Here is a 72,089-nt window from a genome sequence, read left to right as displayed (position 1 = left end):
AGTCATAGCTGGGCCAGAATCCTGCTAATGAAGTATATACAGTATATGGGGACATTGTCAGGATACTAGTCATTTATTAAATATTATGAGCAAGCAGATATATTAATTTATTTTTACTATTATATTTTGGATCCAAGAAGTGTTATCTTTGTGCAAATCAGAATTAGACAGCATACTAAGCAGACCAATCGCAACACTCTGCGTCTATAACCTAATCAGAAAAGTTTGTTTATTAGCTCCAACTTGGGCTATGTGTATACTAAGCTGCAATGTCGGTGTATGATGCATACTGCATTTCTGCCCTGACGGTGTTATTAAATCGTTCCTGAATATACAAAAACTTTAAGCTCCTTTCCGTCATTTATATAAACACTGTATGTACATTTCAATTTGGCCCTATTCATACATTTATGTGTGCAGCATTTTAATGTTACATTGGTTGGGATGAAATTATTTTCAGCTGCTTTATATTCTGTATGTGGGTGGTTTGAAAATATATTTTGTATTTCAAACCCACATATGTCATACTGACCACACCAAATGAAAGAGGTATGTCTGCATGACATTTAGAATATCTGTCATGTGTATTACGATGAATTGGATTGTAATTGGCTTTAATTTGGCTGTATCTTTAAAGTGCTTTGAGATGACAGTTGTTGTGGTTTGGTGCTATATAAATAAAACTGAATTTAATTGAATTGAACTTGAACTTGAATCAGTGGGTAAGTGGTCACATTCTACTTCTGACAAATGCAAACATTTGTTGGACCATTTGTTGAATACGCAAACACAAAACACACAGTAGGCAAGTCCTGCTCAATATGGTTTTGTGTGTAACTAATATATTATATAATGAGACAATGCTGTTGGTACAGTGACACTGCCCACACATTGATGAAAATAAGTGCTCCTCCAGATGATAAACTGTCAGTTTCTGTTTTTAGCTGCCTTTGATCTAGATTTTTAGATCCAGAAATGTTCTAAGTTGTTTACTATTCTTTTGCAGTTTTTGAGTATTGTCTATGCTTCTATATTTTGTTGTGACATGTAACAACTTGCCCCAAACAATATTTGTGGTAATATAAGGTAAATCTCACAGTTAGGTTAACGGAGGACTGTAGTTACACTTCAATTTCTTCTCTAGCCTGGAAGAAAATTATCCTTTTGAAGACTTCTAACTAAAAAAATGTTTTACATGAAATGACTCTGACAAGGAGTAAATAGAAAAATAATCATAGGACAAGTCACACAAACGAGCAGTTTCATTTTTGAACCTCATGTTGTGGAGAATAGAACAGTGAGACAACATGCCTCACTTTCTCCCGTTCTAATAACTGACAGGCATGCTGCTAACATCTATCAATATGTTGAATTCATATGTTGTACTGTTGTCATGATTTGTCAGGATGTCTGAGGACAGATCAACACCACTAAAGGCCAGGTTTGGAGATGGATGTAGTGCGACCTATTATTAGTGGCTTCACAGGTAATGATGTTTACTCATAGTAGGCTTCCACATAGGTTAGAATGTCAGCATGCTGATGGCTGTCGCTGCTGATGTGATCACAAAAAAGATGCTGTTGAGTTATGAATCTGTTCCTATTTGTCACACTACAGTAATACCTCAGTGTTTTTAACTACTGCCTATAAAGCTTTATAAGCGTCACATTGTAGACTACTACTTTATGTTGCTTCTTCTGCAGTTTATTTGTAGTATAACAAAATAAACTGAAAGCAACATGTTCATGTTCAGGACATTTTCAGAAAATGTTGCTTTGACAGAAAGTTTGATGGTGAAATGTCTCTTTACCAACATTTTTACATTGTTTTACATTGGCAAAGCTCTAAATGTGAAGTAATATGGCAGTTCTTACCTTGTGGTTGTATGTTTCAGATGAAGAAGGCAAGGTCTCAGTTGTTTCAACTTTGTTCTCCTTCCCTGCTGCTGCTTGAGTCTGAGGAATTGAAAGACTTTGTCTTTTTGTACTCCTGATTTGCACAGCCAGAATCCCACCCTCCTCCTACGCACGCAAACACACACACTCACAGACACACACACAAAAGTCATTAGTGACGATGATGTCATCTGACAGTGTCTGGACGAACTTCCTGTCATGAACACACATGTACCCCTCCCCCTCTCCCTCTTCTGTCTGCCTATGCTGACTAAAGCATGACGGAGCATATGGAAAGTCACGTAACTGTTTTCCAATTCAAACACACATACATTCCTTTGTCTCTATTACTCAAGAAGGAGAAATGTAGCAAACATTTTCTGAGTCCTTGAATGAAAAGCCATAAATGTTACAAGTTATTATCAGCTGGCTAACAGCCTGCATCACAACAGTCTCCGTTTCCCCTCAAGGAAAATCACATGACTGTTTTAATATTTTGCTTAGTCGGGAATAACAATACTTTTTTAATAATTGGTGAAATAAATAAAATCATTGGCAATAAGAAAAAAACTGTAAGTTCCATGTGAGTTCCATACTTGCAGACAATTCATTAATTATGTCATGAGCAAAAATGTTTCCATAGTCAGATACGGCTGGATTTTCACAAGATTCTTAAGCTCACCGTCACTACAGAGTCCTTCCTGCCAACACACAGCGAGTTTAGCCCAGTGAGCAGCCCCTACGGCTACAGGTGGGTTTTAGGTGTGATGATAATCAACAATGACAGCTTCATTTCACTGACTAGCCTGGAGCTCTTCAATAGAGCAATAAATTCTCCTGCTCATACCACCTTATAGATGCTGTGTACCATTAAATGTAACACATAGAAGCAGCAGAAATATATGATATCTCAAACCTAAATGACCATACAGGGTGTTTGTTTGTACCTTGAAATTTGATTCATATGTGTGTTTCCAAATAGGAACAAAGGTCATTATGTTAAGACATGTATCATGTACAGGCACTTTCAGCCACAGGACTCTCGTGCAGAAGCACAATGTAACAGCTGTATTTTTTCACAGCTTTCTATTAATTCATTCTTTTCTGTCAATTTCACTATCTGTTTAAACTTAACAAGGTCATGGTTGGTAATCATGGTTTTGGGCTAAAAACACATCAACACCAGATGTCACATTGACATAAAGGTCAACTATTTCAGAAACTCAAATGATAGCTAATAATTCCTGCAGGAGCAAAAGACCATTAGAGGGGAACAGTTTCTGATAGACATATGCTTCATTCATTAAACTGCCTGCCCCTTTCCAGACCGTTTCTACATGGGACAGGTTAATACAGTGGTTCAGTGTCTGAAAAGGGAATCAAATGACAATATAACAATACAGCAAATGTGAAAATTACCTGACTGTGAAAATAGTCCCCATACTCTTTCCCACATTTGTAGGACAGCAAGGACTTACTGTTGCTCTAAAAGAGGTCCATCATGTTGTTTTTAAAAACCCAAATTTCACATGATTTAAAAAGTATGTAATAAGATTGAATTTTGCCCAACAACAATAAAGTTGTTATTTCAAGACTTGAAATACGTTTTTTTTTATTTTATCCATGTATTTAAAGAATATCCAGATGAAAACTGAATGCTATGTTTTCATTGGCAAATGCATTGTCCTAGCCTATTACTCTGTCATACAGTATACAACTACAGAGAGCACAACATGTTCTCTCCACAAATGTCTCAGTTAAGTTTTCTGATTACTACCAAGTACAGCACCTCCTGTTATTTAGCCTCGGTTTAGCTTCCATACAGTCATCCTGTCAACTCTCACTTTGTGTGGTGACACATTAGAACACCAAATTTGGTTGTAGCTTTCAACATTACTCACCAGGCCTCTGGTAAACAGGGCAGAGAAAATGAATTACCACACCTTTTTGTGGGCTGCTCTGGCCCTTTATTTCTTATATGGTCACATTACTGGGCAATGCTGCATTGGCTGAGAGCTTTTGTAATCTGGAACTCAAAAGAAGCCCGACTCACCTGCAGTCTGACAATAAAACCAAAGAAAATGGCAATCCTGAACATGTCTCTTGTCAATGAAAGATGTCACTTATCTACATTGTCCCTCTTGCCTGTTTCGCAGCCATTCACCGTCACCCCAAGCCCACCTTCCGCTCAGGCTCAGACATCCAATCTGCTCCTTGAGTGCTCCTCAAGAACTGCTTCAGTCACAATCTCAATTTTCAGTGGAGTCTAAGCCTACGCCAAGACATATGTTGTCGATAAAATCTTGCATAAATGCATGGGTACCGTGTTCGGTACCCATGTTCAGGGGTGGAGCAAAGGAGTGGCCAGGGGGATGCAATGGCCACCACCCAGTAAAGCCTGGTGACCCCACCCCCCCTTAAAGTTAGTGGTTCTTCCCTGTTTTTTCTATGTGCCCAAGATGCTGGGTCTCACAAGTCAAAAGTGACTTTCTTCTGCCTTTCTGTTTCTGTCACGTTTTATGTTTTGATTATTCTTGTTTTCAGATCTTTTATCATGTTTTCAGTCTCTTTGTTATGTTTTCAGGTCTTAGTTCATTTCTGTCATATTTTTTCCCCTGTCATGTTAAGTCTCACTCATGTCACCTGTTTTCTGTTCCACAGCTGCACCTCGTCACTAATCATTTCCCCACAGTATTTAGTTTCGAGGTTCCCCTCACTCATGGCTGAATCCTTACCGCACATCCCATGGTTCTTGTTCACATTCAGTCAGGTCAGGTTTTTGCTCCACGTTATTTGTTCGTATTCCATGGTCTTGTTTTGTTAGTTTCTTACAGTTAAGTATTTTTGATAACCAGCTCAGCCGCGCCCTTGGTTCTTGCTTTGTGCCTTTTTTTTCTTGAAAATAAACCTTCATTTTTGAAGTCCGCATCTGGGTCCTCCCTTCTCGCACCACGAATCGTGACAGTTTCAGTCATTGCATGACTAATCTCCACCATCACTTGCCAAATCCATTAACTTTTATCAGTATTGTAAGGAACGTTTGTATTGTTTGCAAACACAGTATGTAATGTTCAGGTATGCAGCTATCTTCGAACAAGAGAAGGATGGAATAGCAATTGAAAGAATAAATTTATAAAAATGATTAAATCTGGGGGCTGCACGGTGGTGTGGTGGTTAGCACTGTTGCCTCACAGCGAGAGGGTTCCAGGTTCGACCACCTGGGGCCTTTCTGTGTGGCGTTTGCATGTTCTCCCCATGTATGTGTGTACCGGTGTACCCTGCCTCTCACCTGATGACCACTGGGATAGGCTCCAGCCCCCCCGCGACCCGACTGATGGATTAAGCGGGTATACAAAATGGATGGATGGATTAAATCTAGACAGTTCCGCAACCGTTACAATCTAAAGCAGTAGACAGGGTTGGTGGGGTTGCCAGATGATTTCCAGAAATCCAATAAAATCTTAAAATATATTGAACGAATCATAATCTAGCCATAATTGCTGTAGAAGTATATTTGAAACAAAAAAAATAGCCACCACATTGAAAATAAAATCATGCAAATAAAAAAAATCTCACCTCCATTCTTATGACCCCCCCAGGTGATTACGACAGACTGACGGCAGCATCTGTTGCAGTAGGTTGGTTTACAGCACTACAGGAAATATTGCACTTGTGCATGCAACTTCTCATCGGTATCCAAGGCTTTAAGCCAATAATGCTATTTTTGTCAACATGAAGCGTTGGTTACTACTGACCAAAAGAAAACCAGAGACTCCTGCTGCCGCCTAATGAAGGACAGTGGAGAACCACCACCGCCAGAAAAGCCATCGACCTCTGGTAAAGGAGGAATCCACCGTCACAGCCGCAGTGAGCAGATGAGGAATGTCTATCAACAGCTTTCTTCAAGGATTCGAAAGTACAGGAAGGAATTAATTCAATATAGATTTACATGTGCCATCATTAAAGTATAACAGTGTGTGCAGTGAGGTACTTGCACATGAAAGCCTGTCATATCATATGAGGTGGCATATTTATTTGTAAAGGCAAAAAAGCCACACACTGTTGGGGAAACGTAATTAAACCCGCTGCCATCACTACATGTCGGGGTGCATACAGGGATAAACTGGACCTAGAATCAGTGCCGCTGTCTAAAGACACTATTGTCTGACGCGTCACAGACTTGGCCCAGGATATTAAGTGTCAGCTTATTGACAGAGTGCTGCCCAGCTGCTTGTATTTGTCAGATACAGTTTTGATGGAAAACTGTATCTGGAAGGAACGTCTAAAGGTGAGGACATTTTCAAAAAAACTTGACAGTAAGCTGAAAGAAAAGAGGCTGTGTTGGGAGGAGTGTACATGACGGAGTGGGAATGATGTTGAGGAAAAAGAGAGTGGAGAGTCCATAGAGTGTCACCTCCACCTCTGCGGCAGCTTCCACCACTTACCCTCCTCTGTCCAGCTGCACCCCCACCCCCATATCTAAAATTGATAGCAACATCACTCCTGTCGTCATCCCTCCGCTACAACCTCTTTGTCTAACTATAGAGGAGGTTGGAGCTGAGCTCAGGAGACTTCAGTCAGGGAGGGCTGCAGACCCAGATGGAGTCTGTCTGAGGCATCTGAGGGACTGTGCTGGACAACTAGCAGTCCCTCTTCAGTGGCTCTTCAATATGAGCCTTCAGATGGAAAAGTCCCGGTGCTGTGGAAAACTTTTTGTCTCATACCGGTGCCGGTGGAGCTGAAAGATTGCAGACCGGTGGCTTTGACATCTCTGATCATGAAGATCTTGGAGAGACTCCTTGTTCGCCGCATGAAATTACAGGTTGCTGAGGATCTTGACCCCCTCCAGTTTGCCTACCAGAAACACATAGGAGTGGAAGACGCGATTCTGTACATGCTGCATCGGGCATATGCTTATCTGGATGTGCCTGGTTCATTTGAGAGAATCATGTTCTTTGACTTCTCCAGTGCCTTCAACACCATACAGCTTCCCATACTGAAAGACAAGCTTCTAGGTATGGCTGTGGCCCCCTCCCTGACATCATGGATTATAGACTATCTGACTGCCAGACCACAGTATGTCAGGATGGGGAGATGTGTTTCTGAAATACTGGAATGGGGCTCATTTTCTTTTCACCCTGAACACATCACCCTGTACACAACTTCAGGTAGAACTCAGAGTCCTGCCACATACAGAAGTATTCTGATGATACGGCTGTTGTGGCATATGTGTGTGACGCCTACAAATGTGTATGGTCACAAATTTTGAATTATTATGTTTTGTTCTTTTGGTATGATTTCGGTATGATGTGTTTCCTAAAGAGTGTCAGAGTGTAGGTCTCTAATTCCGCCATATGAAGGAATAATCCCCCACGTGACCACCTGTTGTGGTACTCTGTGTCAGACTGACATTCCTCAGACAGTCTGCCATGGAGAACGCACGGAATGACTTCTGTCTCTTCTTTTCCTGTGAAAACAGGGTGTGGCGAACTCAAGTGTGGAATTTAATGCAAACTTAAGATTTTAAATGACTGCAACATTCTTTTGTGGGGATGGTTAGTGTGGAAATACCAGATATCTACATCAAAGAAGAGAAATTTACACCAACCTATGGCCCCATGAAAACATTTTGGGGGAGTTTCTCAGCCCCTAGTCATTAATGACTTAGTGCTAACTAAGCTGAACAAACAACAGACCCTCTCAGGAGAGTATTGGAGAAAACCAGAACAGGACCCTTCCGACCCTATATGGGTCAAAGTAAACAATGGTGACTGTTTGCCCTGATTCTGACTCAAGCCAGAGACAGTCGCAGCATGGACCTCTCAAAAGGATCTCACCCAGAATCACTTTTTAGCTGAATCTTGAAACTGTATTAAATGTGCTTTATAGCTTTGTACAAGTTCTTTCATGTTCTCAGTGATATCACAAGCTGCATTTTAATACCTTTTTCATGATCGTACGTGGAACGATACGAAATAAATAATTATTTTGGAAAATGACTAATCAGCTTATGGAGCCACATTGCCCCAGAGCGGTCCGTAGTACTGAATAGTTAAACCCAAAACTAAGTCAACAACTTGCATATGACATGTGACATTTATATGAAATAATGCAACTGTTAACCAATGCTTCAGCTGTTTCTTATTGTATTCTGTGTTTAACACAGGAAAATATGTTCATGTTGTGTTTATGTTTCTGCATTCAGCAGACGCTTTTATCCAAAGCGACTTACAAATCAAGATATAACAAGCTATACAAAAAGCTAACGATAAACTACATAGAAGAAACCCAACAGTCCGACTCTGTCAGAGGTGACAGAGTAGAGATAGGGTGCAGGCATAGAAGGAAGTGCAGAAAGATAAAGTGCAAAGATAGAGGGGGTAGGGAAGTACCAGGTAAGTGCTAGGATAGGAGGTGCTCTCTGAAGAGCTGGGTTTTCAAGAGTTTCTTGAAGATAGACAGGGACTCCCCTGTTCTGGTAGCGCTCGGTAGGTCATTCCACCATCGTGGGACGACACATGAAAATAACATTGTTTGGTTCGTTATTCATATGTCATAACTCTACAGATATCCATCTGAATGTTGAGACTCATAACCATCATGTTATGTTATGTTATGTTGTTTTTTATGTCCTTATATCTTAAGTTTATGCTATATCTTTAACCTTTATATCTTAACAAGTTATGGTGTTTTTAGAATCCTCTGACATTGAGAATATTGAATGTTCAGCAGTCCACATCAGATGAGAAGATGAAGAGCAGAGAGTTTCAAGATCGATGGAATGAGAGTCTGGCGGAGATGAAAATGGCAGGAGAGGAAGATGAGATGGAAGAAGAAGGTCTGAACAAAGACAGAAAGAGAAGAATGTAGTAGAAAGTTTTGCGTTTTTGTTCGTCCGTCATCCTGTCTCCTCTCTATAGCACGTTTTAAACTCTGCTGCTGCAGCATCCTCACCTATTTTTGATCACCAAAAGGAGCCAGCGTTAAGGAGCCAGGTCTTTATGTCTTTAAGACAGGCTTGTAGTCTGACCAACCTATTGGTTTAATCTGGTTTCATAGATAAGTACAGCTGAGTATCATCAGCATAACAATGGAAAGTTATGCCATGCTGTCTAATAATGTTACCTAATGGAAGCATCCATCCATTTTCTATACCGTCAATCCGTTAATCGGGTAGCGGGTGGGCTGGAGCCTATCCCAGCAGTCATCGGGCGAAAGGCAGGGTACACCCTGGACAGGTCGCCAGCTAATGGAAGCATGTAAAAAATAAAAAGAATTGGTCCAAGCATAGAACCCTGAGAAACTCCATGACTTACTCCAATGTGTGAGGAAGATTCTTCATTTACAAGAACAAACTGGAATCTATCAGATAAATAGATAAAGCAGCACTGAGATCCAACAGGACAAGTACAGAAACAAGTCCGCTATCAGAGCCTAAGAGGAGATCATTGGTAACTTTCACCAGTGCTGTTTCTGTGCTATTATGCACTCTGAATCCTGACAGGTCGATAATTAGCCAACACTTCTGAATCAAGAGTAGGTTTTTAAAGTAAAGGTTTAATTACAGCAACCTTAAAAGTCTGAGGTACATATTCTGTCAACAAAGACCGATTGATCAAATCCAATATGGAAGTGTCAATTAAGGGGAAAACGTCCTTGAACAGTGGTTGGGATTGGGTCTAAAATACAAGTTGATGGTTTAGAAGAGACGATGCTGTAGAGTGTCGGAGTGATGCTGTAGTGTCGCGAGATTGTATGAGACTATCGGCAGATTCAAACAAGGCGCGCCTCAAATAGTGCAAACAATATAGTAAGATTATAATTACGCCAATAACTACTGTTTAAATAAATATATTATCGGGTGAAACAAAAACAAAACACTGGAGTACAGTGAAGAAAGCCTGGAGAGCCTCACGGATTTCATCGACGAGTGTTTTGACAGGATCGTCATGGGGAAAACTAACCAAACCCCATCTGCTAGCAGCAAGGCTTCAACTTCAAAGAGAAGTCGTAATGAAGAGTCACCCGGAGCGACGTCTCCAGCTGGTAATGATACGACGGACATTTTAACATCGATTGATAACAAATTATCCAGCTTCGATGCCTGTATGTCTCTGTTAGAAATTCTACACAGAGAGTTCCAGGCATTACGGGAGTCGTTGGAGTTCAGCCAGCAACAGGTGCAGACGCTGGCTGCAGAAAACGCAGCCCTCAGAGGATCGGTGAAATCCCTCACCGAAGGAATGAGCCGGATCTCTGATGAGAACAAGAGGATAAAAGAATCAATTATTGATCTCCAGGCTCATAGTATGAGGGACAATCTGGTATTTTCTGGAATCCCGGAGCAGGCAGACGAGGATCCTGAACTCGCAGTGAAAAACTTCATCCAAAATCAACTGAAACTTCCAGTAGATGTAGTGAAAAACATTACTTTTCACCGAGTCCACCGCCTGGGAGGGAAGAGACCTGATGCCCGCCGACCGAGACCGATTGTGGCCAAGTTCGAGCATTACCAACAGAAGGTCCGGGTGAGGGGACGCGGCAGGGAGCTGAGAGGAACGGACTTCAGCGTCAACGAGTTTCCCAAAGAAATCCTGGAAAGACGCAGAGTTCTGTTCCCCATCCGGAGAAAGTTCATGGAAGGAGGCTCCCGAGCTGTCATCGCGGTGGATAAGTTAGTCATCAACGGGCAGCTGTACCGCGACCAGGAAACCACTCCTTGGCTCTTCTAAACTCCAGGTGATCTGCATTCGTTAACTTGTATGAATCATTTCACTGTAGATGACATAAGTAAGATGAAAAAATCTATCCAATTCACAGTTATCTATCAAAGCAGCATAGTCTCACCAGCATAGGATATATGCAGTTCATATTTGTTTATTTGGGTATGTTTTTTTGTTTTCGTTTTTGTTTTTTCTATCTCACACTTCCACTCTTTTGCACTGTTTTTCTATTCTGTCTTTCTTCCCCAACCCGCTGCGTTTCCACCTTAATAAGTAATGTTAACAAGCATGGCGCACATAGAGTTTTGAGCAGAGCACATAATCAAGTTCCACACAGCATCGACAGCGCAAGTACATATTGTAGCAAGCTCATATTGACAACTGAAACACCAACAATGGCATGTTCATGGAAGCATATATGCACACACACGCACGGGATGCTTTTAGCAAGCATCCAGCACTCACTGCGTTAGTCTGAGCATGTCCATGCTGAGGTTTATCTCATGGAATGTGCATGGAGCTGGGTCCAGGGAGAAGAGATTAAAAATCTCCAATAAATTGAAGGATTTACAGGCGGACATTGTTTTATTACAGGAGATTCATTTATCAAAGACTGTAGCTGATGTTCTCACCACAGCAGTTTCCTCATGTGTACTCAGCCTGTTACAACTCCAGACAAAGAGGTGTAGCCATTCTGATAAATAGAAGAGTAAATTTCACCGTAAACAACACAGTTATAGATCCAGAAGGTACATTTCTAATAGTTAATTTATCTATTCAAAATATGAATTTATGCATTGCAAATATATATGGTCCAAATGTGGATGACCCCTCATTTTTTCACTCCTTTTTCACTTCACTCTCTGATCACTCAGATAACACACTCATCATAGGAGGGGACTTTAACATGGTATTAGACTCAGGAGTAGACAGACTCAGTACTTCAGGAAGTCAGCGGAACTGGCAGTCCACGAATATTGTTAAACAGTATATGAAAGATTTTGGTCTTTGTGATGCTTGGCGCTCCCACCACCCCACTCTTAGAGAATACACCTTCTTCTCACCGGTACACCACTCATACTCAAGAATAGATTATTTGTTAGTTAGCAGTTCCTTGATGAGGGATATTTCAGACACCAAAATCCACCCCATCACTATCAGTGATCACGCTCCAGTTTCTATCACACTGAAGAATAACAGAGTTACACCACCAGCTAGGAATTGGAGATTTAATACATCATTACTAAAAGACCCTGATTTTATTAATTATTTCAAAAGGGAATGGTCTGTATATTTAGAAAATAATGACCTGCCAGGAATGTCAGCTTGTACTCTCTGGGAAGCAGGAAAAGCAGTTATGAGAGGCAAAATAATCTCTTTTTCATCAAATAAGAAAAAGAGGGAAAGTTCAAGGATATCAGATTTAGAACTCATTAGAAATTGTCTACAGTACCTCCAAAGAGGAACACACACTGAATGAACTAAGAAAAGCTAAACTTGAATTAAACAAAATTATTGATAAACAAACACAGTTTCTGATACAAAGACTTCGCTTGGAGAACTTTGAGCACGGCAATAAATCTGGAAGGTTCCTAGCTAACCAACTAAAGAGAAACAAAGAGAAAACAACAATCACTTCTGTTAAAGACTCAAAAGGAAATGTCACCCATGACCCCGATGTAATCAACAATGCTTTTAGGGACTTCTATAAAACCTTATATTCATCACAAAATGATCCATCAGACAGTAACATAGATCAGTTTCTTAGTAATATCAACCTTCCAAAATTACAAACCGAACAGGCAATGGCTCTGGATTCACCTCTTTCAATAGGAGAACTCCATGAAGCCCTTCAACATATGCCTAGTAACAAAGCCCCGGGACCAGATGGTTTTCCAGCAGAGTTCTACAAAGAATTTTGGACTGTTTTGGCACCTGCATTTCACAAAATGGTATTACAAGTTAAGCAGAATGGCAGATTATCCCCACACATGAACTCTGCTAACATTATCTTGCTACAGAAACCAGGAAAAGACCCCATACTTCCATCCAGCTACCGCCAAATATCTCTAATAAATGCAGACCTCAAAACAATTTGTAAAGCCCTTGCCAAAAGAATGGAAAAAATAACTCCATTTATAATACATCCTGACCAGACAGGTTTTATAAAGGGTAGACACTCATCCACTAACACTCGCAGGCTAATTAATCTCATAGACTATTCTAACATCAACAACCTGGAAACCACAATAGTCTCTCTAGATGCAGAAAAAGCATTTGATCGAGTGAACTGGAAATTTTTATTCGCAGCATTAAACAAATTTGGGTTTGGGTCACACTTCATCAACTGGATAAGGATATTATATAGCTCCCCAAATGCGTGTGTCAGGACAAATGATCAAACCTCTCCAAGCTTCAGTCTGCAGAGAGGTACAAGACAGGGTTGCCCACTTTCTCCCTCACTTTTTGCTATTTTCATCAAACCTTTAGCAGCTGCTATCAGACAAGATAGAAATATTAAAGGCATCCAACCCCAAAATATTGAGCATAAAATAAGTCTTTATGCTGATGATGTTTTACTTTTCCTTCAGAACTCTCAAACGTCTCTCACTCACACGATCACACTCATAAATAAATTCTCAGCACTTTCTATCAATTGGTCTAAGACCACAGTTCTGCCCATTAACTGCAGAGTCCAGAATATACCTGCGATCACTTTACAGTCAGGAAATATTAGATATTTAGGCATAAACATTTCCTCCAGGCTCTCAGAGCTAACAAAGCTAAATTATGTGCAATTATTAAAGACCGTAGAGGACGATCTCTCTCGTTGGAAGTCCTTACCTATATCACTTATGGGGAGAGTTACAACCATTAAAATGATGATACTACCAAAAGTTAATTATTTGTTCTCAATGATCCCCATAAAACCATCTGCTACTTGATTTAAGTCACTAGATTCATGCATCTCCAAATTTCTGTGGAAAAACAAACCACCACGTATTAGTTTAAAAACCCTACAGAAGACCAAGGACTGTGGTGGATTAGATTTACCTAATTTTCAGCACTATACCTTAGCCAATAGGTTACAGTATATATCAAAATGGTTTAAACCTAGCCCAATAGATGAACCATGGATAAATATAGAACAAGCATTGTGTGATAATCTGGAAATCTCTGACCTGCCACTTATTAGTCAAAACGTAAAAAATGACAAATGTTTCAAAAGCATTAACATCAGCACCTCTCTGACAGCATGGTGGGAATTTCTTAAAATAACAAAGTCTTCAATTGTCCCATGTAAGCTTACACCCATCTGGAACAATCCTGACATACTGCAAAACAAAAAAATGCTAAACTTTACTCTGTGGAAGATCAAAGGAATCAAACATCTGGAACATATAATCCAAAATGGAAATTTTATTTCATTTGATGAGCTCATATCACAACACGAGATAGGCAGCAATAAATTCCTAGAATATCAACAACTTAAGTCTATAATAACAAAGAAATGTATCCTCCACCAACCAGACTTACAACTCCCGACTAGGGTAGCAGAATTTCTAAGCATCTGCACCCCAAAACTACTATCAAAAATATATAAATTATTGTCTAAAATAGATGACACAATGTCTCTTCCATCCTCAAAATGGGAGGCAGATTTATCCATCAGTTCTAGTCATATCTTCTGGCCACAAATATGTCTGAACACCTTCAGAATGACTCAGAATTCTAATTTACAGCTCATACAATACAAAATACTTTTCCCCTGTTGGGGGGGGGGCTGGGGGGGCCTGGGTGATGGTGGGTCTCAGGCCCGGGCTGCTGCGACTGGTGTGACCGGGTGGTTTGTTTGTTTGTTTTTTGTTGTTGTTTGTTTGTTTTTTGTAGAGGTCCTCCGGGGTGGGGTGGGGCGGGATGGGTACCTTCTGGGGGTACAGTAGCTCCCGGAATATGGTCGCTGCAGGCCCCGAGCCTGGTGGACATCAGCCCCTCCTGCCCTGGGTTGGCTCCCAGGTAGCGGGGATGCCTATTGCAGCCAGTCCCTGGCTGCCCTCTCCGGCGAGAGTAGCTCCCCCGGTGTATATCCCCATACCCCTCTCCCTTCTGGCTCCTGTACACAGCACACACTCACACATGAAGGGTTTTGGGGGAGTGTGTGTTCGGTGGGGTGTAGTGGATGGGGCCACGTAGGTGGTCCCCTTTGGTTGCACTCTGCAGTTCCCCGCCCCTGTTTTAATTACACCTTAGACATTACTACTTATCAAACACACTCACACACACACATTAGGTCTTGGGGGGTGGTTACACTGAGTGGCATCTGGTGGGCGGGGCTCTTTGGGTATGTAGGCTGCCCAGAGGGCCGCGCTCCCAGTTCTACAAGTTTTGCTGCCCCTCAATTTTAATCGCTCACTATTAGAAAATATTGAAGAGCCAGAAGGGTGAGGGGAGGGGTCTTCTTCCCACACCCCTGCTTCCTGGTTGCTGCTCGGGGCGGGAGGGGCCAAGAGGATTAATTAATTGTTCTGCTGGTTCGGGGTCTGTGGTGGCTGGGGGGCTGCTGGCCCCCTGGTGTGCCCGCTGCACTACACCCCAGCGGAGTCGAGGGAGGGAGGACGTGTGGATGTATGGGACGTGAAAGTGTGTGTGGTAATGATTGGGCCTGGATCTGGGACTTGCTGTCGCCTGGCCTGCCTGTGCTTCTCCCGATGGGGGGGCGGCGTTGCCTCTCCCCGCTGCTCGCGACTTTACCCACCTGTGGGCACGTCTTGACTCCCAGGGCACTTGGCCAGGGGCGCTGGGGCAGGCGCTGACCCACTGTGTGGCTGTCTGGGGCGCTTGGTCCTCCTGGGTATTGGGTGGGGCCTCTGCCGGGGGGTTTGGGGGCGCTCGGGCTCCTGGGGCCCGGGTCCAGTGCACGGCCCGTGTCTGGGTGGCTGGGGCCTGGCGGGGTCGGTGGGCTGTTGCCCCTGGCTCTCGGAGGGCCCTTGCCCTATGCTTATGGGGGCTCTGTCCGGGGGCTTCCTCTGCAGTCTTCTGGGTGGATGCGTGGTTGTCCCTGCGGTGGGCTTCCTGGCTTCCTGGCTTCTGTGCTCCGTGGGGGCTTTTGGTGGCCTGGGTCTTGTGGCCCTCTCTACCTCTTTCTGATTGCTGGGGGGGGCTGTGGATTGTGGCTCTGTACACTTATACACTCATAACTAAGCACGGTTACCATGTAGGTCCTGTGCCATGGGTGTTGCATGTTCTCTCTCTCTCTCTCTCTCTCTCACTCACTCACTCTCTCTCTCTCTCTCACTCACACACACACACACACACACACACACACACTAGCCCAGTAGCATGCTCGCTAAGCAGTTGATGTATTATCATGTCGTCTCAGGTCATCTATATCCACAGCTGTGTTGTATGCGATTGCCGCTTCATGTGCTTGTTTTTGTTTGGTTGTGTGTTTGTTTTTTCTCTGCTTGTCTGCTTTCAGGTGCTCCTGGTGGCGCTAAGGCTGGATTCCCCGCAGAGGCCATGGATTGTTGTCTGTTTTGTTTTTTACAGGTGTAGCAGCTGGTTGTCTGGTTTTTGTTTCTATTTTTGTTCTGTTTCCTCTTCTTTCCTTGTCCCCCGGTCCGGTTCAGTTCTATTGCATGTCATATATTGTCAACAGAAATAAATAAATGGGCATCAAGGGGAGCTTTACATTTATAAAACTTCCCTTGGCAAAGCAAATCTGTTTGGCATCAAAGGTATTCAGACTACAATTCTGCTGCCATAATGCTGAACAGGACAAGGGGGAGAAAAAAAAAAAAAAAGGGAGTCGTTCCTTTCCACAGTCGCCTCAGGCTCAGGACGGGAGATTGGACAAAAAATTTTAAATTTAAAAAAAAAATTTAAAAAAAGAAGAGACTATTGCTGTTGTTAGCTCAGAGAGATCAACTGGGCAGAAGCCGTCGAAATACAAATCAGGTTCTAAAGATACTTCTAAAGCTGCTCTACTTGATGATACATCAGTGATAATAGTGGGAAGGATTCCATTAATCTTCTCTCTGATAGAAACAATTTTATTGACAAAGAATCTCATGAAATCATCACTGCTGAGAGTTAAAGGAATACATGGCTCAACAGAGCTGGTGTCGCTAATGTCTAATCTAATAACTAATTAGCTAATCTAACCACACAATATCCATGATTTCTTCAGGGGCAAACAGAAATAGGGAGACAGAGAGTGGAGAATTTTTTTCACTGTAAAGAAAAAGAAAAAAGTAGATAAAAGTTATATGGTTAGCGGACTCGCCATCAAGAACACAGATTGTGACGCAGATGCTGTACACGAGGGGTAAAGGTGAGGTAAGAATTTATTGACAAGAGCGCAAGTGGAGGGTTGAGAGCTGAACTCAGAAGGGTGTAGAAATCCGTGGGAAGATGGAGATGTTTAGGGGGATTAATCCGGCTGGTGAATTGTCCAATGTGGTAGTTCTGTCCTTACGTGTAATCTAGAGGGGAACCAGGTCAGAGGGGGGATGCTGGCTGTGGTGTAAGGTCCTGAGTTGGTCGTTGGGGGAAGCAGGCAGATGAACGGAATCCAACCAAGGATGATGATACAAGTACGAGGAAACCAGAGCTTGGAGAATGGACGAAGGAGACGAGCAGCAGTGCTGCAGGAGACAAAAGGCAAGGTAAGCCCTGGGGATGAACTCGCTACTGAACATAGGAGTGAGCCTAATTACCACTTGGGAAGAGAGACAATCTGGCATAGACTGGTTGCCCCAGCAGTTCCTACTCATGGGTACCAGTGTCGTCACGTCAATGAGACCGCCGCCATATTTGTGTCCAATTTGACAGTTCTCCTCAGTTTCGCTATACACACACCTCACACTTGAACGAGACAGAGCGACACCGATATATACATTATTGGTTGCGACCAGTTAACCAATTGGCTTTTGTAAGGAGGGGAGCCCTTCTTTACTCACAGTGGTCAATATCTCTCAAAACATTTGCATTTACCTCGCATCGGTTTAATCCATATTTTATCAATTTATAACCTACTTATTTATATCTCACATCAATATTGATAACTTATTTAGCCTACATTTCACCATCAATCTACACTGCAATTTGTAAAGCTTATTCACAATATACACCATCAATTCACAATTTAACAATATTATCCGCCATTTGTTTTTAGGTCTATGGATGATGCAAGGCAGTTATTTTTTTCAGTTTATTTAAAATATTATTTTTGTCATATCATCTGCCTGTCAACTGCAAATCTCTCGTGAAGTGATACTTATGTAACCCACCTAGAAGGTAAGTGCACACTGGACCAGTTTAATCTAGATTCGCAGGGAGGGGTAATGATTGAATTGGACACCACCCTGAGTAACCAGGATAGACAGTTAGGTTATCGCAAAATTATTGTATTAACATAGGGTTACAACATTTCACAACAACAGACCGGTCTTTTACTGTTTTGAATCTGGTGCACCAAAAATAAAATAAAATATTTTCCCCCAAAAAATAAAAGAGTTAATTCAGTTCAATCGTCTCCTGAAATCCTTTCCACAGTCCTACCACACTGATAGCAGGGCAGATGTATAACTCATAGGTTCCTCAAATCCAGGTATTCAACACGGGTGGCTCGCCATCCTCCTCGTCAGGGAGAGAATCAAGTCCAGTCCAGGATCTAGAATCCAGGGATATCCAAAAACCTAGCCTGTGTAACATGACACGGCTTATAAACATATGCAAATCTATTCCTTCTGTCTGTACACTTTAAACTTTATCAGGATCAATTTCAAATACAACCTCTTAAACTTTTTAAAAAAAAAATTCCAACCAATTATTCAATGGCCATGAGCGAATGTAAAATGATTGAAATTGTAAATAATAATGAAAACCTGTAAGTGGTTTTAACATGAAATGCTCACTACACTTGAATAATGCATGTAAAGAAATATTGCTGATCACAATACTGACAGCTTGTGGTCGTGCACACCAACAACATGTTTCATAGTCTATAACTTAGATGGGTCATTACTTACTGTAACCACAAAACGTAAATAACAAATACATTCATAGACAAGTGTTCTTATTTGACTCTACCATGAAAGAAATACTAAAACAAAACTGTACACTAATGCTCGACGGCTAACCATTTGGCTAATGTAGCCTTGTACAGGACGTGTATTATACTCAAAACTCACCGAGAAAATAAAAGCATGAACAGTGAAAACATGTCATCAAGGTTTCTCCAAAGGCTTGCTAAAATATCTTTCCTTCTTTTTATGTGAAGTTTTATTAACTGTTTTACTCGCGGAAAAACTTTGTTTTCTTTGTTTTGCTCTGCTCCGTCTCTCTGCACACGTTAGGATGTGTCTCCCTAGCTGAGCAAAAAGGCGGGACTTGATTTGTTCTACTCCAATAGGAATTAACCATTCCTTCTGAACCAATAAACATGTTTGTTACGACGTTGTGTGTTAAATATGAAATAACGAATATGAAAACAAAAAAACAAAACTAGAAAATACATCAATTGTTATTGAAATTAAATAATTTGTGTTTTAGTAACGCCTAATGTAATGTCAGTTGACCTTTAATGTCAGTTGACATTCAGTAATGTCTCAATGGGTTACACCTATTTAGTGAGCAGTGTCTATTCTTTCATGTTCATAATCAAAACAAGTTAAACTGAATAGAGCTGTCCTGTCTACAGTAATAATCAAATGAAAACTAATTACCCTAATCTTCTCACTATTGCTAACGTAGCATTAGCGCTTCTTAACAGTTAGTGAACTGAACGATTTTACAACTGACATTTGTCAGTGACTTTGTCACAAAAAAACATTAAGGTGAAAAAATTGTTCAACCGATTTGACTATTAGTCTATTCAATGGATGTTATCAGCACACATCAGTCCCATTTATATGGGCTAGTAGGGGCCTACTAAACCTACTGGCCAGTAGGGGGAGCACTGGCGAAGCCCCTTCATGGCAAGGGCGCACCAAAAAAAAAAAAAGGTACAAAAGTAGAGCAAACATCAATTCATAAGTGTTTTAGCATGTTCCGTCTATAATCGTTATGAAACAAACACAGTTGTTATTATCAAGTCCCATTAAAGTGATTGCCACTACAATAATAAAAGCTTGCATTTTATAGCACCATTCAAGGTATCAAATGATGCTTTACAGTCGGTGTACGTCTTAGTGTAAAGACGTGGTTGTACCACGCAACAACTTGGCATAAACTGTGAAACAATGACTATGAGAACGAGTACAGACCAACCTGAACGGTGCTAAGGTGGCAAAGATCTTACAAAGAACTGAGGGAAACTAAAATACTGTGGGGAGGTGATTGGGTGCAGCTGTGAAACAAAGACAGGTGACTTGGATGAACCTAATTATGTGCAAGGGAAAAAACATGGCGTAAAATAAACCTAAAACCTGAAAACAAGACAAGACAAAAACAAAACTCAAAATGTGACATGACAATGTATGAATCATTTAGATTTTACATCTTGAATGTGTTAGCAAACCACATTTCATATCACATCGACTGGTTGTCGACTTAAGCTGACATAAACATAGACATATACGTATGTATATCTGGCTATATGTGTATCTGATCTGATGGAAGAAGTTGGGCTGATTAATATAGGGATGAACGAGTAGTAGTATTATACTGGTGAATATAGCAGACAAATAACATCCATATGTCTGTCTTTACAGAAGATGTATTACAGGGGCTGAAGATGTATTGCAGGGGCAGGGTAGGATTTTTGAGGTGCCGAGAGTGAAGAACCTGTTGAAGAATGATCTTTATTGTTATTATTTTAGTGGTGCATGACTTGACTGTGTGCTGCATATGTTTTAGTGTTAGGCAAAATAGAGCAAGTGAGTGCCCTGCCGTGGGTGTGTGGGATGTTGACATGCTGATGCCCAGGAGCCCATTGACACCAATCTATGGGTAAAATAAAGCAAAATACTTGCCCAAATCCAAAATTATGAACATGATTGGGAAAATCATCAATACCTTGAAAGTTCTTTCTGTCCAAAAAAGAAAAAAAATCCAAAGACTTGATTTCATCCAGGCTGGACAACCAAATGGTCATAGAAACTACACCTGAAAGAGGCTGACACAGGTGAAAATGAAAAATTTTTAAACATTAAGACATTTTTTAAAAGACCTTGACGTGGTGAGTGTTTCTTCTGTGTTCTCACATTTGTTCATCCTTTCCCTAAGCACATATGGTATTTAAGGGAAAAAAGGGTTAGGCTGAATTACAATGAGAAATGGTGATGGAAGGAGCAGATGTCCGTGTCTGTGTAGACATGACAGAAGAGATTGTGACATGGTATTTAATCCAAACCGTGAGCGTTTCAACAACAAAGAGGGAATGTGGTGGGAGAGGAGGAAGCTGGATAATGGGATAATAAGTAACAGGAAATTAGTCATGAGAAACAAATGTTACACACAGGAGAAAATATGTGTGTTTCTATTTTAAGAAGAATGATAAATGTAGGAAAGTTTGTATATTGGAGAGAATGTGTCATGTGGAATCACACACAGGGGTATCCTGAGCCGGTTCTCACTCAGACAGCATCATGTTCTGTGGAATAGGGCTGTGTCCATTCTCTCTATCAGAAGTCTGTATATCACCACAATGACTTTGAATAGTTTTGTACAATTCCTATGTGTCACTGCTACATGGTTGCATTTTATTCAGAAAGTTCATTAACACAATTGCAAATCAACAAAATTAGCCTTTGGAGAAGTTTTGGTCAGGATTTAGAACTCATAGTACAGAAACAGTTCTGATGAAATTGACCAATTGTCTATTAATGCCTCTGATTATGGAGTTGTCTCCATATTGTTTTAGATCTCAGTGCTGCATTTGATATGATATGAACATGAGATACATATTAATTGAATGCCTTCACAACTGAGTTAAGTGACACAATTGTGATACATTGACCAAAGTAGGATTAAGATCCTGCTAAATGCTAAAAGTAATATCTTTTTTGCCAGAAGATGGCCCTCAAATCCATGGGAAACTTACATATGAAAGGTGTGTATCTCCCATTTATCATAACTATGTAACTGAAAGTGCTGACAAGCTTCCAAATCTGAGAAAATCATTTGTTCTCTTACACGCTGTAACTACTTTAAAATTCAAACTACCCATTTCATCTGAGCCAAGTGGCACCTTAAAGATAATGTTCTTGGTTTCATAATGCCCCGTTGACAGTGCTGTGGCTGCGGTAGTTAGAGATTATGGGTTTGAATCCTAGTGGTTTTGTAATGATGGCACACTTTTACACACATAAACAGTATGGCCACATTCAAATTTGTTGAACAGGAACTGATAAAGAGATAAGTTAACATTTTTGTATGCTGTGGTCCGGTAACAATTAGCAGTTCAGATGTACATATTACTAACATCGTTCCCAGAAGTGCTTGAATACTTTATATCTATCAAAATGGTTATCTCCTTTGAACATGTGTAATATAAGCTGCGAAAAGGGTTTGAACCTGCATAGGAAGATCCCAATGGATGTCAAGCCCAACGCCTTAACCACTTGGCCAAATATGTGGCAAAATAGATTGTCACGGTCGGAAAAAGAAGGAGAAAGAAGAAGGAAAGGGGGAAAGAGAGGGGAAAAGAAAAGGAGAATTTTGGCTTCATTCTGATGTTGCTCTCCCTAGTGGTCAGCAGAGGGCGCTGTTGGGGACATGTTGCATTATTGGCTGATGTCAGGTGTCCTTAACTCAGAATCAGTCAGAATCAGAATACTTTATTAATCCTACAAGAGGAAATTATTTTGCTACAGCAGCAGATGATAAAAAACTAAATAGTATACCAAACTGCCTCACCCTTTTAAAGTCGACCACCATCTCATTGGTCTTATTCACATTCAGGAGCAGTTGATTCTGTTTCCAAATCATAATCTCAATCATTATCTCAAGGCACCTTACAGTAAAGTCAAGACCTTACATATATACCATTATCCATATAACATTATAGAAAGAGAAAAGAGATCAGAGTATAGGCAGTTGTCCATCAGAGAACTTGCAGGTGGAATGATTCAGAGTGGTACTGGAAATCAGAGGTTAATAATAATAATAACCAGACCTGTACTCTATTTATGCAGGCTGGGTCAGGAAGAGAGCCAAATCCATCGCCACGATTCTTAACCCCCTGCAGCCCCTCTCATACACTCACCCCCAACCCTGCAGCCACACACTGCATTGACACACACCATATTATGTATTTATTTTATTTTCATCTATTTATTGTATATTGTATATACGTTCAGTGACAATAAAGGCACTCTTGAATCTTGATCTTGAATATGGTGAACAGGAATGGAAACAGAACAGTCTCCTGTGGGGCTCCTGTTTTACTGACCATCACATCAGACAGACAGCTCCAAAGATGAACAAACTGGGGCCCATCTGACATAATCATCAACACATGAGACAGTAAATGAGTTGACAACCATCCCATGCAGCTTCTTTATGGCACGCTGCAGCAGGTAGCATGACAGCATCACCCACACTCTGTGTTGCAGGATGCACAGGACTTACTGATGCAATCAGGTCCAGGGCACTGAGCAGGGGTGGCTGTGGGAAAGGAATTGAAGAGAAGGTGTGAGGACTGTGCCTGTGTGGGATGGCCCAGCAGGGCCTTCACACCTCAGTTAACGCTGCACCTTTTTCAACTCATCCTTGTCACCAGATCAAATGGCTCCCTTCTTTTGATTCAGAAGAGCTTTCAAGTCACTGGTCATCCAAGGCTTGTTGTTGGGGAAACAGTGTAGCCTGTTTTGGAAGCCTGTGATGCAGTCTGTGGGATTATCGCTACTTCTAATCCTTGTGGTGACAAACTGCCTTGAGACAACAGTAACATACTAAAGTGTGATTAGAACGAGATTGTGGTCTGATAATATAACATATGGGAGTATGATGTTGATTAATTAATCAGATTATTTATCAAAAAATAAAGTATTCATTTTATAGTTTAGTAGCATTTTAGTATATTTCTATCATTCCTAAAACCACAAAGTATTGCAAGCTCAGAAACGGCTTTGATTATTTTTTTCCTCAAAAGTTGTAGATACAGATGCATGAAGTGAGAACATTTTATATTTAATATATATATATATATAAAATGTTCTCACAAGACCAGAATATTCAAACAACAATATATAATAGTAAAATATGTTAACATATTAACAATGAGCCCCTCCACTCTCTGATGATCTGTCCAGATGGAGGACACTTTAACACACCAAATAACAAATAACTATTTACAATGAGCTCTTCCACTCTTCAATGGTCTGTCAAGATGCAGGACAGTACCACTTCCCACGCATCTGTGTGTGGCCAGTTACTTTGCTCTTTTGCTGACCAAATGTTTTACACTGATAGCGGTAGCTGTCTGTAGTGCGTTCTTTGGGAGCTCACCTCTGCTCTCTCGCTCCTGATTCTCAAGGACTGCCTTACGATGTCTCTATTCCCTAAACCGATTGTTAGTCTTTTGAGGTATTGGAGCTGGACCTGGGGCTGGTGAGTCTGAAGGGCCACCCTGAGAATGAGATGCTGGGGTAGACGTGGATGGCTGGTAGGAGGACCAGCCCTGTGTGTGGGATGCTGGGGTAGACGTGGATGACTGGGAGGAGGACCAGCCCTGTGTGTGGGATGCTGGGGTAGACGTGGATGACTGGGAGGAGGACCAGCCCTGTGTGTGGGATGCTGGGGTAGACGTGGATGACTGGGAGGAGGACCAGCCCTGTGTGTGGGATGCTGGGGTAGACGTGGATGGCTGGTAGGAGGACCAGCCCTGTGTGTGGGATGCTGGGGTAGACGTGGATGGCTGGCAGGAGAACCAGCCCTGTGTGTGGGATGCTGGGGTAGACGTGGATGGCTGGCAGGAGGACCAGCCCTGTGTGTGGGATGCTGGGGTAGACGTGGATGGCTGGCAGGAGGACCAGCCCTGTAGGTGAGTGAGTGCTGAGTAAGATTGTGATTGCTCACAATGAGCAAGGTCACTTTCTGCCAGCCAGGCATCATCTCCAGTGTGTGTGGGTGCAGGTGTTCTGGCAGAGCGACGTCGATGAATCACTGCCTCGCCCTTGCGATTTTCAGGTTCCTGGAACTCCATAACGGTGTACCCATGTTGAACAGGCTCAGATGGTAGGTTCTGGGCCTCAAGGAGGGATTCCTCTGCCGAATGGATCTGCTAAGGAAGCTGTACACCTTGTAGTAATCCATCACGGTCAGTTCTCTTCTGCCGACCGTGCAGCCTACAGAAAATAAAAATCAGAAGAACACATTGTTGTTCAGTCAGTGTTTTATATTTACTTTGTAAGACTAGTGTTAGAATAGTGAAAAATAAAATTATAAAAATAAACTCACCAAGAGGACACTGTAGTATTGTTTATGGTTACCAGTACCAGATTGGTCTTGTCCAGTATTTCTTTGCAGTCCTCAATCAGCTGCTTGATGTGACTGTAAGCCATGACAATGGACTGAGGTATTCCAAAGGTTTTCCCTTTGTTGTCCTTTGGCCTGTTTCTGGCTTCCTTGAACTCTTTGTAGAGTCTGAGGGCAACACACTGAGATGTCCTGTTATGGTCAGGTATTTGGGCACCCTGGCCATGCATCATGAACAATCTGGAAATACAAGACCAGATGACATAGTCCACATTATGTATGAGTATTGTGAACACATGTGCTGCATACATCTGTGAATAGACAAATACATATGCACAAATATTCTAGGCATATTAAAGACACATACCTCTCAGCAGCTTGTTGGCCTGGAGCAGAGCCAATACGCTTTCTAGATGCTCTCCATGACCCTTGAAGTGTCTTTTTCTTACTTTTCAGGGAGTATTTGGTTGTAGACTTGTCAGCTGGATCCAGACAGGAGTACAACCGCAATATCTCTACAATTTTAGAATTTGACAGAGGCGTTATTGAGCGATTAAGATTTACTAGACACTCTGCAAAGGCATCAACGGCCTCCCACCCGGGAACTCCTCTGGGATCACACCTACTGTCCTGTAATCCATCCATCCATCCATTTTCTATACCGTCAATCCGTTAATCGGGTAGCGGGTGGGCTGGAGCCTCTGTCCTGTAATATGAAAGGAAAACAAAACGAATTATCATGAAGCTAATTCAAAATAAAACATAAAAGACCAAACATTTCTAATCACCAGAGGTTAACAACTTTACCGGAGTTGCAGTAACAGGTCCCTGGTCCTTAGATGGGGAGCTGACAGGACCAGCACTATCACCACTTTCAAGTGTACAATCCTAAGAAATCATAGGAAAGTGAGAGGAGTACAATGAAACTGAAAAACTCTGTTGTGCTCGTATTACACAAAGGAATGGTTGATTTGAAAAGACAAACATATGCCATTTGTATTGAAAAATACTCTGCAAATTAGATCTCCTGTAAGAAGATTCAGGGGTTAAAGTGCCAACACAATACCTGAGATGAGGACTGGAATGAGATGTCAGTGGCCTGAGGAATTGTCACATCAGGACATTCATCCTCTGGACCCTCATCCAGAACCTCAGGCAGGTCAGTACCAATCTCAGTCTGCGGACGCAGTAGATCTCCTCTGTTTGACTGTGCCAGCAAATATTCCACTGCAATATGTTCACCTGCCATAAGTAGTTACCAGAAAAAACAAGAATGAGTAGAATGAGTGGATGAAAAAGAGGTGTAACCATCATGTTATATCCACCTTATTAAGACAATATTCTGTTCTGTTATTGTTCTGAGAAACTTACTGGTTGGGTTCCCCGGGGGTTTAAACTCTGGCAGAAGTGGGTATCCCAGGACCCTGTTACAAAGGGCATTCAAGCTGGACATCAAGTGCACATCATATATTTTTGTGCGGGATGTATCACGCAAGATCATCGCTTGCTGAGCCCGATTGATGCTCCATCTCGATAGCCCCTCAACCATGTACATCTGAGTGTGCAATGCATTACACCTCCACCGTGGCAAGACAAAAACATGGCAGACAACAACAACAAAAAAGAGTCTTAGGACAACTTCATAAACAGCATTCATAAACAACATTTTTCAAATAACATTTCAACTTTCCTGGGATGAAGCCACACTGGTGGCTATGGAAGCTCTCCAGAGAGGATGAGCCTCTGCCACACCTCAGGACATCCGGGATTTTGCCTCCCTTCTCCACCGGGGGTCCGATGTTTGTGTACAACTGCACACCAGGTGGATCTTGGATTTCAATTCAATTCAATTAAATTTTATTAATATGGCACCAAATTACAACAATTGTCAACTCAAGGCACTTAAACAATATAGTCCAATTCAAGCCAATTGGAATTCAATTAATTCATATAGAGCCAATTCAAAAAAATAATATCCTATCTAAAGAAACCAACAGATTGCACCGAAACTTGTCTTCAGTCCAATCTCCCGTCCTGAGCGCGCCTGTGGCGACTGTGGAAAGGAACGACTCCCTTTTAACGGGAAGAAACCTCTGGCTATATTCTATTCTGAATCTAACAGGTAGCCAATGAAGAGAAGCTAAAACTGGAGAAACATGATCTCTCCTGTTAGTTCTCATCAGAACTCTGGCTGCAGCATTTTGGATCAGCTGGAGGCTTTTCAGAGAATATGTGGGACAGCCCAATAATAAGGAATTACAGTAGTCCAATCTTGAAGTAACAAATGCATGAACTAGTTTCTCTGCATCACCCTGAGACAGGATGTTCCTGATTTTAGCAATATTACGAAGGTGAAAGAAGGCAGTCCTAGAAACCAGTTTTATATGTGCGTCAAATGATAAATTCTGCTCAAAAATAACTCCAAGGTTCCTCACTGTAGAACTAGAAGCCAAGGAAATACCATCTAGAGTAACTATATAACTAGACAATTTCTCCCTGAAGCGCTCAGGTCCAAAGAGAACTTCAGTTTTGTCTGAATTTAAAAGCAGACAGTTCTGAGTCATCCAGGTCTTTATGTCTTTAAGACAGGCTTGTAGTCTGACCAACCTTTGGTTTCATCTGGTTTCATAGATAAGTACAGCTGAGTATCATCAGCATAACAATGGAAATTTATGCCATGCTGTCTAATAATGTTACCTAATGGAAGCATGTATAAAGTAAAAAGAATCGGTCCAAGCACAGAACCCTGAGGAACTCCATGCCTCACTCCAATGTGTGAGGAAGATTCTTCATTTACAAGAACAAACTGGAATCTATCAGATAAATATGACTTAAACCAGCCTAATGCAGTTCCTTTAATCCCAATAACATGTTCAAGTCTCTGTAACAGAATGCTGTGATCGATCGTATCAAATGCAGCACTGAGATCCAACAGGACAAGCACAGAAACAAGTCCGCTATCAGAGGCTAAGAGATCATTGGTAACTTTCACCAGTGCTATGATGCACTCTGAATCCTGACTGAAACTCTTCAAACAGATTATTTCTATGTAAATTATCACAAAGTTGAGCTGCAACTATTTTTTCAAGAAGTTTAGACAAAAAAGGGAGATTGGATATAGGTCGATAATTAGCCAACACTTCTGAATCAAGAGTAGTTTTTTTTTAAGTAAAGCTTTAATTACAGCAACCTTACAAGTCTGAGGTACATATCCTGTCAACAAAGACCGATTGATCAAATCCAATATGGAAGTGTCAATTAAGGGGAAAACCTCCTTGAACAGTCTGGTTGGGATTGGGTCTAAAATACAAGTTGATGGTTTAGAAGAGACTATTGCTGTTGTTAGCTCAGGGAGATCAACTGGGCAGAAGTCGTCGAAATACAAATCAGGTTCGAAAGATACTTCTAAAGCTGCTCTACTTGATGATACATCAGTGATAATAGTGGGAAGGATTCCATCAATCTTCTCTCTCTCTGATAGAAACAATTTTATTGATAAAGAATCTCATGAAATCATCACTACTGAGAGTTAAAGGAATACATGGCTCAACAGAGCTCGGTCTCTTTGTCAGCCTGGCTACAGCGCTGAAAAGAAACCTGGGATTATTCTTATTCTCTTCTATCAGTGATGAATAATCTGGCTTTACGAAGGGCTTTCTTATACATTATTAAACTATCTTTCCAGACTAACTGAGACTCTTCTAAATTAGAGGAACGCCACTGTCTCTCCAGCTTTCTTGCAGTCTGCTTTAACGCACGCAGCTGTGAATTATTATTAGATATGCTGCAGTATTGAGCCATGGACCATGTCATGTCTCTACAGGAGGAATGGTAGCAATAATAAACAAAGGAATTTTTGTCTAACATGTTTAATACGTGCAAAACACAATCCACAGGGCAATCTGAGACCAGGACGAGGACAATTCCCGAAACCAACGTACCCTTTTCAACACATTTCAATGGATTTCATTGAACTGAATAAATGTGAAGGGAAACGGTTCTGCTTGGTGATAATAAATTTTTTTTCTAAATGAGTTGAAGTATTTCCATGCACACGCGCAGATGCACTCTGAGTAGCAAAAGCGCTGGTAAAAGAAATATTTCCTAGATTTGGAATCCCTGAAAAAATGTATAGTGTTTATGGGACCCACTTTGTAAACAATGTCATCTCACTGATGGCAAAGAATTTAAAAATAGATTTCAAGAACCACTGTGCATATCAGCCACAGTCAACAGGTTTGCTGGAGAGACACAATGGAATAATAAAATCAAGACTGAAGAAAATCATGGAAGACTCTGGGAAGAATTGGGTTTACTGTTTACCACTGGTAGTCCTGAACATGCATATTACTCCAACTAATACAGGTTTAACTCCATTTGAAATTATGTATGGCAGACCATTTGTACTCCCACAGTTAAAACTGTTCTCCAGACATGATGAAGAAAGAGAAGAAACTTTAGCAGATTACATGCTGAAAATGTTAACAAGTAGAGAGATCTCTGCTTTCTCGTCTGTTCCAGGTGACCCTGTGGATGAATCTCTAATACCCGGAGACTGGATCCTCATCAAAGTGATAAAGAAAGAGAATTGGTCAACTCCAAGGTGGGAAGGGCTATATCAGGTATTACTTACAACACCCACAGCAGCCAAAATAGCAGAAAGGACTTCCTGGATTCACTTATCACACTGTAAACTAGTAAGGCCACGACCTGCAGAGGAAGGGAAAGATTAGGTACCTACCACCGTTCTCTGAGGCATGAGTCTGACTACAAAGGGGAATTCTCTCAGGAGGAGGGGGTTCGTCTCAACCTCAGTAAAGAAAACAACAGCTAAAACGAGAACATAGGGTGTGGCTAAAATAAAACAGGGAAAATGGATGGGCAAAGGCCATGGCATCCATTCAGATTACTGGGATTATGTGGGTTAAGGGGAACCAACGGTGTGTTTTTAGTTATTGCTATAATTGTAGTACTCCCCGATTATATGGCATGAAACACAAATTAATGAAACTAAAGATGATGCATTACATGGAAATATCACTCTTTTGCCTCCCACCTCGTTCACACAGGTGAACCATAGAGAGAAAATGTCCATAAGATTCAATAGACAACTTGTCAACCTATTTCTTGTTACAGGAATGGATGGAGTGGCTCAGATCGACTTCTGCTCGGTTACTAACTGTAAGGACAACCAAAAAGCCCATGTATTCTCTGAAAAATACATTTGTGAAATGCAGGTACCAGATTTCCAGGGGATCGCCGACATGGCAGTTGGAATGTTTTAATAACAAATAGTGGACCACATCTTTGGAATTATAAACCCCGGAAAGCATCAGCAGGCCCGGACCCCCTTAATGATCATTTATCCATCATCAAGGGGCAGTTTGATCCAAATTGTAAGTGTTGGCTTATAAGGGTAATTATACATGTTTCATCCACAGTGGTACAGGAAAGAAGGTAGGTACACTCATGTAAGGATCCATCAATGTCACTCAGGACGCAGGTAACTACTTGGCATGAAGGAGGAACAAGTCTTCTTGTTCAGAGGATTCTAAAAACACCATAACTTGTTAAGATATAAAGGGTAAAGATATAGCATAAAATTAGGATATAAAGACATAAAAAACAACATAACATAACATAACATGATGGTTATGAGTCTCAACATTCAGATGGATATCTGTAGAGTTATAAAGTATGAATAACAAACCAACCAATGTTATTTTCCTGTGTTAAACACAGAATACAATAAGAAACAGCTGAAGCATTGGTTAACCGTTGCATTATTTCATATAAATGTCACATGTCATATGCAAGTTGTTGACTTAGTTTTGGGTTTAACTATTCAGTACTACGGACCGCTCGGGGGCAATGTGGCTCCATAAGCTGATTAGTCAGTTTCCAAAATAATTGTTTCTTTCGTATCGTTCCACGTAGGATCATGAAAAAGGTATTAAAATGCAGCTTGTGATATCACTGAGAACATGAAAGAACTTGTACAAAGCTATAAAGCACATTTAATACAGTTTCAAGATTCAGCTAAAAAGTGATTCTGGGTGAGATCCTTTTGAGAGGTCCATGCTGCGACTGTCTCTGGCTTGAGTCAGAGTCGGGGTAAACTGTCACCATTGTTTACTTTGACCCATATAGGGTCGGAAGGGCCCTGTTCTGGTTTTCTCCAATACTCTCCTGGGAGGGTCCGTTGTTGGTTCTGCTTAGCTAGCACTTATTTTCCCCATATATGCAACAAATGGGTTTTTTGCTCCTATGCACTGAGAACAGTGGAAAATTTTGATGTTAAAGATTTAAAATGATTCAATGTTAATTGTACAAGATAAAGGGTTTTTTACAGTTTTTAGTTCTCTTTTTACTTCATAGCATAAACAGGAGGGAAATGTTAGAAAAATGATATAGTTATACTATGAGAAAAGCTGCAAGAATAAGAGTTTCTGTGATGGGGGGGGCTCCTCCTGTCTTTTGGTTCTCATTATACTATGTAGCAAGCAAAAGTGTTTTGACTGTCTGAACTCGTCTTCCCATAACATTAAATGGCTAGTAATGCCTTTTCCCATAACATTGAATGTCCCTTTCCCATAACATTCAATGTCCCTTCCCCATAACATTGTGTGGCCAGCAAGCATAAACAATATAAATAGCAATAGCACCATTTTGTTCGTCAGACAACTCTGAGCCAGCTTCCTGACAGGTTGTGCGGACTTGTCTCTTTCTTGCAAGAAATGAATGTTTTGTGTTAATCGTATCCAGCGACTCTGAGCTTAATTTTGAGAGAATTTGTCAGGAACCGGCAGGACACAGGACACAGATGCAGGATCGATTTCAGAATAAGATTGTTTATCATAAATAAACTTTCCTAACGGGTCTCCGAACAGAGAAAATAATCACTATGAAAATTACTATGGCACTGATCACTATAACTATGGCTGTGACAGATGCCGGTATAAAAGCTAATCAAAAGTCTCTCCACTCTAGGAGGAAAACGAAAATTCTATAAAAGATTATTACTTTAAATTTCGCACTCTCTTCTAAAGGAGGTGAACAAAGAAAATCTCTCCTTCTATTGGAGGCACTACAAGATTAAACAAAGAACAGGAAACGAGCTTCCACTCCTATAACGGAGGAGCTATGAAACATTACAACAACAACTCGAGAAAAGAGGAAACCAAAAATGACTGAAAATTTAGTCAAAAGCTAAGCTGAGATAATCACAAAAACATTTACCAAAAGAAACTCTGAAGGAGAAATGCTTGACTTCAGGAATCCACCAATGGGTCAAAACACAAGGTACCACAATGGTCAAGAATCTGGGTTGTCAGAACAACAAGGGATATTCGGAGGCTAGGATGAAGACTGTAAAGTACAACACACTGGCAATGTGTTTTCACTTTCATCCACTGCACTGTTATCTCTTTCTTCATAACCTCACATCCCCAGTATGCTACACCATGTTCTCCTCCAAAGTTACAGCAGTTTGGTTTCACACCTGTCCCACATTTCCCATATTCATGGTCCCCTCCACACCTTGCACACCTTCTTTTCCCTGTGCACCTGCTAGCAATATGTTCATACTCTTGACAATTAAAGCACCTCATTGGTTTTGGGACAAATTCTCTAACACTATATTTTACAAATCCAAAATATATTTATTTTGGGATAGTTTTTGCATCGAACTCTATAACCACTGTTTCTGATTATTTTTTCTCAGGCCCTCTTGTCATTCTTTTAACATCTTTAACTGTTGTATTTCTTACTCTCAGGTTTTCTATTACGACTTTCATAGTGATTCCAAGGGGAACCCCTGTTATCACTCCCTTACATCCAAAACTTCTCTGCTCTCCAACTCTCACCGTTTTTGCAACTTTCATTTTTCCTACACTCCATTTTCCGAGCTTTTTCTACTTGTGTATCTGTGTTACACCCGATTAGCAAGTTTCCATCTCCTAACACTTTAGCGTATTTGACTTCTCCTACTTGTGTTCTGATTATTTTTGTAATTTTTAATGGATCCATTTTTTAACTCCCCCTTCACCTTCACATCTCACTACAACATTAAAGTTTCCCTTCTTCCTATTCCTTTCCTCATCTTCCTGTCCCTTACTCTCCGTGTCTTCTACGCTATCTTTATCTTCTTTCTTTCTCTTTCTCTCACTTTCCCCTTTACCCCTTCCTCCTCTTCCTACTTGCTCCCACTCACCACCCTCTTTATCAATCTCAAACTCCTCTTCACTCACCTCCGTATTGTTACAACTCTCTCTATCCCCCTCCATTTTCCACCCCCTTACAGAAAGTAGTGCTAAGATATCGCTACCGGACCTGTACAGGCCGTCGGCCGATATCCCCACTCTACTCTCCCTAAGTTACTTTTCTACCTACCTTCTACACTCTATTGATGATGTTAAACACTCCTTATTTCACTTTTTCCTCTCGCGTAGCCAACCCAAACTCGAGATGTTTGACTTTTTCCGTTTATGGCGTAAATGCGTCGACAACGCATGTCACATCCTGGCAATGCGACCAGGGAAGACAAAGACTATACACATGAGAGCCAAGGGGAACAGGTGGAAACACTTGGGTAACCAGGGGAGACACGCAGACACGGGAGGAAAGGCAAGTTAACTGAAACGAGAGGAGAAGTTAATTTTCAAAATAAAACCGGAAATGACAAGACAAGTTATAAAACTAAAAGTATACAGGAATCATGACAGAAATTTTCTGACATGAACTGATGCAACTGACCATGCAATCAATGTCCACAGAACAATAAGTGCAGTGTCAGTGTTGCCTACTGTTGCTTGTCTTAGTACACAACAGTGCAAACTAAATAACAGATTTTACCCACGGATGGGTTTCAGTCACTTGCACAACAGGAGATATTGAATTACCAAAGAAGCTTAGAAAAACTTAAACTAGCAGACACACAAGGCACTTTCTATACAATTGCTCCTCCATCAATATCAATTTGTAACTGGAAAGTCTACAAGTAGTTTCAAGTATCCCACTGCAAGTAGGGCTTGGACCTACACAGTGAAATACCATTGGATTTCAAGTCCCTGGCTTAACCACTCAACCATTGCAGCCTGTGTTTTGTGTCAGTATCACTGGTTTTGTACGTGCCATTCTGCCACAAAACGTTAGCCAAGTTTTTTCTTTGATTTGGTTCGTGCCAAATGGTCACTCCATCCTGCTCACTGTCATTTGAGTCAATCAGGCTGAGACAGATTTGCAACCTACGTTTTGATAAAAGACAAAATAGGAACCAAATAAGAAAGGGCTTTGTGACAGTTTGGAGGATGTAGCAGAGTGGCACAGTAAAAGATTGTGTTGTCACAGGCTGCTCACCCTCATGCCCTCATATTCATCCACAACAATCACAGTTATTATGAGTTCTTTTCAAGGTCAGCTGCTCCTCCTCTCTACATCGCTCCAACAGAAAGTGTGTAAATAGAAGTGGCTTACAGAATTCTAAAAATTTGTGAATGAATACCAATCTTTGGGTGTCTCAATTGCATTTGCTCCTTGTGTGTCAGTATCATTGGTTTTGTACATGTTACCTGTCACGTTGGGCCAGCTTCTTCTTTGATTTGGTTTGTGCCAAATGGCTGAAATTTAAAACAGTTGAAATCTTGAAATTTACAGATGTAAAGATCTAAAAAGAATATGTTCACAACTTGATTGTGGCTTATCATGTCTGCTGCTTAAATACTTCCAAGTCAAAGTAGGCAGAGCATATGAATTCCTCCTCCTTTCACAAAAGGAGAACCATTATTATCTGAATATGGTTTCATGTAGGGATGTTTGAGGTTCTTTCATTTACAAATAGGGCAAAACAAATGCAATTGCACTTAGAATAAGTCAAATTTAGGGTTGGTGTTTTATAATCTCTTCAAATATGGATGGCAATTAGGCCAAATGATAGAAGGCTTGCTTTCCACGCAAAATGTGGCAGAATTGATGTTCCTCAGAAATCTTTTAGGTGCTCTTCTGTTGAGAGGTCTCCTTGGTGGTCTGTTAACAAAGCACAGTAAGTCTTCACCAATGTTTCCAGGTTTATTATGCTTCATGAAGGAGAGTAACAGCGCGAGGCGGCAACTCTGTAGAAGTCTGAACTTACATGAGTACTTATACATACAAAAGTGGAGTGTTACACAAAGGTGGGAAATGTGTATGGGACAAATAAGATTATTACTTGCTGACTTAGCCACCTCTGCTGCGCAAGCAGCCGATGCAACCAGGAAACTTCATTTCAAATCATGTGTAAATCATGTGAAAAACACAGGATGAAGCACCCGTTGTTTGTAAGACAGAGAAAAACAACGCACAGCACATTCTTAAGGAGGAGCAATAGATTTTCTATCACAATTTATTACAACATGCCTGGATTACTGTAATTCTCTGTACTTTGGTGTCTCCCAGTCATCACCGTCTCATCTCCAGCAGGAGCAGAACGAGAGAGAGCACATCACTCCACTGCACTGGCAGCCTGTTCATTTTAGGGTTCATTTCATGATTATTTTATTTGTTTCTTTAAATGGTCTCTACGCACCCTAACTCTCTCACCTGTAACAATTGCGCTGCCCCTCCCGGCTCTCAGGTCCAGCTTCTCCTGGATGTGCAGAGGATGTGCCAGAAGTTCAGACGGGACAGAGCTTTTTCTGTGGCTGCACCTAGGCTTTGGAACTCGCTGTCACTGCACATCAGACAGGCCTCTTCACTGCATATTTTTAAATCTTTTCATAAAACTCATTTGGAAATTAACAAGAATACTCAGGAGTAGTGTCTGAAATTTAAAAGCATTTTCAAACGAGTCATGAGACATTCCCTTTTAAATCATGCTTTTTATTTCTTCTGTTTTAATGTCTCTGTAAAGCACTTTGAATCACCTTGTTGTTGAATTGTGCTATACAAATAAACTTGCCTTACCTTGCCTTGCCTTGCCTTCTGCCCATCTGTGGGCAGACAGTGATGTTGATGATGCCGACGCTGGGGAATATTCTCTTCTCAGAGCAGACAGTGCCATTGATACCACCAAGGCTGTGGGTCAAACCCTTCTGAGAGCACTGAGAGCAGGCAGTGGCGACCTCCGAGTGCAGCTGTTTTATTCTCATGCATAGGTACAGTTGCAACAGGCAGTTACAAAAAATAAGAAATGATTGTGATTATGTGAGAATAAAGAATAATGATTATTCTATTACTTATCTTCATTGGCCTTTCACCCAGCATGAGAGAGCTCATTTTATTTGTTTTATATTGGCTATAATGTGTCCTCTGTGTTCAGATTTTGTATTTATTTGTTTTTAATGCTTTGCGTACAATTTCTTTAGCACTTTGGTCAGGTGCTGCTGAGGGTATTAAGGGTGTTCCTATCAGTCCCATATACTGTGCATAATGCAGTCTTGAAAATACGAGACTCTTGAATGAAAGCAAACCATTTCAATGCAGAAATAAACTTCCAGTGTCAAGCTGCGAGCCTTTATATATATTTGGCAGGCAAAAACTGCTGTTAAGACCCATAATGCATATTTAAAGGTATTGTAGAGGATAGAAATAACTTGGCCTATAATTTGTATAATCTAAATCTCTTGAAATGAACAATTTTATGACAGAATCAACATTCAAATGACAGCATAGGGCCTCTTATTATTTTTTGGTAGTTAATCAACGACTGTAGTTGCTTATATGGTAAGAACTGGTGGGAAGAACTTGTTTGGAAAATATATGCACAAATAAACTAGTTACTAATATATTTATAATCTTGAATGAAATAAAGCCAATTTAAGGCAGAAACTGTTTTAAAGCTAGGAGCAGTAGTTACGTTTAGGTGAGTAGAAAAGTCTGAAAAGGACAATGCTGCATCTTTGACCACATCACTCCTTTTATAACTATCAGTGAGCATACTCGACAAGCATGATCAGAAATTCAAAGGAGACTGTATTCTATAAATCATCAACACATTCTTCATGTTAACTCAACTGTACTTTCTGAGCACAAACAAGTAGAAGGAAAAGCATATACACTGAAACAGAACGACGAAGCAACTACACTTGCAGCGTCACTGTGAAATTAACGAGCAGCGGAAACTCAGAGAAGAAGAAATTTCAAGTGCGCATGCTCTGCAGAAGAGGAACTGCTCAGCAGTGGATGTACCACGGCAGGACTATAGTTCCACACCATAGTATGCTATGAGACATCATTATGGATTTTAAGCATTAGCTACGGTGTCACGTCGTTCTGGGCAGTGCAGAGTTCGTGTGTGACGTTACGGAAACATTGTCAAATCCTACAGTATGGTGAGTGTGTCCTTTGATTGGAAGAGGCAGGAACTGAGTTATGCTAATGCTAGCAAGGTGTAGGATTCCAGGAAGTGCCCACCTGCGCTACGTTCACCTGGATTCAGTCAGCGAGCAGGCCTTAGAACAGCAGAAGGGTGTCCAACTGGGATGTCTGTCCTGCATGGAGTACACTGTTGTTAAACGTGTCCAGCACCTGAGCACAGGTGACGGGTTGCTTTGAGATTTGATGACGTGCCGAGTTTCCTCGGTGGTCCAGGTTTGAGTCCGCGTGCCCGCGAAGGATTTTGACCTGCACATGAGAATTATATTGCCAGGATTTATTTTTTTGTAACTTGTGAGTCAGGTTCTTGTTCTTGAGCCACTTGTGAAACGTTTGTCCGGTACTTTCTGGTGCTGTGGTGAGCCTCTGGCAGATGGTGAAACATTTCGATCCACTCGAGCGAAGATGTTCTTTCTCACATTTAGGGAAATGTTGAAGTGTGAAGGAGTTAGCTGCTTGTATGATTGTTTTCAGACAGACTCAGAGCATGTAACAAAGCCCAGGCTCATATCTGCACTGCTGTGGTATAATAGACTGTCCAATTCAATTCAATGTAGTTTTATTTATCAAGTGCTAAATTACAACATTTGTCATCTTAAGGCACATCAATAATATTTTCCAATTGGAGTCCAATTCATTGTAATCATAATCCAATTAATTAAATTCAAAATAAGTCCAATTCATAAATACAGAATAAATAAATACAATTCCCTGGCTGTAACCCTAACCCAACAGATTGCACCGAAACTTGTCTTCAGTCCAATCTCCCATCCTGAGCGTGCCTGTGGCGACTGTGGAAAGGAACGACTCCCTTTTAACAGGAAGAAACCTCTGGCAGAACCAGAACCAGGAAGAAACCTCTGGCAGAACCAGACTCAGGAAGGGTGCCCATCAGCCTCGACCAGCTGGGGTTTGAGAAGACAGAAAAGAGGGAAAAGAGGGGGGAAAAACACCATAACGCCATTCAAAGGATACCTGTTGGAACAGGGAAACACAAGTTAATGACCACAATAATGTCACATGTACATAAAATCATTTGAGAAATTAAACAGGGGGAAAAAGAGAGAAAAGTGAGGAAAGGTGTGACAGATGAGGTCCCCCAGCAGTCTAAGCCTATAGCAGCTTAACTATGGGATGTTTCAGGATTACCTGAGCCATCCCTGACTATAAGCTTTATCAGAAAGGAAAGTTTTAAGCCTAATCTTAAAAGTGGAAAGGGTGTCTGCTTCCCGGACATTTACTGGCAGCTTATATTCCACAAGAGAGGGGCCTGATAACTGAAGGCTCTACCTCCCATTCTACTTTTAGAAACTCTGGGAACAACAAGTAAACCTGCAGTTTGGGAGCGAACTGCTCTGTTAGGAAAATATCTTACAATGAGATCTTTAAGATATGATGGAGCTAGGTCATTAAGAGCTTTATATGTGAGGAGAAGAATCTTAAATTCTATTCGGAATTTAACAGGGAGCCAATGAAGAGAAGCTAAAGCTGGAGAAACATGATCTCTCCTGTTATTTCTCATCAGAACTCTGGATGCAGCATTTTGGATCAGCTGGAGGCTTTTCAGAGAATATGTGGGACAGCCCAATAATAAGGAATTACAGTAGTCCAATCTTGAAGTAACAAATGCATGAAGTAGTTTCTCTGCATCACCCTGAGACAGGATGTTCCTGATTTTAACAATATTACAAAGGTGAAAGAAGGCAGTCCTAGAAACCAGTTTTATATTTGCGTCAAATGATAAATTCTGGTCAAAAATAACTCCAAGGTTCCTCACTGTAGAACTAGAAGCCAAGGAAATACCATCTAGACTAGAGTAACTATATAACTAGACAATTTCTCCCTGAAGCGCTCAGGTCCAAAGAGAACAACTTCAGTTTTTGTCTGAATTTAAAAGCAGACAGTTCTGAGTCATCCAGGTCTTTATGTCTTTAAGACAGGCTTGTAGTCTGACCAACCTATTGGTTTCATCTGGTTTTATAGATAAGTACAGCTGAGTATCATCAGCATAACAATGGAAATGTATGCCATGCTGTCTGATAATGTTACCTAATGGAAGCATGTATAAAGTAAAAAGAAGAAGTCCAAGCGCAGAGTTCTTGAGTTTGACATCTGGATGAATATATTTCACAATATGTTTTCATTGGTCCAAAATCAAAACTCATCAACTAGTTTCTCTGCAACCCTTGGGTTGTTGCTTTGAACAGTTACTTTAGTCATACTAAACTATTTAAAGTACTCCATCCATCCATCCATCCATCATCTCTTCTACCTGGATGATGATTCTGGATTCCCAGTCAAGATGGCAGCATAAACAAGGTGTTGCATAAAGGTTTCCAATATAAATCAACTATTTAAAATATGTGTACCATATAAAATGACAAGTGTCAAAAAGAAAAAAGACTGAAGCACCCCATCTAAGTTTTAACAAGGTTCTTATCTGTTTAGAGAAATAGTGGAGGAAAACAAAGCTTCAGATTCACTATGAGCTGTACAAACAAAGCCTGCGTAGTTCTAACAATGAGCTGTGCAATGCCAGAGAGCTGCATTTATCTGAACTGATTAATAAGAATGCCAACAATTCTCCAACTTTGTTTGCTATGATTGAAAAACTCACAAATCCTCCTAAACAGTCACACCCAGACCTCCTCTCTACTGAGAAATGCAACGAATTAGCCAACTTTTTTTAGCCAAAAAAATCAAAACAATTAGACAAAACATTCACACCACACAGACCAACAAGAAAACTAATCTGTGTCTAAAACCTAGAAATAACTCTGACGTTATGTCACAATTTGATATCGTTGATTTAAAAATCTTAGAGGGAACAGTTCAGCATCTGAAATCAACAACTTGCACTTGATCTGGACTTTATACCATCGGACTTTTTAAAAAGTGTTTTTACCTCAGTAGAAAGTGATTTCCTACAAATAGTTAACTGGCATCAGGCATTTTCCCAAGTCACTAAAGACAGCTGCCATCAAGCTGCGTTTGATACTGTAGATCACAGAATCCTGTTGCACAGGCTGGAAAAACTGGGCTGGACTTTCTGGAGCGGTCCTTTACTGGGTCAGGTCCTACTTGGAAGGCCGGAGTTATTTTGATACAATTGGCAGTACTATACTATGAATCTGAACGAGTGGCCATGACTTTTGGAATCCCCCAGGGGTCAATTCTTGGACCTCTTCTGTTTTACTTGTATATGTTACCTTTGGGTCAGATATTACAGAACTTTAACACAGTTTTTATCACAGTTATGCAGACGATACACAACTTCATGTGTCTCTGTCACCAGACGACTGCAGCCCAGCAGACGTACTGTGTCAGTGTCTGGAGGAAATAAACTCCTGGATGAGAGAGAATTTTCTACAATTAAATGTAATTGTTCATTTGTAAGTCGCTTTGGATAAAAGCGTCTGCTAAAGACATAAACATATACATAAACATAAATGAAGACAAAACTGAGATCATTCTGTTTGGCAGCAAAGAGAAAGAGGGTCAGCATAGGCTGAGTTATTTTATCGATACCGCAATATATATCGATATTTTTTTTTCCAATAAAGTATAGATTGTTCACGCGCGAGTAACGACTTTTTTATTTATTTATTTATTTTAGCAAACTTTATTGAAAAGTCAGACGTTAAAATTAGCGAAAACACAGAACATTAACATAATACATTACAATGCCGGGGGGACACATTATACAAAACAGTGATAAACTAGCTCATAGAAATGTTATATAAAGTGTATCTCAGTGGTTTTGATGGCTTTTCTGTTTATAGAATGTAGGATTGTTGTAATGTGTTGTTTGAGCTCCTTCTCAAAAATGAAAAAGATGGTTTGTGATTTGAGAATTTGGATTAATGTATATGGTATTTAGCAAGTAAAACAAACAGGTTGATGATGTAATATTCACTACATAAACATGAGTCTGCGTACACTGAAACATGTTTGTGACATGTTTATTTGTTTCCGTTTGTCTGGCGGTGTTGTCCTTCCGATTCAAAGGACGGACCACCAGTCCAGACAAACGGACCAACGATTCATGTCAAATCACACTGTCCCTTTAAAATATTTCATAAAAATGATGTGTATTAAATCGTATCTAATCGAATCGTATCAAATCGTTGGCTAATTGCCGTGTATCGTATCATATCGTATTGTGAGATTAGTGTATCGCTACAGGCCTAGTTGCTTCACACTTGGCTGCAAAGTTCTCCGGTGGGGCTCCACTGCTCCAGAACGTCATGACTTGAAGAGGCTAACAGAACCACATCATCTTCAAAAGAGATCTGCCACCCGATGCTTCCAAACCGTCCTCCACAAGATCCTGTCCATTATCACCACAAACAGGATCGATATACCCTGAAACTGGGCCATGCCTCATTGATTATAGAAAATACAAGTTCAGCCCTTAACTTCTGTAGGCTTCTTTTCCTCTCTGTACTCAAATGCACACATTTTTCTGTTAATCCATACTAACAAGTCTCAAATGTGACTGACAAACAAGACTAAGCATTGGTCTGCAGTCACTGGTTCATATGTATTTATTTTCAAAATATAGTCAGCTAAAATGACCATAGACAACAGCTGTGCTTTATTTAGCTGTATTTACATGTGGAACCCTCTAATTCCTATGTTGAACAAATTAGTGATCATCACATTTTCTCAATTTTTACATCCACTTGGATTATCCTGCATATCCAAATCTGTCATTTATGTTTTCTTTTTTTTCTTGAACCGTCTCTGTTTTAGATGCGCTTCATGCTGCTGTTCAGCCGGCAGGGGAAGCTGCGACTGCAGAAGTGGTACACAGCTACAGCTGAACGTGACAAGAAGAAGATGGTCAGGGAGCTGATGCAGATTGTACTCGCTCGCAAACCAAAGATGTGCAGTTTTCTCGAATGGAGGGACCTCAAGATTGTTTATAAAAGGTAAACATTCAAAACTGTCTAAAACACATGACTTATTGCCAGTGTGCTTCAAGAAAGGTCTTGCAGAGGTATCCGTGAACACTTTAGTGAGGTCCTTAGTGATTTTGCAACATGCTGTAACTGTACAGTTCCAAATGATTAAAAGTATACCAGCAGCAGTCAAGTTTGTGCAGACATCCTGGATCTAATGCAGTATTTTATATTGCATTAGAGTACGTAGCGTTTTTATTGACATCACACCCAATCCCATTAGAAGTGACAGAATGATCCTCTCTCATACACATTCATGTCCATGTCCTTGTCCTCGGTGCTGCTCACTCTGCCCACCAGTACAAGTTTAACCAGCTACCCCTAAATAAGGAGTGTACTCGATATTCTGGTCATTATGGTCAAATGGATGCTCACACAAGAGTGCAGTTTAACTTTCCTGATAATAACCAATATTTGTTGATTTCCACTATCTTTAAGATGCATTCTTATCATTCTGATGTCTTGCCACTCCTGCAAAAGCTGGAAAAGCTTCAGTGTCTGAATGTCCAGCCTTGCACTTTAGAGGAAGAAAGTGGTTGCATTGTTGTCCTGGCTGTGCTAGCACTGGCTCACTCTTGTGATAACCCGAAAATTGCGGAATTATATTGACGCTTGCCGGAACTGGAAATTGATGCTCTTATGCTTGAAAGAGCTGGCGGGAGAAGCATTTTTTTTTATGGTGGAAGTCAGTTGGAGAGAGAGAAAAAGAAAAAGTGCATCAGGAACCGGAGCATGGCTCAGTGTGCGGCGACTTAGAGACGAAGTTAGTCCGTGTTTGTTTTGTCGACTGGCATCCGTCAAACCTCTGGGATTACTTTTCATCACCCTTCGTCATCCTCTCATCTCCCACAAAGTGCGTAACTGGAAAATCAGTTAGAGCCCAAACATTTCTTTTTAACTCAAATCAAATATCTAAAAATATTTTTCTGAAAGATTTAACTGATTTATTTTGAGCAACTGAAATTTAATTGACTGATTTCTTTGAAAAACGGAACAAAAAATTTTTTTTTTTTTTTACAAAAGAAAAACCTATTTTGTAGTCTCTTTGATTTATGGTTGATGATTTTGTCGCATGTGTTTTAATTTTTTGGATGTTTTCGTTTCCAGTTAATTACAATTTTAGGTCCAATTCTTTTTAACCTTTACATGCTTCCTCTCGGGGATGTTGTCAGGAGGCACGGCATCAGCTTTCATAGTTGTGCTGACGATACACAACTGTACATTTCCATGTCTCCTGATGACACAGGGCCACTTGATGCCCTTTTTAACTGCATTTTAGATATCAAGTCATGGATGGCAGCGAACTTCCTACAGCTCAACCAGGACAAAACTGAGGTTTTAGTCATTGGTCCTGAAGGCCAGAGAGAGAAACTTTTAACAAAATTACAAAATCTTAAACCATCAAAAACTAAAAAAAAATTTGGGTGTGATTTTTTGACTCTGAGCTTAGTTTTATTCCACATATCAAAAACATAACAAAGATAGTTTTTACCATCTTAAGAATGTAGCCAGAGTCCGCCGGTTTCTCTCTCAGGCCAGCACGGAGGTACTGATGCATGCTTTTATCTCTTGTCGTTTAGATTCCTGTAATGCCCTGCTCTCTGGTTTTCCAAAAAAAGAGTATCTTTAATCTTCAGCTACTGCAGAATTCAGCCGCATGAGTGCTGACGAGGACCAGAGGGCGGGAGCACATTACACCAGTTTTAAAATCGCTCCATTGGCTCCCCGTACGCTTCAGGATCAATTTCAAGGTTCTTTTATTCGTTTTTAGATCTTAACGGTCTTGGGCCTTCTTATTTATCTGACTTACTTTTACCATATCAACCCTCACGGACTCTGAGGCCTTCCGGCACTGACCTTTTAACCACAACACGTGTTTGTTAGTTATTATGGCCCCCGACTGTAGAACAGCCTGCCGGAGAACCTCAGGGCCACAGAGACTGTTGATGCATTTAAAAAGACGCTCAAGACTCACCTTTTTAATCAGGCTTTTATTTGATTTTATTGATTTTCTTTATTCCTTTTAATCAAACATTTTATCATTTAATTTTTGTTCTATAATTTTTTAATATGTTTCAACTTCATGTTTTAGTTATGTTTTAACTCCATGTTTTAGTTATGTTTTAACTCCATGTTGTAGTTATGTTTTAACTCCATGTTGTAGTTATGTTTTAACTCCATGTTTTAGTTATGTTTTAACTCCATGTTGTAGTTATGTTGTAACTCCATGTTTTAGTTATGTTTTAACTCCATGTTGTAGTTGGGTGATTCTCACGAAATTGCATTTTGACGTGTCTGTAAGGATTTGATAGCCTAAACGACTAAAACAATCAAACTTTTGTATTATATATAAAACTATGGTATGTACTAATTGTAGGACTACTGTTGTCATTGCATTTGATGGATTACTCTATATTTTATGACAACATTTCAACCTTAAAATTCATTACCGTAACGTGTCCAGGCTTTTATTTTTGATCTTAAACCCAAAATTATCACAATACATCCCCATAATTTAATATACATATAAATAGAAAAAATGGTTGGGGTTATACCCTTTAACTAGCAGTGTTATCATTTTGGGCCAAGTATTTGTGAATAATTATTTTCTGGGCAAAATACATGTGTCCGGAGCATGAACAATTAATTTCCGTAACAATGATATTTGGCATCATTAAAATCCCTGTGTTCCAATAAATAGGTTTTTTTTATCCCATGATGCCTTGTGTGGAAGAGAAGTTTCAAAATGGCTACTAGGTAAGATCATCTTTCAAGTTCTTCCAGTAGATATTTTAAAAATTGTAATTATATACACCCTTTGGCACACTACTACTGTTCATTACCGTAACAGGGTATATTTAAAATAGTTTTGTAGATAATTATTTTATATTCTGTGGAAAAGTAACTTATATAGAGCCAAACTGTTAGTGAAAATATTTCTGCCCAGTCATGCTAGCTATGCTAATTAATGCTATCAACATGGAACTGCCATTCATTACCGTAACGCTCTGCATTCATTACCGTAACATATGCAAGGCTGTTACGGTAATGAAATGAAGTGGTATGGTAATTAATTATGTATGTATAATCAGGGCTACAAATTGTGTGGTTCGTTATCTAGGGGTTATACTGTACTGTAGCAGCATTCCTTCTCATATCTACTAACTACCTAGCTAGCTGTAGCCATTTTAGCTAATAAAAATTTTTTTCCTTTAAAAATTCATAAAAAATTACAGGGTCCCTTAATTAACATTAGTTAGTACATTATGAAGCATTAATTAACTGTTTACAGATATATTAGCAATTCCATCCATCCATCATCTACCGCTTATCCGGGGATCGGGTCGCGGGGGCTGCAGCTTTAACGGAGAAACCCAGACGTCTCTGGTCTCTGTCCCCGGCCACTTCCTCCAGCTCTTCCAGGGACACCCCGAGGCGTTCCCAGGGCAGCCGAAAGACCTAGTCTCTCCAACGTGTCCTGGGTCTTCCCGGAAGTGCCCGGAACACCTCACCAGGGAGGCGTCCCGGGGGCATCCTAACCAGATGCCCGAGCCACCTCATCTGACTCCTCTCAATGCGGAGGAGCAGCGGTTCTACTCCGAGCCCCTCCCGGATGACTGAGCTTCTCACCCTATCTCTAAGGGAGAGCCCAGACACCCTGCGGAGGAAACCCATTTCGGCCGCTTGTATTTGCGATCTCGTTCTTTCGGTCACTACCCAGAACTCGTGACCATAGGTGAGGATGGGGACGTAGATTGACCAGTAAATAGAGAGCTTCGCCTTCTGGCTCAGCTCCCTCTTCACAACGACGGGTCGGTGCAGAGCTCGCATCACTGCAGACGCCGCACCGATCCGCCCGTCAATCTCACGTTCCATTCGTCCCTCACTGTGAACAAGACCCCGAGATACTTGAACTCCTCCACTTGGGGAAGGATCTCATTCCCGACCCGGAGAGGGCATTCCACCCTTTTCCGGTTGAGAACCATAGTCTCGGATTTGGAGGTGCTGATTCTCATCCCAGCCGCTTCACACTCGGCTGCGAAGCGCTCCAGTGAGAGCTGAAGGTCACGGCCCGACGACGCTAACAGAACCACATCATCCGCAAAAAGCAGAGACCTGATTCTGAGGTCGCCAAATCGGACATCCTCAACACCCTGGCTGCGCCTAGAAATTCTGTCCATAAAAGTTAGGAACAGAATCGGTGACAAAGGGCAGCCCTGACGGAGTCCAACCCTCACCGGAAACATATCCGACTTACTGCCGGCAATGTGGACCAAACTCTGACACTGGTCATACAGAGGCCCATCGGCCCCTATCAAGGGGTCCGGCACTCCATATTCCCGGAGCACCCCCCACAGGACTCCCTGAGGGACATGGTCGAACGCCTTCTCCAAGTCCACAAAACACATGTAGACCGGTTGGGCGAACTCCTATTAGCAATTACTAATACTAAATATTAGCAATTATTGTGTATCACTTAAGAAACACAAGGGACCCTTATTGTAACCGGGGGCTCACACCAAAAGCGGCGTGAGCGGCCAGCTGCCATTCATTTTCAATGTAAGCTGGCGTCGATGAGCGGCCGGCGTTGTGAGAGGCACGTTGTGAGCTTCGTGAGCTTCAAAAGTTGAGAAAGGCTCAACTTTATGCAAATGAGCAGCGACACGACGACAGCCAATTGTGACCGATCTGTATTCCGAAGGTGGAAAAAAAGCGGAAAACGGCAGAGCGCAAACACAAAGAAACACTAAAAACGCTGCCCAGAGTACGATCTATGGTGAAAGAGGGAACCAATGTATGGATGGCTTATTATCTGCTAGTTGCTATACATATAAGCCACGCCCCTTTGGCCGCTTCCGGCTTCTCTGACCGCTTCTGGCAGAAGAAGAAGAAGAAGCAGAAGCGGCGGGCGACCACAGCCGATCACGACGCTTTTGGTGTGAGCCCCCGGTAAAGTGTTACCATATTAGAAATATACTTGTGTCAAGACCAGCGGTATTCTATAATGTTGTATAAGGGTTAGGGTTAGAGATTTGGACAAAACCTGTATAAAGGAGGGTTGAAAAGTTATTAATTGTTTGATTATTGTATTTGATTATTGTATTGTATTGATTCTTATTCGTATTGATTGTGGTTACACTAAACCTTATGAATTGCTCTTGATTCATTGTTTTATTGTAAAGTCGAGCTTAATTTCTCATTACCTAAGACAACCTAATCATTCAGTAATTCTAATGTAGCCTTGCATGATAAACAGTGAAAAAGATTGGACCATATAGCCTACTTTGTGAATACTAAAAACATGGCTTCTATGTATGAATGCCGTTTGAGGTCATTACCGTAACAAAACTTTTCATTACCGTAACAGCTTTTCATTACTGTAACACTTGCTGTATATGTAAATGTTTGGATGGGAATGAGTGATACCTTCAAATTTTATTTTTGTACAGAAACTATTTGTCAAGTCTTTTCAGATTACTGAATTGATATTTTTTAATTACTTGTGAAATTTACACTACAGGAAAGATTGAGTGTAAAAAAATGCAATTTTGTTACGGTAATGAACATAATAACTAAAATTATTGTATCAATAAAAACATTTCTGAATGTTTACACTATGTGACTATTCTGAACTATTAACAGAACATGCATGGAAAAAATAAAAGGTCTACCTTTCATACATATTCAGTTATCATCAATTGAAAATGTGTTACGGTAATGAATTTATTTGGTCAACGACTCAATAAAACATTCCGAAAATGTATTAAAGAACGTGTATCGATCACTAATTTTAATTGAGCCAGTAAATTGAGACTCTGCTTAATACTAATAAGAGAAAAAAATAGCAAAATTGACCTAAATTTGTTTTTGCAAAGGTTAGGACAGTTTCGTGAGAATCATCCAGTTATGTTTTAACTCCATGTTTTTGTTAGACGTTTTAACTCCATGTTTTATTCAGATAATTTAACTATATGAGCTGAAAAGCTTTTTATCTATTTTGTTCATTTTACACCCTTTTATCTAATTTAACTGTTTTAGTCTTTCAGTTTTTAGCTCCAGTGTTTTTTCATGGGGGGCCTACTACACTGGGAGCTGCTTTTGGTCCACTGACGGGGGTGCTGTCCTGTGGACTGCTCTGGCCTGGGTGGCTGGAGGACTCTACACCTTGATATGGAGCCTCTTGTCTGCCCGGGTCAGGACCGTCTCTGTGGCGCTCCCTGTGGTCGTGGGCCAGGAGCCCTCTCAGTGTGGTGGGCCCCCCAAGGTGGCTTCTTCCTTGCCTTAGGTCTGGGTGCCCGGCCATGTCTCTGTCTGATAGGTGCAGAGGATCTGAGCTTGTGTTTTAAATTAAAGGCGATCAATCTGAGATGAGATTGTGAGAAGTTCTGAGGCTGTTCAATTCGAACACTGAAGAAGATGATTTTGATGGTTTTAGTACGCAGGAGGAAAATGAAGAAGGCGGTCAATGATTTTTCCTTTTTTTAAATTTTTTTTTTTTTTTTTTACCAGCTGTGTTAGAGGCACTGTCAGGGAAAAAAAGCATTTACGCCACGTATTTTTGCATTACCGATAAGTATTTAAGTTAAAACCATTCGGTGTTACAGGCGCTGTTCAGGGAAAAAAAGCATTTACGCCACGTATTTGTGCGTTACCGATAAGTATTTAAGTTAAAACCATTCGGTGTTACAGGCGCTGTTCAAGGAAAAAAAGCATTTGCAGGATGTATTCGTTTATGTTACCATACGCATTTTATTAAAAGTTTAAAAATCCTCACGTTTAACATCTTTCTGTGTAAATATGTCATATTACAATGTGGATATAATCTGGTGCGGCCTATACAAGTACAAAATGGATTTTCTTTTAAAAATTAGATGGTGCGGCTTATATTCAGGTGCAATCTGGAGTTTGGAATTTACGATACTACATCGGCTGTGGTATCTTTTCCACACCTCCCCTGGTGGAAATAACTGATAAAATATTCACAGAATTGGATACATTTATTTCAAGGTACATTTGGCAAAGAAAGAAACCAAAGATCATATACAGCATGTTGCGACTACCCAAAATTAGAGGAGACTTAGCCCTAGTCAGGCTGCACAGATAAAAACGGTCTACTATTTTGGTAGATAGAAAGAAATTGAAATAAGTACAATAGATGACATTATTGTAGGTGGTGATAAACTAAGAATTGTCCTTAGAGGAGTTACCAGTCCTTGGCTAGGCTCGGGTAGGCTAGGCTAGGCTTATCCTTTACTTTTTGTTTGATGTAGTAGATACAGGATTGAAAACGTGGGAAAAGGCTCTGGGATGTACTGAAAGCAGTCAAATAAGAAAGAAATTAAAAGTTTTGAGGAACCAAAGAACCAACCTACAGTATTTTCCGCCTCATAAGGCGCACCTAAAAGCATTAAATTTCCACAAAAATCAGGCCGTGCGCCATATAATCCGGTGCGCCTTGTGTGTGCACTGGATTCCAAAATCTGTCACTGATACCGCCATTTTGAATTTACCGCGGGGGGCACCGAGCATTCATCGGGGCATTAAGCCCCCTCCGCATCACTCACCGCTCTCGCTTCGCGCCGCTCACCGCCACGTTCACTTTTGCCGCGCCTCTTCGCTCTGGCCACTTCTGTTTCTCGCTTTGCGTTCGGTGTGAATCCAGGGTCAGGCGGATCCCAGCCATTCACTCTGAATGGGGCGAAGATTGTATCGAGCTCGTACTTAGCGATTGAATCGTGTCATCATTAATGCTTTTGCCCATGTCCCAGTGAATGCCTGTTCTTCAGTCTGAGATGGGTGATGCAGACCAATGTGCAGTTTCTAAGTGTAAAAACGACCAATGATGTTGTCCTTGACCGTCGGACCATTTCCCGCTGACACAGGGACGTAACACATACACTATGTGTGCTGGCAGCGATAAACCAATCAGAGAACATTACGTAATACGTACGCCTTATAATCAGGTGAGCCTTATAGTGCGGAAAATACGGTACTCTTTTTATAAGTCACTTCAAATGAGGTATGATTGGACAAAGACCATGTCGAGACTGGAATAGAGTGGAATTAGGAATGATTAAATTATTTACATCAACACATCACTCAAATTCAGTTGATTGTATATGAGAGAAAAACTTTCTGTGAAAAACTTTGTGGTCAGATATTACAGAACTTTAACAAAGTTTTTATCACAGTTATGCAGACGATACACAACTTTATGTGTCTCTGTCACCAGATGACTGCAGCCCAGCAGATGTACTGTGTCAGTGTCTGGAGGAAATAAACTCCTGGATGAGAGAGAATTTTCTACAATTAAATAAAGACAAAGCTGAGATTGTTGTGTTTGGTAGCAAAGAGAAGAGGGTCAGCATTGGTAAATACCTTGAGACTCGGGCCCTTACAATCACTGACCAAGTTCGTAACCTTGGAGTGTTGATAGACTCAGATCTGACTTTCTGCAGCCACATCATAGCTGTCACCAAGGGAGCTTTTTACCAACTCAGAAACATCAACAGAATTAAAGGTTTTCTCTCCCAAAAAGACCAGGAGAAACTCATCCATGCATTTATCTCCAGTAGACTCCATTACTGTAATGGTCTTTTAACTGGACTTCCCCAAAAGAGCATTAAACATCTGCAGCTCATCCAGAACGCTGCTGCTTGAGTTTTAACCAGGACTAAGAGATCTGAACACATCACACCAGTTTTAAAATCTTTACACTGGCTTCCAGTCAGTCTCAGAATAGATTTTAAAAGCCTACTGATGGTTTACAAATCCCAGAACGGTTTAGGCCCAAAATACATCTGTGATATGTTCAGAGAATATAAACCCAGCAGAGCTCTTAGATCCAAGGACTCAGGTCAGCTGGTCCAGTCCAGAGTCCAGACTAAACATGGAGAAGCAGCATTTAGCTGTTAAGCTGCAAACAAGTGGAACTAACTGTCAGAGGAGATTAAACTGTCACCAAATGTAGACATTTTTTAAATCCAGGTTAAAAACATTTCTTTTCTCATTTGTCTATGCATGAAATCTGCACGATATCTTTTATCTTATCGACACTGTTGCTTGTTTTTATTCATTTTAATTATTTTATTTCTTTCTATTTATATTCTTTTACATATTTTTAATCGTTTTTCTGCTCCCCGCTGCAATGCTTTTCTTTTAAAGCACTTTGAATTGTTTTGTACATGAAATGTGCTATACAAATAAATCTGACTTTGACTTTGAATGACTCTCCCCACAGCACAGAAATGCTAATGTTGTGACTGTGAACAACAGGAGAGAATAGTGGAAAACGCAATTCTAACACCACTGCAGAAAAAACATCAGGATACCAATTGTCAGCCTTTCTGAGTGATGGAGAAGCTAAGCTTCACATTCATACAAGGAAAAATGGAATGCACCATAATTTCCAGTTTAGATCAGACTGTGTGATGGGTGGTGAGCAGTAAAACCACTGAGTTCATTGCCACAGACTGTGTTGCTGCAAAGGGCATTTTTAACAGATCTTTTTATGTTCTCACAGTTTTTTTCTCTTCATTCTAAATTGAGAATACATAAGGTGCATTTTGAATATGAAACTGATGTCCATCGAGCAACGTGAATGTAATCGCGTGGTCTCATTGTACACATTCCTTGTAAACATAGTCTGAGCACTGAGTGTAGATATTTCATATTTAGAGAGAAAGACTGTATGAGTAAGCTGCTGCTCCACACTGCTGTGGAGAAATGAGCTGAGAGTTTAAGGAAGGGGTGAGAGTGCATATGAAGCCGATGCAGGTAGATGTCCCCACCTGGGTTTCCGTTGTGCAGTAATTACCGGACTTTGACCGGTGAAATCTGCCGAACTCCGGTATTTTCTAATTTTCACACGCGAAAATGCGTGAAAAGTAAAAGAAAAAAAGAGACTGTGTCAAGAGATTTTTATTCAGTTTGTTTGTAGTTTTTATTGCAAAGCAGCAGACTTTTTATTATTATTATTATACAAGTTGCCAGCACGCCGCGTTATCATGAAATGAGCCAGTCCAGATGTGTTTTATGTTTGCAGATTGTTGTATCTGAGAATAGGTCTTCAGTTTCTTTATGTTCTTTATGGAGGCTGTGAGCGCAGGCTTGTGCTATATTTATTTTAGAATTGACGTGGTCATTTAATTTGATACAGCCTATACTTTTCAATAAAAAGGATTATTAATTGACATGCTTTGATATAATTATTTTATTAGCTGACTATCAATTATCATTTTAAGCTCAATAAATTCAGATAATATTTGACTGGATTTTCAAACATTTGTCCAGTAAATTGAAAATCTGCCGGACCGGTGGCCATTTTTTAAAATTTAAAAAAAAAATTTTTTTTAGCAGAAACGCTGGTCCCCACCCAGCATGTTTACAAAGACCCCAGCCTCTCTGTGCACACACACCACTTCTGACTCCCTCCCCTCTGAGTCTGCTGGCTGTGATGATGTTCTGAAGACTTGGTCTTGGACTTTAAATCTTTCTTTTTTTTGGTAGACATACACACTGGAAGATGTCTGAGCATTAATCCTTCATCCAAAAGTGTTCATCACAAACAAAAAGACCTAATCCTATGCACGAATCTCAGACTGTCTCTCTGACATATCAATATGGATGAAAGCCCATCACCTCCAACTTAACCTCCCAAAAACTGAACTGCTTGTCTTCCCAGCCAAACTAACCATACACCACAGCATCTGCATCCAAACTGAATCCCTATCTCTTGCTCCATCAAAGGTTGCTAGAAACTTGGGTGTCATGATTGATAACCAACTAACCTTCAAAGATCACGTTACCTCGGTTGTTCGTTCGTGCCGCTTTGCATTACTAAAGACCATACCTAACCCAACATGCTCCCCAGATCCTGGTGCAGGCCATGGTCATCTCCCACCTTGACTACTGCAATGCTCTCCTAACTGGTCTCCCAGCCTGTACTATGAAACCTTTGCAGATGGTCCAGAAAGCGGCGGCGCGTCTGGTCTTCGATCAGCCTAAAAGAGAACACGTCACCCCTCTGTTCATTGAACTCCACTGGCTGCCCTTAGCCGCCCGCATCAAATTAAAGTCACTGATGTTAGCCTACAAAGTGCTTAATGGAACGGCTCCCATCTACTTGAATGCTCTTGCAAAGGCTTATGTCACAACTCGGTCCCTCCGTTCATAGCAGGATTGTCGTCTAGCAGTGCCTACACCACGCCTAAGACGATCCAAACTCTGTTCATGTGTCGTCCCACGATGGTGGAATGACCTACCGAGCGCTACCAGAACAGGGGCGTCCCTGTCTATCTTCAAGAAGCTCTTGAAAACCCTGCTCTTCAGAGAGCACCTCCTATCCTAGCACTTACCTCGTACTTCCCTACCCCCTCTATCTCTGCACTTTATCTTTCTGCTCTTCCTTCTATGCCGGCACCCTATCTCTACTCTGTCACCTCTGACAGAGTCGGACTGTTGGGTTTCTTCTATGTAGTTTATCGTTAGCTTTTTGTATAGCTGTTATATCTTCATTTGTAAGTCGCTTTGGGTAAAAGCGTCTGCTAAATATGTGTCTCTCCTGTTTCTTCATTTTGTGTAAGTTGTGTTTTCACCAGCTTCCTAAACCATTACATCTTTGAGGTTAGGACTTAGTAGCAAGCTTAATAGTTCTAACTTTATGATGTCACATGTTCTAATCTGTTTTTGTGTTCATATTGATGCAGGTATGCCAGCTTATATTTCTGTTGTGCTATTGAAGAGCAGGACAATGAGCTGATCACGCTGGAAGTCATCCACCGTTTCGTCGAACTCCTGGATAAATACTTTGGCAGTGTAAGTGACGGAACTCTGTTCTATCTTTGACTGATTAAAGTAAAGGTTACAGACTTTGTCATGGAAAGCACTGATGAGTTGTGTTTTGTGCAGGTGTGTGAGCTGGACATCATCTTTAACTTTGAAAAGGCGTACTTCATTTTAGATGAGTTCCTGATGGGAGGAGAGATCCAGGACACATCCAAGAAGAGCGTCCTCAAAGCCATTGAACAAGCTGACCTGCTGCAGGAGGTAACACAGGTTTAACAATGTAATCCACCACCGAAAAGGAGCCAGGTCTAAAAAACTTGTTAGCTGTGGCTTTGGCCAATAGTATCAATGGAGCGGCTGTAGCTCAGGAGGAAGAGCAGTTGGAAGGTAACCATCAGTCGGAAGGTCGGTGGTTCGACTCTGGCTTCCCCGGGCTCCATGTCTACATGTAAGCGTCCTTGGGCAGGACAGTGAACCCCACGTTGCCTGAATGTGAAATGCGAATGTGAATAGAAAGCACATAGTTATGTATAGATGTATAGACTTAAGACGTGCTGTATGAGTGTGTGTGAATGTGGCATGTAGTGTTAGAAGTGCTTTGAGTGGTCAGCTGGACTAGAAAAGCGCTATACAATACAGTCCATTATTGTACAGTCCATTTATCAAACCACTGTTCTTTCACCACTGTTCTGGCTATTGAGCCCTCCTGACTGATGAGCTCTGTAGAACCCAGCCCATGTGGGAACACTGCAGAGCATTCATAACATAAATCATGACTAACGAGTATATGAGCATATTTATTAACTGCAGTTATTCAGTTGTTCACTTAAATAACACATAACTGCAAAACCCTGAGAATTCAGATGCATGCAGTGAAGGTTAAAGATGAGGGAATTTTTGTGTTGTCCTCTTTGGGTGTGACAAACTAAGAGTTGGGCTTCCTAATGAGGTAATTCTAAGTTTTGGTCTTGGATTCATCAGTAAACCTGAGTGGTAGCCACTCTTTGTTGGCCTTTGCTTAAATTAGATTAGATTCGATAACTTTATTGTCATTGCACAAAGTACAGGGGTTGAGAGCCTGAGGTTGAGAGTTTAGCAGGGTGACCGCTGCAGGGAGGAAGCTTTTCCTGAACCTGCTAGTCCGGCAAAGGAGCACCCTGTAGCGTCTCCCGGAGGGGAGGTCAAACAGTCTGTGGCTGGGATGAGAGCTATCCTTGACGATACTGTGCGCCCTCTGCAGGCACCTCTTGCTCTGGACAGTCTCAATGGAGGGGAGTGGGGAAGTGGGGAACCTGTGATGCGTTGGGCGGTTTTCACCACCCTCTGGAGTGACTTCCCTTCTGCAACAGAGCAGCTGCCATACCATACTGAGATACAGTTGGTGAGGATGTTCTCGATGGTGCAGTGATAGAAGTTCACCAGGATCTGAGGAGAAAGATTGGGCCTTCTTCAGCCTCCTCAGGAAGAAGAGGCGCTGGTGTGCATTCTTGACCAGGGTTGAGGTGTTGAGAGACCAAGAGAGATCCTCGGAGATGTGGACCCCCAGGAACTTGAAGCTGGTGACACGCTCAACCTCCGTCCCATCGATAAGGATGGGGGTGGGTGTGCCACTCTTCTTCCTGAAGTCCACAATGAGCTCTTTGGACTTCTTGGTGTTGAGAGCCAGGTTGTTGGCGGCGCACCACTCCAGATGCTGAACCTCTTCTCTGTATGCCGTCTCATTGTTGTTGCTGGTGAGGCCAACCACCGTTGTGTCGTCCGCAAACTTGATAATGGTATTAGAACCATGTACAGGCGTGCAGTCGTAGGTGAAGAGGGAGTAGAGGAGAGGACTCAGCACACAGCCCTGTGGGACGCCGGTGTTCAGGATGAGTGTAGAGGAGGTGTGGTTCTCCAGCCTAACAGACTGGGGTCTGTTGGTTAGAAAGTCCAGTACCCAGTTGCAGAGGGAAGCATTGATACTCAGGTCACTGAGTTTGGTAATCAGTTTGGAGGGGCTGATGGTGTTGAATGCTGAGCTAAAGTCTATGAACAGCATTCTCACATAGGTGTTGTTATTGTCCAGGTGAGCAAGAGCAGAGTGTAGTGCTGTGGAGATGGCATCCTCCGTGCTCCTATTCTGGCGGTAGGCAAATTGGAAGGGGTCCAGTGTGGGTGGTAGGCAGGTTTTGAGGTGAGCCAGGACCAGCCTCTCGAAGCACTTCATGATGGTGGGGGTGAACGCAACAGGGCGGAAGTCGTTGAGGCTCTCAACTTTGGAATGTTTTGGCACTGGCACAATGGAGGTGGTTTTGAAGCATGTGGGAACAGCTGCTTGGGCCACCGACAGGTTGAAAATGTTAGTCAAGACCTCAGCTAGCTGCCCAGCACAGGTCCTGAGCACGTGTCCAGGGATGCCATCAGGGCCAGAAGCCTTACGTGCATTGGTCCTGCTCAGTGCAGCAGACACGCCGGTGGGGGAGAGTGTGAGGGGTTGGTGTCCTGTCGTGAGCACAGCCTTGGTGGTTGGGTTCTGGTTGTCCCTCTCAAAGCGAGCATAAAAGCTGTTAAGCTCATTCAGGAAGGAGGCGTCATTGGATGTTGGTGTGGTGTTGGTGGGTTTGTAGTCAGTTAAGGCCTGGATGCCCTGCCACATGCGTCAGGGGTCGGAGTTGTTCTTAAAGTGCTCCTCAATCCTTAGCTTGTGGCTGTGCTTGGCCTCCCTCTTCAGGTCAGCCCTGGATGAAGAGTAGGCCTGAGCATCACCAGATCTGAAAGCGGTGTCTCGTGCCTTCAGCAGTAGGCGGACTTCTCTGTTCATCCACGGCTTCTGGTTCTGGAATGTAGTGATCCGTTTGTGTGTAGTGACACTGTTGATGCTGGTGTTGATGAAGTCCAGCACGGAGGAGGCGTAAGAGTCATTGTCCGTGTGGGAGTCCAGTGTGGCCTGGGTAGCAAACACACTCCAGTCTGTGTGTTCGAATCGCTGCTGTAGTTCAGGGTCTGCTCCCTCTGGCCACACTTTGACTGTCCTCACTGTGGCTTTCACACGTTTGATGAGTGGTGAGTACTTGGGGATTAAAAACAAAGAGAGGTGGTTAGACCGTCCAAGGTGGGGGAGGGGGACTGCTTTGTAAGCATCAGCCATGTTGGTGTAAACATGGTCCAAAGTCTTGGCTCCTCTTGTGGGGCAGGAGACATGTTGAAATTTAGGGAGGACAGTCTTCAGGTTGGAGTGGTTGAAGTCACCTGCAACAATAAAGGCTGCCTCCGGATGTGATGTCTGTTGTTTGCTAATGGCAGCATGCAGTTCTTCCATGGCCAGTTTAGCGTTAGCATCAGTTGGGATGTAGGCTGCAGTCACAATAGTAGATGTAAGCTCCCTGGGCAGATAGAACAGTCTGCACTTAACCATGAGATATTCTAGGTCAGGTGAGCAATGACTTCCAATGATGGCAGTATCCGTGCACCAAACTTTGTTTACATAGATACACAGACCCCCACCTCTGGTCTTACCGGAGTCATCAGCTGTTCTGTCCGCCCAGAGCATGTAGTGACCAGCTAGTTCCTATGGCGCTATCGGGAACGCTGTTGTTAAGCCACGTGTTAGCCCGATTTTTTTTCATTGTAAGCCCAAGAACAAGCTGGAGAAATCGTTTATTAGATAAAGTATTTATTAGTGGTCATAAGTAAAGTATATTGCAGCGCTGGACTCGGAGTGCCAGAACTCCCGCAGGAAATCCGTCAGGCCGAGCCCCGATATCCGTAAACATGTCATATTTATATTCAGCTTTATCTCACAGAGGTTGTACTCACACTTGTCAGAGTATAATTGGCCAGTTTTTAGTGGCATGATCAGGCAAGCTGCTGTCCTTGTTGTGTTCTTTGGATGTGATAAACAATGTGTGTGTGTGTGTGAGTGCTGTTTTAGGCGTCTAATGTACCAGACCCTGCCCTAATAGAGATGTTTTGTCTGACCCAGTTGTTTATGTCATTCTAAGGTCTTGGACCATTTAAGGTCATCTATTGTGCAGTATGAGCAGAGTGGAAAAGTACAAGCTAGGAACATAGGTTATTTAGTAAAATACTGAATATGAATTTATAATGTCTAAGAGCAAAGCCAATTATAACACACGTTTCCGTTAGAATCATGATGTTGCAGTCCATAATCCATTTGTGCGTGGTGATCCACAGTCGTAGCTCATCCATTTTGTTCGCCAGAGACCGTACTTTAGCAAGGAAAATGCTGGGAAGTGATAGCCGGTGAGATGTTAGCTTCAGTTTAGCCCTTAGGGGTCATGCATTTCTTCTAAAGGGTCTCTTCATATTAATCCTGCTGCTGCCAGAATATGTCTGTGATGATCATTTATCTAAACATTTACTGAGACTCAGATGGGACAGATGTAGTTTTCAGTGATCCTGTTTTTGTTTTTTGATTGTAATGTTTTTGGTGCCCGAAACACATTATATCCCATGTTTACACACTACAAACCTATACCAGGTAGCGATAAAATCACAAGCTGAGACGCATTTGCCACAGCCAGCGAGCCTCCTCCATGTAGGCAGAGAAAGGAGGCTGAACATCCAGATTTTTGGACTGTTCTTGTCTCGATGTGTCCTCTAAACCATAACAGTGCTTTGGCTGCAACTGGAGCCATTTCATAAATAAACAAGAATACAAGTATCCAGGTAAGAAAGCCCGCTGACAGGCCCCCCAATTAAACACAGGTGGAAAGACCGGGAAGACGCCATGTTGATGCAAACAGCAGTGTGCAATGGGAAATGTCCACTTCTGAAGCCTGACTGAGAAAACTGATCCATTTGGCAACATTTATCACTCTTGCAGCACATGCACATGTAAATGTACTTTATTTATACAGCCCTTTACAACAATCCATTTCCTTGTACCAAAATGCTTTACAACAGATGATAAATAAATAAATAAATAAAAGAATAAGTAAAAAACAACAAAAGAACACTAAAAGCAATAAAATACAACAAAATGGAATAAGATAAGATAAAAGTGTCATCATACTATTGGGTATTAAAAGCCATCCTAAATAAGTAGGTTTTTAGCCTAGATTTAAAGAGGCCCAGGTCAGAAATAAGACGCATCTCGGCAGGGAGCTTATTCCAATTCAATTCAGTTTCTTTTTATTTATATAGCGCCAAATTACAACATTGTAATCATTGTAATCATAATCCAATGAAATCCAATTAATTAATTTCAAAATAATCCAATTAATTCATATAGAGCCAATTAAAAAATTAATATCCTAGCTAAGGAAACCAACAGATTGCACTGAAACTTGTCTTCAGTCCAATCTCCCGTCCTGAGCGTGCCTGTGGCGACTGTGGAAAGGAACGACTCCCTTTTAACAGGAAGAAACCTCTGGCAGAACCAGAACCAGGAAGGGTGGCCATCCGCCTCGACCAGCTGGGGTTTGAGAAGACAGAAAAGAGGGGGGAAAAACACCATAACACCATTCAAAGGATACCTGTTGGAACAGGGAAACACAAGTTAATAACCACAATAATGTCACATGTACATAATATCATTTGAGAAATTAAACGGAGGAAAAAGAGAGCAAAGTGAGGAAAGGTGCAGTGCTGCATTTGAAACGATCGATCACAGCATTCTGTTACAGAAACTTGAACATGTTATTGGGACGAAAGGAACTGCATTAGGCTGGTTTAAGTCATATTTATCTGATAGATTCCAGTTTGTTCCTCAGGGTTCTGTGCTTGGACCAATTCTTCTTTCTTTGTACATGCTTCCATTAGGTAACATTATTAGACAGCATGGCAATGAATAGTCCAATTCAAGCCAATTGGAATTCAATTAATTGTAATCATAATCCAATTAATTCATACAGAGCCAATTAAAAAAAAATAAATAAATAATATCCTAGCTAAGGAAACCAACAGATTGCACTGAAACTTGTCTTCAGTCCAATGGTGGGAAAAACACCACAACACCATTCAACGGATACCTGTTGGAACAGGGAAACACAAGTTAATAACCACAATAATGTCACATGTACATAAAATCATTTGAGAAATTAAACGGGGGAAAAAGAGAGCGAAGTAAGGAAAGGTGTGACAGATGAGGTCCCCCAGCAGTCTAAGCCTATAGCAGCTTAACTATGGGATGTTTCAGGATCACCTGAGCCATCCCTAACTATAAGCTTTATCAAAAAGGAAAGTTTTAAGCCTAATCTTAAAAGTGGAAAAGGGTGTCTGCTTCCAGGACATTTATTGGCAGCTTATTTCACAAGAGAGGGGCCTGATAACTGAAGGCTCTGCCTCCCATTCTACTTTTAGAAACTCTGGGAACAACAAGTAAACCTGCAGTTTGGGAGCGAAGTGCTCTGTTAGGAAAATATCTTACAATGAGATCTTTAAGATATGATGGAGCTCGGTCATTAAGAGCTTTATATGTGAGGAGAATAATCTTAAATTCTATTCTGAATTTAACAGGGAGCCATTGAAGAGAAGCTAAAACTTGAAGTCCAATCTTGAAGTAACAAATGCATGAACTAGTTTCTCTGCATCACCCTGAGACAGGATGTTCCTGATTTTAACAATATTACGAAGGTGAAAGAAGGCAGTCCTAGAAACCAGTTTTATATGTGCATCAAATGATAAATTCTGCTCAAAAATAACTCCAAGGTTCCTCACTGTAGAACTAGGAGCCAAGGAAATACCATCTAGAGTAACTATATAACTAGGAAATTTCTCCCTGAAGCGCTCAGGTCCAAAGATAATGACTTCAGTTTTGTCTGAATTTAGAAGCAGACAGTTCTGAGTCATCCAGGTCTTTGTCTTTAAGACATGCTGACCAACCAGTTGGTTTCATAGATGAGTAAAGCTGAGTATCATCAGCATAACAATGGAAATGTATGCCATGCTGTCTAATAATGTTACCTAATGGAAGCATGTACAAAGTGAAAAGAATTGGTCCAAGCACAGAACCCTGAGGAACTCCATGACTTACTCCAATGTGGAAGATTCTTCATTTTCAAGAACAAACTGGAATCTATCAGATGAATATGACTTAAACCAGTCTAATGCAGTTTCTTTAATCCCAATAACATGTTCAAGTCTCTGTAACAGAATGCTGTGATCGATTGTATCAAATGCAGCTCTGAGATCGAACAAGTCAAGTACAGACACAAGTCCGCTATCAGAGGCTAAGAGGAGATCATTGGTAACTTTCACCAGTGCTGTTTCTGTGCTATGATGCACTCTGAATCCTGACTGAAACTCTTCAAACAGATTATTTCTATGGAAATGATCACAAAGTTTCAAGAACTTTTGACAAAAAGGGACTTCTAAATCAAGAGTAGGTTGCCACCTTTCATGTGGGTGACAAGGGTTCAAATCCCCTGCATGAAATGTACTACTTCCAGTAGGGGTCCTCAGGCAAGACCCCTTACCCTGACTGCCTACCATTGTAAGTTGCTTAGGATAAAAGCGTCTGCGAAATGCATTCACATAAACATGATCAAATCCAATATGGATGTGTCAATTAAAAACCTCCTTGAACAGTCTGGTTGGGATTGGGTCTAAAATACAAGTTGATGGTTTAGAAGAGACTATTGCTGTTGTTAGCTCAGAAAGATCAACTGGGCAGAAGCCGTCTAAATATAAATCAGGTTCTAAAGATACTTCTAAAGCTGCTCTACTTGATGATACATAATAGTGGGAAAGATTCCATCTATCTGATATAAACAATTTTATTGATAAAGAATCTCATGAAATCATCACTGCTGAGAGTTAAAGGAATACATGGCTCAACAGAGCTCGGACTCTTTGTCAGCCTGGTTACAGTGCTGAAAAGAAACCTGAGATTATTCTTATTCTCTTCTATCAATGATGCCACCCATCGCGCAGTGCCAGCTTGTAGTCTGTTCCCAACAATTCTGTTACTCAGAATGTAGGCCACCTCGCCACAATGTTGGTTAGTTCCATTTACGTATCACATATGATCTGTACATTGATCGAATGGAAATGTTTCCAGTTGATATACAAATATGTGATATCACATGATATCATCATGTGATGGCGCTTTTAAAGCACTGCGTGTGCAGTTGATAGCTCCGATAACGTTAGGAAAACCGACTCTCGCTTCAAATTACGCTTTAATGTTGGCCTGTTTAACTACATTGTATGGGAATTTGATATACCTGGCTGAGATGCAGATAATTCCATCCCATTTGACTGGTATGGCTCAGCTCAGGGTCAACTGGCCAATAAATCCTCTCTGTCTCTGTACACTCGCTCTCTTCCAGTTGCACCATTTGCAATGTCTTCCAGTACCGCTAAATCAGCCATTGTTTTTAATGGTATGCACTGCAACACTTTGCGCATGCTTTTATATCCACTCGTGTAATTGCAGACATATGGTTGTGTTAATTGTTCATCAGTGTCAATTGTTAATGTGTCCCAGATGTGCACATCACTCAGTTTGAGGACTAATTGTGTTCACATTTATTTGTTATAACAGTTTCCCAACATCACCTCTAAGTGTTGCCAAAGAATCAACAGCTGTAGAAAAGTGCGTACGCCAGCCCTGAAGTTGGTGTGAGCCACCGCACATTTCTACGGTCATTTCGCTCTTGATAAATATGATTGTTGACGTGAAAAAGAGCATACACCACTTTTTTGTGCATACGCACCCTTTGTACTTGAGGCCCAAGGTCATTTCCACATCACTGTGTGAAAATGTCCCAGTGAATGTAGTTAAAACATTCCTGCAGACAGTGACATGCCACGTGTACATCCCTTGTCTCAGGTTAGTTTCTCTTTCAAACTGGCTCTAATTGTGGGGAATAGATGCACATCATAAGAACCCAGAAGAAGAAGTGATTTCCAAGCACCCCACACTGATCCATAACACAGGTCCAGTGTCTTTTCCCATCTGGTCACCCAGGTGACAGACTGGTAGAAGTAGTTTTCAAATGTATATTAGGAGGGAACATGGTTAAAATCACCTAGTGTAAAGTTGAGTGCATCAGATGACATGGATTAGAGTTTCTGCACCACCTCAAAGATGGTACTGTTGGCAGAGGCGGTGTCTGCTCTCAAATGAATAAACACCATAGTTGTGCTACACAGCAGCAGTGTGGTTTAACATACAAACACACCCTGCCTTCAAGAGTTTTCCTCTTACCTTCCTCTTCCTGTTGTTAAAAAAAAAAAAACTATCTGCCAATCAGATTAAACAGATGTAGACTCATGCAGTGATGGCTCTGGTAGATGCTCCTCTTGTCTTCATAGAATGTGGTGTAGCCACACCCCTCTAGGTTCTTCTACTTTCTCTGTGCAACATACAGCAGCAGGTCATCAGAGTCCACAGCGGGCCCGGGTACAGCTGCCTGCGGTTGTTGTTCAGCTGTGTGAATCCTCACTTGCTTCTAGTAAACATTTTTCATTGTGTTGGATACTGTTCTTAGTTTGGAGCGAGCTCTCACGTGTCAGTGGTCAGACTGGACCCTGTATATTTTCACCTTGACTGTTCTGGTTAACAGTATCCCATCAGGTGATGTAAGATCATTTATCTGAGATTTATTAACTCCTCCCTTTTTAAAAGTTTTTTTTTCTTGTGAATAGTGTTTGTTTATTTCACTGCGTCTTTGTCTCTCTTTGCAGGAGGACGAGTCACCCAGAAGTGTCCTGGAGGAGATGGGCTTGGCATAGTCCTCAGCTGAGGTTGTGAGAGGCTACAGGACAGTTTGGAGTGGACATGCTCGGACTGCCATTTTTGACTCTCTATAAGTCTGTTATAGAAGAGACTCAGTCAGTGGATCCTTGCTTTGATAGGCTCTTTCTTTGTGTGTGTGTGTGTGTGTGTGTGTGTGTGTGTGTGTGTGTGTGTGTGATCTAAATATGGGGTAATGGTAATGGGCTATGATTAAACTTCTGTGTGGCTGCAGGTGAAACTGTATGTTGACATTGTCACAGGGGTGGTATGGTATTGATACAAAGTGCTGGTTGAATGTGGCATGAAAGTCAGTCAGAACTGAATGTGGAATGAGACCAGGTCAGAGCGAACATGAGCCACAGTCGGCATATCAGGGAAGCTTGAAGCAGATTTCGCTGCAGGCAGCTTGGCTAGTAACTTAAATATTCACCTTCATTCTCATTTCTGACCCAAATCATAAGGTGGCTGTAACAGCTTTTTGCACCTGTTGCTGCCAAAGTGCATTAAAGTTAAAGCCATGTTGAGACATGTTGCTTCCAGATCTCTGCAGTGACCATTCTGGTAATTGACTCGGGACTGAAAGCAGTCTTCCCTGGTTCTCTGCCTCCACTTGATCCAGAGCTAAACGTTCAGCTCCGTCTGATAACTGAAGACTGTGCTGCGTGGAATTCCTTCCACTCTCTGTGATTGGGCCATCTAACCTAAAACGAAGATGATAAAGCTCCTTGTGAAAAATACACCAAAGACGAGTGATGATTTGACATCTGCACGATTCATATTATAAACTGTAGATGAACTGATGATATGGAAAAGTCTAATGTGTTGACATGCAGTTAATAAAGAAGCACATTCCACAGCAGGACGAAGATACTGTGATCTGATGAACAGTAACAGAGTTGAAGAGGCCATGTCATGCAAAATCCACTATTGGATTGTTCTTGGACCTAATTTTGTGTCTAAGAAATTATATTTTATAGGAAAAGACCATAGTTTTGTTTCCTTTATATCTGTTCTGTCTGTCTGCTGCCCCTTAAGATAAAAAAAATGGCAAAAGCACTGCACCCAGTTGGCAAACAGATCTGATGGCGTAGTATGAAAGAGACCAACTCAAACTCAGTGGATTACAATTATTTTGGACAACAGTGTTGCCACAACAATAGTAAAACCTCTTTATGTTTAGTAGGGCTGCACGATTAATCGTAATAAAATTGCAATCTCGAGTCACACATACACATGATCTCATTTCTACACACAGCGATTCTGAAGCATGTTATATCATGAGCTGCATCACAAAGAAATTCCCTTGTTTTCCTCACAGATTTTTTCAAGTTAAATAAGGCATTATCTGTCTTTATTTCACAAATACTTTAAGAAGAATGAATGAATGAACGTGTACTATAGCTCTGTTAGCTCATAGCTGTTGTTATGTGGCTACTTGCAGCTATTGGAGAGCTAACGGAGGGAATTCTACACAGGCACTCTACTGGGACCACTTCATCCTGCTGTCTACATGCATGTTTAATGTACATTTGGATCAAGTAACCCAATCTGTTTTTTTGTCAGATTAAGGTGTCGACATGAACTGAATAACTCAATCTTAAAACCCTGAGATAATTCGATCCAAACGACGTGCACGTAGACGCCAGTGGATCGGATTGAGCGTTCTGCGCATGCTCGAGATTTTTTCCCGGGATCGTCACCCGCAAGTCGAAGGAGACGATGACTGTGTCCGAAATCACTCCCTAACCACTACATAGTCCACTATATAGTGACCATGCCACTTTGTAGTGGTGTCCGAATGTTTAATGATTGATGTTCACTACATAGTCCACCGAATGTATCCCACAATTCACCGCGAAATGTAGTGAACATCTGATGATCACTAACCGGAGCAAGATATCCCATCATGCAACGTTTCGCCTTCGCAGCCAGATGGGAGTGAGTAAAAGTTTTTTGGGGGGTTTTTCCGGTGAATTGCTCGTAGTCGGCTGTTGGATGACAGGCGCGAGACAAACTCATGAGCTGTGGAGCAGTACAACAGTCACAAAGCCAGTTCATTCCATGGTTTATTTTATTACACACTTCAAAACAAGGCAGTTTAAATGGCTTCCTACATTTATTATTAAAAAAACGAACAGCATGTAATCAAACATTCCAGTAGGTTACACTGTAACTTACTGTTACTAAAGAGACAAGAGAATAAAATATGAAAATATGCTTAAATAGAAAACACAATCCGAAAATAAAAATGAAAGAAAAGTAATCAAAATCCTCTAATTTAACAAAAATGCAGTAGTAAACGGACAAGTATCGTGTGAGATGACGTTAATGTGGTACGTTTTAAATGTACAACAGTGATGACGTAATTACCGGAAAGATTTTTTGTTGAGCTCACTATATAGTCCACTACATTTATTTCCCTATGTAGGGAGTAGGGAATGAGTGAGTGATTTCGGACACAACCCATATTACTGTTGTTGTCGCCGCCGTCAGAAAGAAACAAACAACGCGATGGAGAATGCGCCGTTGTGCATCGTCTGTGCCATAACCAGCTCATCACAGATATAGAGGGACGCAGCTTCATCTCGCTCTGCGTTCGCCATCTCTCTGAATGCCTGAGTTTGTTGGTGGTGGTGAAGACGTCAACAGGAAGTGGCTCTATTAGCGATAGCTGTAATGGGTACAGCGCCACCTATCGTACCAGGGTATGACATGCTTTGTGCCAGTGATTCCATTCATTCACCGCCATATATCCAAGGATAATTACCCTCAGATAAGGAACAGAACCCAACTGTAGCTGTAATCCAGTTAATCTCATCATGGAGACACACTGAGTGTGGCTCTGTGATGGACTGGCGACCTGTCCAGGGTATACTCTGCCTCTCGCCCGATGACTGCTGGGATAGGCTCCAGCGACCCGACCGACGGATTAAGCAGGTATAGAAAATGGATGGGTGGATATTTGTATCACCACAGCAATAATAATAATAATAATAATAATAATAATAATACTTCTGAAAAGTCTAATAATAGTTGTTGTACTTGTCTTTTTTTTTCCTTGTGAAAAAAAAAATTACCAGAGAATCATGATCTTAATTCTAAGCAAAAAAAATCGTGATTCACATCCAGAATCGTGCAGCCTTAATGTGTGGTGTGATCAGATACTGCAGTCAGTGTTTCCATGTGTTTGCTTCTCTTCTGCTCTAACATTTGCTGAATTCCCAACACACACGGTAGTCTGACTTCTCTTCATGGAACATGCTTCTCATGCTTCTTTCTGTCAGCTGAGCTGCTCAGCAGGTGGTGGTGCACAGAGAAATGGTCGTTAACCAGAAGGAAGAAGAAAACGTTTTCAGTGTTGTCGAGTTTTATTCTACAGAAACATTGCTTCCAGCCACTCCTTATGTGAATCAGCTCTCTTTAGAACAAAATAATCACTTCAGATTAGGAAAAATATTTTGAGAGTCTACATTTTTCATCAACCTTTTTCCTAATAGGAACTAGAGCACATTCATGGGAACACTGCTTCAACATTGATAAAGATAGATTAGACCAACTACTACTTATGAGCACACATATTCCACACGATTGTCACAATATCAACCACCCCCCCTGCAAATGAAACTGCATTCATGCATCTCTAAGATGCCATGGATACTGCTTGTGACATCAGTGGACCACTGAAGGACATGTTGGCACCTACACAAGGTTTTTGTCTTGTTTTTTTTGCCCTGGTGCAGAGCATTGGACAGTGAAACTGGAAATATTTGATCTATATTACTGTAAAAATATGACACAAATCCGTACAAATTTTGCTCGGGTCCATAAAGGAAACCAAGACAGCCTAATTAAGCAGACTAGCCAAAAATATTGTACTTGGATGCTGATTGATAAAAAGGATCCAGTGTCAGTCAGCAAACATTAACAACAGCAAATGTGAGAGACCCTGGACAACGTCATGCAGCTACAATAACTGCTCGCTTGGCTACTGCCCAAAATGAGCACTGACCAGTAAAGAAAAAAGCATGACAAAGAAGAAAGCCCAGCTCATTGATTGGCAAGGACTGCAAACAGAAATCCATCCTGGCTGGCTTGTTCACAATAAAAACAAGAAATGTTCATGTAGTCTTAGGGTTTCTGTTTTTACTTTGTGTTCAAATCTAATTGCTTTTTCACAAGCAGCTGTCCAGTATGAGCAGCAGACTATCCTACTTCTACTCTTTGGTTCTCTGGATAGTCTGTTTTCATTTCCCACTGTAAGTGAACCACACCAGGGTTCACTTGCAACCAAATTTGTTTAATTATGGTGTGTAAATAAGAAGGAAGCAGACCAACAACAGCCTTTTTGCTAAGAAGACACCAGCGTACGACAGGCAGTGGTGACAGAAATTTAGAAGTAGCTCTAACCCTCAGAGCTACACAATAGACTATCTAAAGCATGTAAACAATGTCCTCATAATTTAGCCAAGATATGAAGGCAGTGGCTGCATGAAAGATCTGTCTTGACCATGAAATATTTAATCTCATATGAACTGATAATCCATAATAGGGATTCCATACCTTCGCCACTTACAGATTTATGATAATGCATCATATTCCCTGTCTGGTCTGATAAACATCAGCTTTACCCGCATGGGGTTGTACCCATAATAAAAACAATTAGGTATTTTTTGTCACATTTATTTAATTGTTCTCTACCTGCTTAAGCTGCAACTCCCAGAGATGTAGGGTAGTTTTTTTTCTTTTTTAGATAATATGTTAATCACAGGGGGCTGCACGGTGGTGTGGTGGTTAGCACCGTCACCTCACAGCAAGGTTCGATCCCTGCCTGGGGCCTTTCTGTGTGGAGTTTGCATGTTCTCCCCGTGTATGCGTGGGTTCTCTCCAGGTTCTCCAGCTTCCTCCCACCATCCAAAAACAGGTTAATTGGTGACTCCAAATTGTCCGTAGGAGTGAGCGTGCATGGTTGTTTGTCTCATTTGTCTCTATGTGGCCCTGTGATGGACTGGTGACCTGTCCAGGGTGTACCCCGCCTTTCGCCCGATGACTGCTGGGATAGGCTCCAGCCCACCCGCTACCCAATTAACGGACTGTCGGTATAGAAAATGGATGGATGTTAATCACAGTTCAGAGTTCATCAGACAAATGGTTTGTGGAAAGAAAGTCCTTTTAGCCTTTGTGTTTGGGTTTCCATAACGTCGGCCAGATGGCAGCAAGGACGAGGGAGTGCCCAAAGTTGACTTGGCTGTTGCAGGATCCTCACTGCACGTGACCTGTATTGTTTGATGCAGAAGTTCAGCATGTTTAGGGGGGTGGTTCTGGTAATCTGCTCAGCTGAGCAAACGACCCTCCTTAGGGCTGCAATCCAGGGGATCCAGTGCTCGGTGCAAGAGGGAATAATGTATGACTACCCACGCAGGACCACCTGTTCTCTGCCAGTCAAGAAAGCTTGGAGGGCACTATCATGTTAAAAGCTGAGCTGTAATCCAATCAAGCAGGATCCTCACGTAGCTCCTCCTCCCAGAGTCCAGGCGGGAGAGACTCTCGTGGAGCGGGTGTGATGGCGTTGTCTGTGGAGTGTCCTGGACGGTATCCGAACTGAAGTTGATCTAAGGTGGCAGGTAGGGAGGAGGTGATGAAGGTTTTGTTTCTCAAAACCTTTCATCTGCTGGGTCAAGATTTCTTGCAAATAAGTTGTTGAGCTCCACTGCTAGAGAAGCATCAGCCCTCAAAGTGAACCATTCAAAAGTGTGTGTGGGACATTTTGTAGTCCATCGTGATATGTAGTCCTTGCCACAGTCGTCTTGGGTCACGCTGTTGCATCTGTGTGCACCACGTTTGGCCTCCTTCACCAATCTGCGTACGTTGTAGGAAGCAGCCCTGTAAGGTAAATGGTTTTCCAATCTCATCTAGTTGCCTGCTCAAAGCACTTTTAACACTACATGACACATTCATCCATTCACTCAAACACCGCGTCTTGGTCAGTGCTTTTATACTATGCATTCATTCACATTTATTCGTGGGAATATGGGTTTCATTGTCTTTCCCAAGGATGCTTTAACATGCGGGGAAGCCAGAAGTCGGATCCACCTTCTGATTGGTAGGCGACTGCTCTTGTCCCTGAGCTACAGCTCGTGTCCATGTGTCCATATTCTAGATAGCGAATGCTGACTTGGAGGAAGCTGGACTTCAGTGCTTGGCGGATGATTTTATCCACCCACGGTTTTTGATTAGGATAAGTCCTAATGGTGGCTGTGGTTACAGTGTCCTCCACTACTTTCCCAATAAATCATGATAAATCATTTTGAGGCTTCAAAAGAAAATAGACATGTCTACTAGTAACAATTAGAAAATACAAAAATAAAGGCCTTTTTGTTTTGAAAAAAGTAAAGTATATTTTACTGCAAGTAGTCAGAATATAAGGCTATTGTAGTGGGCAGGAATGGCCCTCTGTACTGGTCGTTGTTACAGTGGAGCTGATGAAGCCTCTGATAGAAGACACTGTTGTTTAGTCATGATGTTATGCAGACGATGTGCAGTGTTTTCCACTATGTTGAGCAGCTTGTGCAACATTTCTTCTCCGCAATCATCTCCACAGCCTTAAGAGCAGACACCCACCACAGAGGCAAGACCACTCTGACAAGCTGTTCTGTGGAAACATTTTAAAGCATGAATGTCAAAAGAAATCTTACCAGCCCATCACTTTAAGTGCTTATTGGTTTGTGTTATTTCCTGTTAGAGGCACCCGATTTAAAGGCAAGTTTTTGGATGCTTCATGATCCAGAAGGCTACAAGTCAAAATGTTTTGGTCAAACATAAAATTCTGTACACTGCTCTTCACATTATTTCCTTATTCACGCATTTTGGAGGCAGATGATCTTGTGCCAGAAACTTTTGGACTGTTTAATACATTAAATCCTAATATATTCAGAGATCAGTATTGATTGTAGGATATCTTTTCACACTCAACAGCAAATATGAGTTGTAAGAAACTGAACATCAGTTCTTGGCAAACTTTCTGAATATCAGCCCCTTATTTCAATCAGTCCTATCAGAAATTAATTAACTTTATGTGACCTGCAGCCTCATGTACAAAGGGTACGTACACACGAAAAAATGGAATTACCCTGAATTAACAAAAAGTGCTGAACTTTAATTTTTACTGTAACAATATGTAAAAAACATAATTTTACTGTGGAAAATATAAAACTTTGGTAAAAATTAACGGGGAAATACTGTAATGTCACAAATATGTAATCACACTAAAATTAACAGTATTATGCTGTTTGAATTACAGATTTTGCTGATGTGTACTTTAAAAATTACGATATAAAATTGTTTACAATTCAGCAAAAACACACCTTAATTTATACGGGAATAATATGTTAAAAATATGGTAAAAGATGTTTGAAAAATGTATGTATGGTCAGTATGGACAGTTAAACACCAGAAACCAAAAACAATATCCGACCCTAAGTCAAGAAACAATACACAACTTTAATTTTTGCTGTCATAATACGTGGAAAACACCTTTTCACTGTAATAATGTGAAATACCGTAGTGGCAGATTTAGCAGATGTGTACTTTTGAGTATTTTTTTAGTTCAGCACTATAATCCTCAAACAGGCCTGCTTTGTTTATGGACAATATTGTGGCACTCTGCTCTCAGTTGACTGGTGGGGGGAGAGAGTTGAGTGAAGCTGACACCCCACCCACGTGAAAAATTCCAGCAAATAGCTAACCCGATTAGTGTTCCGTTTGTGCAGGTTTGTGCTGTTAAAATTGTTGTTTGTGCTGCTTTGGTTTCTGAGACATTAAGAATAATTTTTTAGGTCATCCAAAGGTCACCATCCCCCCATGTTACTCCAAAACAAACCAGAGTGATCTACTTTTTTAGTGCTTCATTTGTGCAGGTTTATGCCATTAAAACTGTTGTTTGTGCTGCTTTGGTTTCTGTGGTATTACTAATTATAATTTATTATTTATTATTAGACTACCGCTTATCCGGGGGTCGGGTTGCGGGGGCAGCAGCTTTAACAGAGAAACAGACGTCCCTGTCCCCAGCCCGAGAAGTTCCCAGGCCAGCCAAGAGACAATTCAATTAAATTCAATTTATTTATATAACACCAAATTACAACAATTGTCATCTCAAGGCACTTAGATAATGTAGTCCAATTCAAGCCAATTGGAATTCAATTCATTGTAATCATAATCCAATTCATTCATATAGAGCCAATTCAAAAATAATGTCCTAGCTAAGGAA

General features: G+C 41.2%; 3 protein-coding genes across 3 annotated transcripts in view; 1 reads left to right on the top strand and 2 right to left on the bottom strand.

Annotated features, from left to right (window-relative positions):
• The window catches only part of serpine1 (serpin peptidase inhibitor, clade E (nexin, plasminogen activator inhibitor type 1), member 1), a 12,620-nt gene extending 10,604 nt beyond the window's left edge, over positions 1 to 2,016 (bottom strand). Inside the window, exon 1 of the mRNA XM_072376292.1 lies at positions 1,875 to 2,016. The gene's annotated coding sequence lies outside the window, so the exon portion shown is untranslated. The remainder of the gene's footprint in view (positions 1 to 1,874) is intronic.
• A 20,952-nt stretch (positions 2,017 to 22,968) lies between these two features.
• Positions 22,969 to 25,271, bottom strand: LOC140282023 (uncharacterized). The gene is made up of 2 exons (XM_072376565.1): positions 25,025 to 25,271; positions 22,969 to 24,912 (listed from the first exon to the last, which is right to left on the bottom strand). Exon 2 carries the CDS (start codon positions 24,768 to 24,770, stop codon positions 24,120 to 24,122), a length of 651 nt encoding a protein of 216 aa, XP_072232666.1. The 5' UTR covers positions 24,771 to 24,912; positions 25,025 to 25,271; the 3' UTR covers positions 22,969 to 24,119.
• Positions 25,272 to 37,169: 11,898 nt separating this feature from the next.
• LOC140281654 (AP-1 complex subunit sigma-1A) lies at positions 37,170 to 64,685 on the top strand. Its single transcript, XM_072376156.1, has 5 exons — positions 37,170 to 37,347; positions 42,146 to 42,324; positions 54,063 to 54,171; positions 54,265 to 54,402; positions 63,775 to 64,685. The coding sequence occupies exons 1-5, from the start codon at positions 37,345 to 37,347 to the stop codon at positions 63,820 to 63,822; spliced, it is 477 nt and encodes a 158-aa protein (XP_072232257.1). The 5' UTR covers positions 37,170 to 37,344; the 3' UTR covers positions 63,823 to 64,685.
• Positions 64,686 to 72,089: the final 7,404 nt, after the last annotated feature.

Source organism: Leuresthes tenuis, unplaced genomic scaffold (assembly GCF_036924035.1).
Source record: "Leuresthes tenuis unplaced genomic scaffold, fLeuTen1.0.hap1 SCAF_22, whole genome shotgun sequence".
NCBI classification, from domain to species: domain Eukaryota; kingdom Metazoa; phylum Chordata; class Actinopteri; order Atheriniformes; family Atherinopsidae; genus Leuresthes; species Leuresthes tenuis.
This window is presented reverse-complemented; position numbering and strand designations above follow the sequence as displayed.

Excerpts from the sequence above, each read along its gene's own strand:
- LOC140281654 (XM_072376156.1), top strand. Across the intron at positions 42,325-54,062 it reads CTCAAGATTGTTTATAAAAG|GTATGCCAGCTTATATTTCT; the intron begins GTAAACATTCAA and ends ATATTGATGCAG. Across the intron at positions 54,403-63,774 it reads AAGCTGACCTGCTGCAGGAG|GAGGACGAGTCACCCAGAAG; the intron begins GTAACACAGGTT and ends CTCTCTTTGCAG.
- LOC140282023 (XM_072376565.1), bottom strand. The coding sequence starts at position 24,770 with ATGGAGTTCCAGGAACCTGAAAATCGCAAGGGCGAGGCAGTGATTCAT.